The sequence below is a fragment of the Lacerta agilis genome, chromosome 10, assembly GCF_009819535.1.
Source record: "Lacerta agilis isolate rLacAgi1 chromosome 10, rLacAgi1.pri, whole genome shotgun sequence".
Classification (NCBI taxonomy): domain Eukaryota; kingdom Metazoa; phylum Chordata; class Lepidosauria; order Squamata; family Lacertidae; genus Lacerta; species Lacerta agilis.
This window is the reverse complement of record NC_046321.1, coordinates 66,898,333-66,970,421: the sequence shown is the minus strand read 5'-3', so window position 1 is coordinate 66,970,421 and position 72,089 is coordinate 66,898,333. Positions and strand designations below refer to the sequence as shown.

The 72,089-nt window shown below is 42.0% G+C and overlaps 1 protein-coding gene across 4 annotated transcripts; it reads left to right on the top strand.

Annotated features, from left to right (window-relative positions):
- Positions 1-15,746: 15,746 nt before the first annotated feature.
- Positions 15,747-69,082, top strand: HGF (hepatocyte growth factor). Of its 4 annotated transcripts, none has more exons than XM_033162424.1 (18): positions 15,747-15,994; positions 29,802-29,964; positions 33,692-33,804; positions 34,499-34,613; positions 36,977-37,104; positions 37,517-37,637; positions 44,449-44,567; positions 49,431-49,605; positions 56,490-56,617; positions 58,985-59,087; positions 60,050-60,189; positions 60,986-61,024; positions 61,752-61,848; positions 63,308-63,382; positions 64,532-64,675; positions 66,322-66,428; positions 67,961-68,106; positions 68,802-69,082. In XM_033162424.1, the coding sequence occupies exons 1-18, from the start codon at positions 15,928-15,930 to the stop codon at positions 68,967-68,969; spliced, it is 2,148 nt and encodes a 715-aa protein (XP_033018315.1). In that variant the 5' UTR covers positions 15,747-15,927; the 3' UTR covers positions 68,970-69,082. The 4 variants fall into 4 exon arrangements, with proteins under 4 accessions (XP_033018315.1, XP_033018313.1, XP_033018312.1 ...); XM_033162422.1 differs by having other exon boundaries at positions 63,305-63,382; XM_033162421.1 differs by having other exon boundaries at positions 36,962-37,104.
- The last annotated feature ends 3,007 nt before the right edge of the window (positions 69,083-72,089 follow it).

Below are 72,089 nucleotides of genomic sequence, written 5' to 3'. Positions count from 1 at the left end.
ACCGAGAAGCCACAAGAAAGGTCAAAGTGCTTACATAATGCTCAATTTCCCCTGTATTAGTCATATTTTCAGCTTACGTTTTGTGCAGACATCTCATTTAGTACGAAAAGGCTGCTAAAGGTTGTTGGTTATGAAATCCAATATAAAAATGCCCTCTTTAATTAGTCAATTTGCTCTACTTAAGAGTCTGATGAGTAACATCGTAAGTCATGTCAATAATTCTGGGTTGCACCTCAGAAGGCCTGATGAAGTTGAACCCTCAAACTAGTTGTGCATAATTCCCAAACTATTACATTAGGGTTGTCATATTTTGAACGGTAAAAAAGAGGACACATTTGCTGACTTCTACCTTTAACTATAAGGGATGCGGGTGGCACTGTGGTCTAAACCACAGAGCCTAGGGCTTGCCGATCAGAAGGTCGGCAGTTCGAATCCCCGCGACGGGGTGAGCTCCTGTTGCTTGGTCCCAGCTCCTGCCCACCTAGCAGTTCAAAAGCACATCAAAGTGCAAGTAGATAAATAGGTACCGCTCTGGCAGGAAGGTAAACGGCGTTTCCGTGCGCTGCTCTGGTTCGCCAGAAGTGGCTTTGTCATGCTGGCCACATGACTCGGAAGCTGGATGCCGGCTCCCTCGGCCAGTAACGCAAGATGAGCGCCGCAACCCCAGAGTCGGACACGACTGGACCTAATGGTCAGGGGTCCCTTTAAATGATGGCACTCATTTTAAATACCCCTGCTATACGTAGGCTAAAGAAGCTTTGATATATTTCTGAGTCCAAATACACAGATTGTAACAAGGGGGCAGGAGAAGAGAAGAGGAAAGCAAGTCTTCAGCCACCAGTTATTTCTATGTCTCATCCAGAAGGTATAGCCAGAGTTTTCAAAATCAGTTTTCAATAAATCTGCCATTCAAAGCAAATAAATGCAATTTGTCCCAGATACAAAAACACTAAAACAACAACCCCAAAACCTTTACACAAGGCAACACAACCAAATGCATTTGGTTTGTCATTGAAAAGTATTGATTGTATTACTGTGGGTTTTTACTGAATTTTAAATAACCCCAATTTAACCTTGAAGGGACCAGTTGCTTCCAATTAAGAACTTTGGACATTAAGGAAACAAGTACTGTCAGTGACAAATCAAATATTTATTGCCTGAGGAAAGAACAATATAAACAGAAGGTAATATTTACCACAGGCATCATTTTGAAGCATTGTGTGACTATTGTTTATCTGCGCAGTTGTGCAAATGACGTATAGATGGGTAAATGCATACAGGAAAGCAAGAGGATATTGCTATTGCATGATGCTGTCAGGAACCCTTAAGGGAAAGGGGACTTGCAGAGAGTAGCCTACAGCTGGTAACAAAAAACATGGCAAACATGTTTAGCAGCAGAAAACTTTGGCCCAGGGTGACCCAACTGCATGTGGCCACTTCGTGCAATCCATCTAGGAAGCAGATGGCAAGATTTCTGGCCTGTCAACACTTTACCAAAGGCAGCAACTAACACTCTACGGTACCAAATAGTTCACTTACAATGTAGACACCCCGGTGGTTAATTCTTCTAGCTCATTTGTGTAAGGGTGGGAGTACCAAGTATAAGGCTCTTTGCTGCTGAGAAAACCCATGTTATTGATTTTGGATCCAGTGTTATTGGATCCAGAGAATCCTATTTCCAGCATTTGCTGCAGCTTGAGCAAACTGTTCAATATTAGGATTGCTCGCAGAGAAGCTTGGTTGCTGGTCCCATAACAAAATTGAGGCGGCCCAGTTGTGGAATGCCAGCTCACGCTACTCCTGAGAAATTGCAACAGCATGCAAAGCCACACCTGGGACTCAGCTAAACAGCTGCAACTAGAATGTTTTGATTACAGGTAGGTAGCTGTGTTGGTCTGCCATAGTTGAAACAAAATAAAAAAATAAATTAAAAATTCCTTACAGTAGCACCTTAGAGACCAACTAAGTTTGTTATTGGTATGAGCTTTTGTATCTGAAGAGGTGTGCATGCACTTGAGCTTGGGCTAATGCAGTTTTTCCCAGGCAAATGTGGGGAAATCAGCTAAATCATCTAAAAATTTAGGTGACATTCAGGGACATAGCTGTCAACTTTTTCCTTTTTAAAAGGAAAATTCCCTTATTCCGAATAGGATTCCTCGCAAGAAAAGGGAAAAGTTGACAGCTATGTTCAGGGAATATTTTCCTCATAGTGGATTTTGAGACAATCTTATGCTATCCGTACCTGTAATGCCGTATCAATGCAGAAACAGAGAAAAGTGCACTTCTGAATAAGATAAACACTAATTGAACTTCACGTGATTTTTTTTTTGCTGCTTATTTGTTAAAAGATCCATTCCTTTGTGTTTCTGTTAATTGTACAGACAAAAGTGGCTAAAAATTCCCAAACAGGCAATTTAAATTGAGACTCAAATATATGTATTTTGTTTTAAATATGTACAACTTGTAATAGACTCCTTTTATTTTTAAAAGGAGAGAAAGAAGTAATGAGCAGAAACCTCTGAAACAAAACAGAACAGTAGATGTGTTTTCTGTTAACAATGTTAATAGGAATCTGGAAAGTCAGGATTCTGGCATTCCTCAGTGTTGCAGATATCAAAATAAAGCATCAAGACAGTTTAAAGGCTCCTTGCCCATCTAAGATCATGCCTGTGTGGGCTTAGGTAAAGGTCAAGGGACCCCTGACCATTAGGTCCAGTCGTGTCTGACTCTGGGGTTGCGGCACTCATCTCGTGTTACTGGCCGAGGGAGCCGGCATACAGCTTCCGGGTCATGTGGCCAGCATGACTAAGCCGCTTCTAGTGAACCAGAGCAGGGCACGGAAATGCCATTTACCTTCCTGCCGGAGCGGTACCTATTTATCTACTTGCACTTTGACGTGCTTTCGAACTGCTAGGTGGGCAGGAGCTGGGACCGAACAACGGGAGCTCACCCCGTCGCGGGGATTCAAACTGCCGACCTTCTGATCAGCAAGCCCTAGGCTCTGTGGTTTAACCCACAGCACCACCTGCGTCCTGTGTGGGCTTAAGGTGCAGTTAATGTGGCTTCTGATGCTATTGACCATGGTACTCTTTTGGGTCACCTCCTGGGGCAGGCACTCTTTTACAGGGGTTCCAATCTTCCCTATGGGGTTGGGTCCAGGCAGTAGCATTAGAGAAGTGTCTCCCCACTCCTACCGGTGCTTGTATTATGGAGTGTTGCAGGGACTATATTATTCCCGATGCTACAGATACCATTCACCATCTATACAAAGCCACTGGGAGCAGGCAATGGGGGTTTGCCGATGACACTCAGCTCTACTTCTGCATAACAGGTGTAGTGTTCTGGGTAAGGGCTTGGATGAAGTGGTGGGAAGGATGAAGACCAAGAAACTGAATTTGAATCCTGGCAAGATGGAAGCACTGTGGGTGAGTGGTTCTTATGTCCAGGAGGTAGGCGGGTTGCACTCCCCGTAAAGGGGCAGGTGCACCATCTGGGGGTGCTCCTGGATCCAGCCGTTTCTTGCGCTTCAGGTTACTTCAGTGGGTAGGAGTGCTTTTTCCAGCTTCAGTTGTTGTGTCAGCTGTGACCATTCCTGGATTGGGATACCTTGCTGTGGTGATTCAAGCAGTGGTAACCCCCATTTGCATTGTTGCAATGTGCTGTATGTGGGGCTACTCTTGAGGCTACTTTAGAACCTACAGCTGGTGCAGAATTCTGCAGTTTGTAGTTATTAGGTGTTGGCAAAGGACAATATACATACACTACTGAGCTACTTTCAAGATCTTGCTATTACTGTTTGAAACCCTAAACATCTTGGCAGTATTCTTAAATGATCTCCCTATTCCTTATACCAGTGTTTGATCTGTGTGATCTGTCCCTGAAGCACATCTGACGGTGCCTGGCAGCGTCAGACTTTGCTGAACATGAAATTGTGCATTTGGGGTGGTGGCCCTGGAGTTATGGAACTCTTTACCTTATGAAATCAAGCTGGAACCATCCGCAGTGAGTTTTGGGTGCCATCCTGGGAGCAGGTTATTTCAGCAAGCCTCCTTATGAAAATGATTTACTGTTTCTATAACCTCCTTGTCAGTTTCCCCATTATGCACTTCCGCTGTTTTGGTTTTAATTAAGATGTTGTACACCACAGAGATATATTTTTCTATGAGTCCAAGCTACATGAATTGTTCTTCTTCTTGTTGTTGTTGTTAGTCATTGTAACAATTGCATCTCATTAAAGGAAAACGTGGAAGGCATGGAGGAAATCTCTGTGCTCAGTCTGTGGGCCAGGAATGGCAAGCAGATTAGATGGTTGCAATTGACAACTTGGCAACAGTGATTTGAGGACATCTGGGTCGAACTGCTTCTGTTTTAAAGACTTGCACTCTTTGTATCTGAATGTTTTCCTAGGTTTCAATTCTCAGCTTGCATTTTGGTCATGTATTACAAACTCACCATAATTTTCCAATATTCAGAGAAGGAAAATGACCCTTTAAAAGACTGTTACTAACATTTCCTAGTGCATGCTATCAGGTGTGAGCGCTGACCATCTCCAAAATAGTTTTTGGGGTTGCTGTTCAGCTAAAGCATTTCCTTGACATTATTGGCTTAACCACAATGACTTCATGCCCCGTTTAAGAGCACAAGGAGAGTCTGTTGGGCCAGTGGCTCATCCAGCAATGGGTTGGTTTAGTGGATTTCCTCCTAAATGCGTGTTTGAACTTCACAAAGAAAATTTGCATATTTTGTGAAATTTACAGAAACCCACCTACCTTCCTAATTCCTAGTACCCCTATGGTTTCTATACCCTCTGAAGCTCTGCCTCAAACAATTAGGAAATGGAGAGATGTATGGCATCATGTGTGGAAAATGCATAGCCATCCCTGAGAGTTCTGATTAGATCAAAACAGAAACCAGAGTTGGAATGTAAGTATGCACAAGCTAACATTAACATCACAAACTAAAGTTGAAATAAGTAGAGCTCCTTCAGTAAAAGACAATGCAAACTTAAATTACTTTAAATGCCGGTGGAAAATCAGCCTTTGACACAAGCTGAGGAAGACACAGCAACAAAATGTTCTTCTATTGAAGACAGTGAGAGATTTGTTGTGGAGCCGAATTGGCTTGTAGTAAGTGCTTTCAAAAGCATAATCTTAAAACAATACAAAATGCCCCTTCCAAAATACACACTTCATTTCCAGACATTGTTTTAAATTAGTCCCTGCTCTTGCAAATCTTTATTCTCCCTTGCTGTTCTGTTGGAAAATGGCAGCTCTTGATTATACGCTGCCTGCTGTTAACTGTTCAAAACTTGTTCCTTATTAGCCACGCCAACAACCCATCTTGTCATGAAACATTTTACTCTGATAAACTTACTGGAACTTTTGTTGTTTTATTTTTTTTGTGGTTTCCAGAAAACATTTTCTTAAGAATTTGTTCATGTGAAGAACAGCTGTCTACCATATGGATTAGAAGTGAAATTGGCTTCTCCACCTCCATCTGATTTAAATGTGCAGAATGGCGCTGCACAATACTTCGGTCATATTTCTGAAAGTTGAGCAAAAGGGACTTTGCAAGACTCCTGAGGGTTGTTAAGCCCTAGAACTGTTTGTTTATATCCTTTATACTCTTTCTGATGATTTTTTAAAGGAAGCTGTAACACTCAAGATCACACATGATCTCCACAACTCAATGAAGTCAATGGTGAAGCCGATTTGGTGGCACCTCTGTGGGGACACACTCAATTGAGCATTCTGTGGTGAATTCTAACTGGTGCTCGAAACCTGCAATTTATGCAGGATGTTCAGGGCAAAAGGCAATTATTTTGAGTCAGAAAACAGCAATCTTACTCCTGGTGGAAGACACGAATGGGAAAGCCTTCCAAATTAGTCTTAACAAAAGATTTGGCTGTATAATTGTAGCAAACCTGGCTGCAAAATTGCTTTGGGGCGCAGATAGTGTAGCGTGGCTATTCCACCTAAGACTCTCCCCTTCATGGCCACTTTGCTCAAAAAGCAGTTTTTGTTTATTTAATATACAATTTATCATTAAAGGGAAACCTTGATCTGGTTGACAGAAACAATAAAAAATACATTAAATAAAACCATTTCAAAATGAAACCAGTATCACAGATAGTAACAGAAATATAGAATAGTAGGAAATGGTCAGGGAAAGCCCTAGCAGATAGGTGAGATTTTAATTTGCATCAACAGTACACACTACTCAAGGCTTCCTGAATAACAGGAGGAAGGGCATTCCAGAGGATAGGAGCCACCACGGGAAAGGGCTACTTTTATGTTGCAAACTGGTCCCGAGTTGTTCAGGGCTGTATATGTTGACAACATAACATTGAAGATAGTTTGGTAGCTAATAGGCAGTCAGTGTAGGTGTGATATATGTGTGGCCAGGTGCTCCACTCAGTGTAAATATTATTTATTAAATTCGTATACTGCCCTGCATCTGAAGATCACAGGGCAGCTCACAACTGATCCGGCCTCTTCCAGGTGAGATGTTGCAGAGAAATTAAATATGGATCTACAATTTCATAGGTCAGTGAGGTCTAGATTTTTAATGAAGGGGGTTAAAGACTACCTTTTCCATGGTGACTGACAGGTAAATACTCCTACAGAAACATGCTCATTACCAAACTTACTAGCAAGATGGCTTCCTACAGTTAGATACAACTAGATAAGAAGGGCAGAGGTCTATTTAGAAACTTAAAATGAGCTCTTTTAACCAATGTTCACCTGGGCTCATCCTCAGTGTCTCATCACCTGTGCTCTAGTCAACGTCTCAATCATGCCACCTCCAGCAGTTCCTCAGAAATTAGTTTCAGGTCTAAATCACAGGAAAGAATTCCAGCATCCTAAGTCAAATCCTAATTTTGACCAGGGCTTCAGCACAAGATTGACTTCTAATTCCCTACAGCGGCGTAGGAAGGCTCTTCGCCGCCCGGGGCAGCGGCACAGAGGCACTCCCCTGGGGGCGGGGCATCATGGTGCGTGCGTCGTGATGCCACGATGCGTCAGATGCACTGCGCATGCCCAGAATTTCTGGGCATGCTTAGTGGATCTGGCCGGCACTGCTGCTCCCGCGGCAAGCGAGCGGCGGCTCATGGGGCTGCTCCATCCGGACGGGGTGCCGGGTGGCAGGGGAGGGGCCAGGGGGTGTAACCCCCCTCCCCTGGAACCCAGGGCGGACCGCCCCCTACACCCCGCCCTTCCTACGCCACTGATTCCCAAGAGCAACCTGGGAGTCCAAAGACACAAGCATCATTTGGAGGCAGACTGATTCAACAGCTGGGGTACTCAGTAGGTAGAGCATGAGACTTCATCTCAGCTTCATGGGTTCAAGCCCCACATTGGGCAAAAAGGTCCTGCATTGCAGGGGATTGGACTAAATGATCTTTGTGGTCCCTTCCAACTCTATGATTCTGATTTAATCAGTTCCCAACCACTTTGGAAGTTATTGAGCCCTGTGTCACCTACCATCAGGCAATTCTTTAGCCGTGGCACACTGAAAGTTTTACCTACTCCCAGAACCCCATTGAAATATTCAAAGTAAAATACCATGTCAAGTGTATGAGCGACAGAATATGTAGGGCCTAAATCACAACAGAAAAAGCCTCATGGTTGCCATGACAGCCGTGGAGTCATGAGCTGTACCTGATAAGGTGGCCTCTGAATGAATGTGAATGCTGTAATCCTCCAGGACTAACAACTGAGAGTTCTCCAACACCAGGCTGAGGACCACCTCTATGAGCTCAGGCAGGCAGTTTGTAACATTCAATCTTAGTACCGTTTGTACATCTGCATTTGCTATTCAGACCAACTATAAAGTGAAACCAGCTTTTAAAATAAGTTGTAATGGTTACATAGCATTTTTATTAGTGTATTAATATCACAATAAAGCTCTGCAGTAGATTTTGGCATAATCCAAGTGTTCTCTACAGTTCCTTTGTATTTTCATAAAAGCAAGGCTACAAATGTGAACCAATATCCAGTTTCAGAAATTCAACCTGATGGATAATAATTGCCAGCAGGATGAAATTTAGAGATGGCTGGTCTTTGGTGGGCAGTTCCATATATACAACCGCTGCCCCCGCCCCCCATGTTTCAGATCACATGTGAATATTCCCCAGGAGCATGGTAGTTTCTGGTTATTGAGAATTATTATTTTTTAAATCCTCTATGACTGTATATAATCCATAAATACTTTTGAAGTGTAATTATTTTAGTTTAATAGTGAATATTTTTATCTGTTTTTAGTTAATTTATATAATGTAACATTTCTTAACAGAAATCTCAAAGTGGGGCCTTTGAGACTTCCTAGGAATTCGGCTTCGCTCTTTTGTCATGGTTCTGAACCCTTCAATGCTACCCTTGTATTTGGATTTTTGAAAGTCATAGATAGCCCATTTTAAAATATCAAAAAGAAGGTGCTTCGTGGAACACGGGGATCTGCTTTAGAAGTTTATCTAGGATGGCGTTTTCTGAAGTAATACATTATGTATGGAGACTTGCATAAATCTGTGGATGCATGTTTATTGTGAGTATCTGCAATATCTTCTTTTGGTCTATTTCACCTTTCCCTCTTGCTCACACCCCCCTGTCTTTACACTCACCAATCAACACACTATTCCCATATAAAGATTTGTTCATAGGACCAAGAAAGATGGTTCTCCTTGCAGCTTGAAGGCCAACTTGGACATAACTGTCAGAACCTGAGAGGCTTTACATCCATGGTTATTGGGAAGCTGCAGAGCAGAATATTGGTGGAACCTGAAGAAAGTGACTGAGGGCTTCACTTTATCAGCGGCACGGGTCTTAAAAGGGAAAACAGAAAAACCTTCAGTGTTGTGGATCTGGAAGGGAAGGAGGAAACCTGGAGACTCTTGACGTTAGCTGGTGTGAGTGTGCTGCAGAGAGGGGCACACTAGCATCTGAATCTGCAGGGGGGAAATAGTCCCCAGAAGAGTTTGGGTAAAGCAGCCCAGGAGAAAGTATTAAACGTCATTTCCCCGTGAATATAGTTCTTTACAACATTTTTTAAAATTCCATTAAAATTGTGAAATGTTAAATTAAGGCCCCTCCAGACTACTGAGCAGTCATCATGATTTGTTTGTTATTGTACAGCAATGAGCATTTGTCTTGTGTTCATCCTGATTTGCTTAGTCATTATCCCATACTGTTCAATGCAGTTCCCAATCACTTTCCAAACCACAAAGATAGATAGATAGATATTTATTATTACGGCCATTGGCCCATCATGCACGATTTTTCAAACCAAACCACAAAGAGTCCAATACTTTTTTTTTTTTTAAAAAAAGTGGTTTTGTTGCATGTGGGTGACAGAAACCTCTAATCCACTTTGGCTGCACAAACCTAAAGTTCTGGTATGCACTAATGAATCCTTCCTGCGAAAAAGTGACAGGGTGAAGGCAGCCTCCGTTTTCCTTTTCCACCTAGTTCTAAGCACGCGTCTACATAAATGGTTTAGCAATGTCATCAGTGTTCATTGTCTGAAAGGCGATATATAATGTTCACAATATTAGTCATCTGCTGGTTATTATAAGCGTATTTCCAGATCTGGAGCCAGTTTTCTACACCACTTCTTCCTATGGGACTACACATCAGACCTCTTTCAGAAACACATTGCCACTTAATTGCAGGTCACCAACAATTTATTTTAAGCCTGGGGATCAAATGCCAGATGTCTTTGTACCTAAAGGTGGCATAGGTGAATAGGACCTAATTTGAGCCTTTGCTCAGTCCCAGGCAGGAGAATTTGTGTTTGATGCTTTGGAACAAATGAAAAAATAATGAAGGAAAGTGGTGCTGAGAATGTGCAGGATTTGCTACCATAAGATGTGGCGACGGTTATGAGCTTAGGTGGCTTTTTTAAAGGGTTAGACAAATTTGTGGAAGAGACAGGTCTATCAGTAGTGGCTGTTAGGCCTGGAAGTTAAGTGAAACCTTCAAGTCTATTATCAGCATACTTCTGCATACCAGATGCTAGAGGAGAGAGAGAGAGCGCAGAGGCTGTCGCCTTCATGTGCTGTTTCCAGTTTCCTCAGGCCGACCACTGTTAGGAACAGTATGTTAGACTGGATTCAACCTTGGTCTGTTTCAGTTGGACTCTTTGTAGGCTTCTTTCACTGCAGAGGAACCATTGCCAGTGTGCCCTCATAAAAAGGATATGAACTCTTGGCAGGCTTGAATGCCAGCGCTTCTCATTTCAGAAATGTGTTTGTTTGTATACATTTAAGCATGCATGTCCTTCATGGGTTTATTATATTTTATGCCCAGTTTTCTTCTAAGGAACTCAAGATGTTTCTCTGACCTTGCATTTTATCTCTGTCAGGTCGACATGGCTCAGTGACAGTAACCATGGGGCTTAAACTGAGAAGCACACCTTTAATCTAAAATATGAAATAAAATTGCACCCATGCTTTTAACTTGCTTTTTGTCAAGCTTCTTTTGGCTGCCCCTTACTAAGGCACCTGCCAGCCTCTCTTTATTTCATTTCCAATATACTTGCAGGAGTCAGCTTACATTTCCTTCATGTCTGTTTACTTGAATGTGTGCGACATTCTGACATGAGCATGGAGAAAAGGTGTCATTAGACCAGAAGAAATGAAAGGCTGTATTTCTAACCTTAACATGGGCTGAACTGATGCTACATTACATACAATGCAAGTGTAATTTTACTAATAGAAACTGAAGGAGTACGTGGGAACGCAGTAGAAGATGAAACAGTCTTGTGGCATCTTAAACATCTCTACTATTTGTTTGTTTGTTTGTTTGTTTATACATACATACATACATTTATTTTATCTTCCAACATCTGGTATCAACTGATTCTCTCCATCCTTTCAGCTGCCAGTGACTCTGGCACATCACTTGATTTTATCAATTATTGTGACTTGCATGTTTCACAGCTGAATGTGTGAACTGACCCCAATGGCTTCAGTTGGTGTAGGGACATGTCTGTGATGACCATTTTATATATTCAAGTCATCACGATGTCACAGCTATCTAGCTTTGTGACTTGGTCAAGAATGAGTGAGCAAACTTCACTGGAAAGCATGACATTTGTGATATAAAAATTCTGCCCATGGCGTTAGATCTCTGGCAGCCCATTCAAACAAACAAGCCTATAAAAACAAAGAAACCTGAATTAGACTTTTTAATTTTGCCAGATTTTCACCACTGGTGAGCATTCACCTGTTTCTAAACCTGGCAGCACAGTACTATGCATACTAACCAGAAATAAGTCTCAATGTGTTTAAGGGACTTTCTCCCGAGTAAATTTCAGACTGCAGCTCAGGTACCTGTAGAGAAATCAAATTATGCATATGTACATGTGAATTAGCCTTTTACACACCACGATACCAGGCTGTAAGTCCTACTCAGAGTAGACCCATTTAAGTTAGTCATGTCTATTAACTTCAATGGGCCCATTCTGAGTCGGGCGAGGATTGAATACGACTTATTGAACTAAGCTTCTGCACACAGGACTTTCATCTAAAACACTTTGCTCAAGCCAAATGTGACTTCAGGGACCAAACAGAAACTGCTTATTTAACCTATGGGATAATTCTTATTTTGCTACCTGCTACAGTGTAACGTCCATGTGGTCAGATCCCACTCCATGCTGATTCTGCTTAAAAGTATATTCTTGTGATCAATCCAAGTTTGCCAGTTTTCCCCCCTGTAGGTATTCTCTAATTTACTGTATTCTGTCTTGCAATTTTGAAATCTCTGTTCCCCTTCCCAAAAGCAATGGGTTGTGACTGCAATACTATGCACCTACTGAAATCAGTGGAAATAAAGGGGTATTCAGCATCATTTTATGGAAGTGTGTTTTGGACTAAACACCTCAGAAAATACCACCTTACTCAGATTATTCATTCAGTGATGGTCTCAAGAGAATACTTCCAATTTCTGACAGTGGGTAGGTGAAGATAAATACGATTGTGAAGAAATGAAGTTTGGCAGCACTTTGAATAAGCACTTAGACAAATAAAGGCAAGATACCATGATACGACTCTGAACAGAACAGAGCCACCCTGAGGCCTTTTAAAGCATGTGGCAGGATATAAATTGAATAAGCAAACAGAAAATAAGTAGATGTAGCAGGAGAAAAACAACATTAAATATCTAAAATTCAACAGAACACTTGAATGTAGAAAAAAAATTGCTTCACTGATACAATTTCTCTGGATTGCCATGCTCAAGTTGTGTTGTTGTTGTTGTTCAGTCGTTCAGTCGTGTCCGACTCTTTGTGACCCCATGGACCAGAGCACGCCAGGCACGCCTATCCTTCACTGCCTCCCGCAGTTTGGCCAAACTCATGTTAGTAGCTTCGAGAATACTGTCCAACCATCTCATCCTTTGTCGTCCCCTTCTCCTTGTGCCCTCCATCTTTCCCAACATCAGGGTCTTTTCCAGGGAGTCTTCTCTTCTCATGAGGTGGCCAAAGTACTGGAGCCTCAACTTCAGGATCTGTCCTTCTAGTGAGCACTCAGGGCCGATTTCCTTGAGAATGGATAGGTTTGATCTTCTTGCAGTCCATGGGACTCTCAAGAGTCTCCTCCGCTCAAGTTGTACATATGTGTAAATAAACCATATATCCTAAAGACACCAAAGTCTCTGCAGTGTCTCATCTGCAAAAGGAAACGCGAACTGTGTCTGGAACCTCTGGAATCTCACACCACTCAGAGATTGGGTGGCATGCAACAGTATGACCAACTGCGTGTATGTGTGAACTGACCCTCAGGGCTTCTTGCAAATACTCCATGTGTGTGCTTGGAAGCTTGAGCTCTTATAATATACAGATGGCGTAATATCAATACCATTCACAGAGTTTTTCTTTCTGGCAGACCTCTGTACCTTTAAGAACCGTGTAAAAAGCAAAAAATGCAATACTTGCAAGCTTTCCCTTGTGGTCCCTTCCACCTCTACAATTCTATCATACTGTACAGTACTATGATTCCCAGAATTGAAATGGCAAGCACTCATTCAACTGCATAGGGAAGAACTGAATTCTACTTATCTGATGAATGGGAGACAACTACATTGTCTGTCTTCACCAAATGTACTCCCCCTCTAAAATGATGGCCGGCCATATCTCTACTCATGTGCTACTAATAAGTGTTATCTCTTATGCCAGGGGTAGGCAAGCTGCAATCTAGTGCTTCATGCAATCTGCAGTCTCTGCAAACTTCTGGCAAAAGCCATCTGTCCCTTCAATCCCAGCACTGGCTTTAGAAAGAAGAGAGGCCAGTGGCTGCCCACTTTTGGCTCCAGCCCTGCCCACCATCACCTTCAGCCGTGCCCACTAACATGCAATGGACAAAAGGTTGCTCACCCCTGCTCCCCACCACCTCTGCATTCAAACACACTACGAATATCAGGTTGTAGCCAATGTTAATCATACTCAGAGTATACTGCAGAAAAGGTTGATACAACTGAGTTTGGACACTTCTCTGACTGACAATCAACGGGCTTGTGCCCTGGCAAGTCTGCTGAAGGTTTGAGTGGATGCCTGCTATTTAAGAAGAGATGCAGTTTTGGGGTACAGTCGAGTCAATGTGAGTGGGATTTCAAATCTAATTGTACTTTTACTGGGCTTCTTAAGATTTGTGTTAATGTTAAAGGGAGCTCGGTTCTGTAACATACCCCATTCTGAGATGGGGGTGAAGTCAAACTATTGAAAGGTAAGAGCACCTGTTGTGGCTGTAGAGACCAATGCGGAAGAGACATGTTTTGTTGCAGCTGGGGCAGGTGGAGGCATCTGGTTGTGCTGCTGCAGATGCACCACGGCGTTTCTTCTCACTCCTCCTCTGGTCACTGTTATGGATGCACAACTTGACTGCCTGTCTCCAGGTACTGAGGTCACCTGCAAGGAATTCTCACATGGCAGGGCTGATGCTGCCCGTCTTCGTGTCCCATTTGCAAACATCTTTGTAATGGAAAGTTGGTCTGCCAACAGGCCTGGTGCCTGAAGCACAGCTGTCAACTTTTCCCTTTTTAAAAAAAGGGAAATTCCCTTATTCCGAATAGGATTCCTCGCAAGAAAAGGGAAAAGTTGACAGCTATGATACCCAGCTCCCTGTAGAGCACACCCTTGGGGATCTTGCCACCTTCCATTCTGTGGACATGACCAAGCCAGTTCTTTTGCCTCGCTGCAAAAATGCTTAAGAGTGGTATTTTTAAAAAGTGTTCTAAGGGAATATGAGTAGGCTAAAGTAACTATCCGGGGAATGGGGTGAAAGGGTCAGGAGTCCTATGACATTAACAGCTGCTTTGGAACCATAAATGCAACAGGTGATGCTCTCTCCATCACCACCACATCCCCTTGCTAAGCATGTACCTGCAGAATTTCTGCCCACCGTGCAGCAATTAAAAAAGGCACAGGAGCCCAGTTGCTGAAAACATACCGGTTCAGGAAACATTGATACATTCAGCAGAATCAAGTGGTATTTCTCTCTACCCCGCCAGGACCACTTTAAGTTGTAGGTGGGAGTTTACATTCCTGAATGCTTTTGCAAGGGACAAAAAGAAAGTAGTAAAAGCAGTGGGAGGAGCCTTGGTCCATTAATGTATTAAATGTCTATCCACCCTTACTTCTAAAGTGTGGCTTTAGAAAAATTTCAAAATCCAGAGTTGAGCAATATAATTATTTGAATCAAGCTAAGTGTGACAAGATAGTGAGCATGACTTTGAGTTCTCCAGCCAAGACACTAAGCTAAGGTGGGGGTGGGGGGGGGGTGAGCTTAACACTCAAGTCAGTTGTTTTTGTCCCTGCTCTCCCATTTTTCTTACATCCATCCTCATGATGTGTCTGTCCTGCAGAACTGGAGTGATTCCTCACTATTTTATCAAATGCCGGGTGGGACTAATAAAGGTATTGCTGCACTGTAGATTTGGGGATTTCCCCACCCCCATTATAAAAATAAAAACCCTCCCCTGAATATAGAATCATAGTAACTTATGTTGGAAGGGATCCCCAGGGTCATCTAGTCCAACCCCCTGCAATGCAGGAATCCTGCCCACAGCCATCCCTGGGTGAGCCACGGAGTGTAGCAATATGGGCATACTCACTGGCAGGAAAGCTAGCACAGGAGAGAACAGGGTTCAAATCCCCACTTGGCCATTAAGCTCACTGGGTGACCTCAGACGGGTCACTCGCCCTCTCAGCCTAACCCACCTCACAGGGCTGTTGAGAGGAGATGTATGGACGCCACCTCCTCTGCGCTCCTTGGCGGAAAAGTGGGCTGTGTATATTTGCGAACGAATAACTAGATAAAGCGTCTTCCTGGCGCGCTCGTTTTCCAGGGGCAGGGCGTTCCGCAGGCCAGCCTCTCTGCCTGCACGTCCAGCCACAGGTTGGCCAAAGGGGGTCTCGGAGGGGTCCACTGACACGTTGCCCGCGGGCACCGCCAGGCCGGGCGCGCTTGCTCCGTCCCGGGCGGCCGTCCCGCGAGCCTCGTGCCTCGGGGCTTCCCCTGCTGAGGCGGCGGAGGCGCGGCGGCTGCCTGCGCGCGTGTCGGTGGCGGCGGCGCGTCCGCCTCTCCCTCCACCCAGCGCGGGACGCGGCTTGCCTGTCGCTGCCCTTCGGTCGGTTTCTGCCAGGGTCCCTGCGCCCTTCCCGTTTCCCTCTGTCTCTCTCTCTCTCTGGACTGGCTTGGATGAAAGGCGGGGAGAGAGAGAGAGAGAGAGAGAGAGGGGGGGGGGGCAGAGTGTTGTCTAAACACTTTCTTACCGTAAGAGGGAGTTGGGACCCAGAGCTTTCCAGTTAATCGCACAACAAAACTTGGCTCATCGCAATAAAAAGCAGCAGCTCGGCTCGCTCTGTCTCCTCTGTTGACCGGCTGGGCATCTCCTCTTCCCCTCCGCTGGAGACCAAAGCCCCCCAAAACCACCCATGTGGACCAACCAGCTTTTGCCCCTCGGACTCTTCCTTCACTCCATCATCAACATCCCTTGGGCAGGTTAGTTCGGCTCCTGTTTTTTTCTTTTTCCCTAAAGGAGCTGGTCGGTCGTTTTTCACTCGGGACTTCTTGCCTTTTTTTGTTTTGTCTTTTTTTTTTTAAACAGATGTGCTTGTTGTGTGCATTGAAAGTTCCGCGCGTTTGTGTCGGAAACACGCGCACACGTGCGTGTGAACGCGCGCGCGAGAGTATGCATTTATGGGAGAGGGGGAAAAAATATTCAGAATTTTCTGTGCTTATGATGTATCCAAATACCTGAAGAGATCTATTTCGATTCTTTTTTTCTGGCGGGGGTGTCCGGTGGGCGAATGAACGTGTGAAAAGCGCCCGGCAACTAAAGGGTTAAGTTTGTTTTGCGACGTCTCTTCCCGGGACAGGCTTAAGGCTACACCCCCTGATTGGGAAGAGAGAACCGTGTCCCAGGACGCCTGTAGTAGGGCATCAAATCATTCAGGTGTCTGGATCGAATATGGTATGGTTACCTTTTATCCAAGCGAGAAATGAAAATCTACCTCAAAGCAAACCCAGTTACCCTCTCTAAGCAAGTGAGGGACCACTGGGAGACTGGCTGGGTTGGAAATCAAAACAGAAATGTATTCTGCCCCACCTAAGTGTTCCTGTAAATACAGTAGATCTAAAAAGACTTCATGGATTTGTGCAGGAAGAGAACTCTCTGTGGATGTTGCTGCAGAATTTGTCTTGTTCTGTGTAAATGCACTCTCTGCCGCCCCCCAAAAAACACACACCATGTGCACAGTTTTCAGATCCCAAAGACCTACATATGTGCAATCTTTGTGAACTGGGCAGATTAGCAGATCTAAAGGGAAAGCGGGGGAAGTTATTTCGCTGCTTGCTTCTAGGCTCTCTCAGCTGTGATGGGGCAAGAGGAAACATCTGTCCCTTATTGCAATGTAATTGATTACATGTTAAGCAGTATGAGGACAACAGTGAGCATCCTAACCTCAGGAGACCTATTTCCAAGGCTTGGAACGAACACCTAAATGAGGGGCCATGTCCTTGTGTGTGCCCAGTGCAGTAAACTGTCCATTTCTGGACCCAGTTAATTAACATTTCATCTCCGAGCCAATCAAGTTCCCGAGGCTGTGGAAAGTAGGAAGAGAAAACAATAAGCAATCAACAACTGGAAACTGCTGACTTGGTTTTCTGTTTTCTGAGTGTCTTCCATGGGACTGGAACACTGGAGGGATGGGGCTTTTATTTCTCGGTTGTATGGGGGATACTTTTTTCATTATAAAGGAAACGTGTTGGGTTCTTTGTCCCTCTTTCTCTTTTTTGAAGTTAGCTAAGGCATGCGATCCGACAAAAGGCCAGTGGGGAGATCTGCTGCTGGTAGTGGGTTGTGCAGCAAAATCACAAACAAGTTGACATGCAAATGTTGTGGAAACATATATACCTGCTTATCGGTTTGGAACCACGTGTACCTTTTGTGTAGATAACTTTGACAGCATGATGGAGGCACTTTGCTAACTTCCTCTAATTTATTTATACATCTTATTAATGCAGCTTACTTATACAGCTGTGTATAATTGATAGTCCAGTAGTTCATCTGATACTAAGTGCTTTTTCTATTTATTTATTTCAATGATGGTCCAAATGAACTTAAGTTTCTGTGTCACTAGCATGATTTCCCCCGTACTTTCAGCATCCTTCTTGTCCTACCCCTTCTCTCTCCTGCAATCACTTATAACATTTGATCCAAGTTAATGTGATTTAGGATGAAGACAAGTTTTTTATTTCATTTCCATCCCCAAAAGTGCATCCATTTGGACAAATTCCATTTTATTTCAGTCTTATTTTCTCAGAATGTAAATATTTCACATGCTGGGGAAAATAATAGATTGACTCCATACAGTATTCTAAACACAAATCCCCCCCCCCCATACCATTTATTTTCTTCTTAATTTTTTGTTATGGAAAGTGTTACTTTAATTTTTGCTACAGGGATTGATTATATTCACATTCTTAATATCACCATGGCTATTCTGCTGTTTGATGTCTGGGTTGGTTTTGGATTGGTCAAGTTTTAAATATATAAACATAAATGTTTATACTTGCAAAGTAGGTTTTTGTTTGTTTCATCCAAGAACAATACCTCTGTTATACATCACACCTTATTTGAATTGCATCACATTCTTTGAGGGCATGGGGGGGCAACTTCAATTAAAATTTGACTTTTTCAGTTGTGAGTTGCTCCAGATTATCTGAATCTCTTTCAATATACATGAATATAAGTTATGAAAAATCACAGATAGAAGTTTGTGACACATCCCTGTGTTTTTTGAAAAAAATCTGTTGTCTATATACCTTAGTGACAGTAAACTGTAGATTATAATTGCTCCTAAATATATCTTTGTGATAAGCAGATTAAAAACATTAGGTAAAGGTAAAGGTACCCCGACTGTAAGGTCCAGTCGTGGACGACTCTGGGGTTGTGGCGCTCATCTCGCTCTATAGGCTGTGGGAGCCGGGGTTTGTCCGCAGACAGCTTCCGGGTCATGTGGCCAGCATGACTAAGCCACTTCTGGCGAACCACAGCAGCGCACGGGAATACTGTTTACCTTCCCACCGGAGTGGTACCTATTTATCTACTTGCACTTTGACGTGCTTTCGAACTGCTAGGTTGGCAGGAGCAGGGACCGAGCAACGGGAGCTCACCCTGTCGCGGGGATTTGAACCGCTGACCTTCTGATCAGCAAGCCCAAGAGGCTCAGTGGTTTAACCCACAGTGCCACCCACATCCCTTAAAGTGGTGTAAGAGTGTTTTAAATGTATGGTGTGGATGCTTTTGCTACAACCTCTCCAGAGTACTCAGACTTCGAGTGTGTAAATATACCACCTAACAAGGAAGCTGAGTTTCCTGCAAACATGCCTCCTCCTGGTCACATTTCATGGATTTTTCTTTTTCATGTGACTCATGTTGCCACACATCACAGAGGAAGAAAATCTGAACTTTGGTCAATCAAAATATTCAGAACCATAGTAGAGATTTTGCTGTGTCTTGTTGGCTCTTTGTTTACATAACTGCATACATGTCATTAGCCCGCAGTGATTTATTCTTTCAGCTGTAGATTATTATTATGCCGTGTGCTGTCAGCAGTTAAAATGATATTCTGCCAGTCTGAAGACTGTATTCTTTTTGGATAATGGAATCCATTTGGTGCAAAGTGCCAATAGCTGCTTATTGGTCACACACACACACACACACACACACACACACACACACACACACAGTCCATTTGATCCCCTTTATCAGAGTTCCCCCCTCCACTTTTCCTATTTAAAGCTATTTTTGTGAGCAGAGCAGCATGAGGAAAGTGGAGCTGAAGGGCTCAAGATTAGGATGTTGCGTAAAAACTGGAAAATCATCTACTGAAATCAAAGAAAGGAAAGCCTCTTAGTGGGGAAAGCTTATCTCACTCTATAACATGGTCTAAAGCTAGAGTGGAAATGTGCATTCTCTGTTACAGAATGAGGCACCTCTGCTTCTGAGGGCTGATGGATGGATGTGTGAAGGCTGTTTCTCATGAAACGTTTTTTAAAAAATGGGTACAGATACCAGAGAACAAAGTGCACACACACATTCTGTGAAATTTGGATGGCAGCTCTTAAAAGGCAAGAAAATGACAGTTTTGCTGCAGGTTTGTTTGTTTTTTAAAAAACAACAACACCCCAATGTGTCTACTGTGAGCAAAATGTAGTTGAATACCACCCATAATGATCAAGTATATAGAAGAACAAGCCTTGCTGAAGCAGAACCAGCATCGCTTTTTGCAAGGATTATTCCAATCCAAAGTATGCCACCGAGGAATCCTAAGTAAGTTTAGCAGTCATGGGATACCAAATGGCAAATGCATTTCAGTGTAAACAGCTGTAAACTGATGCATCTCAGGGTAAAAAAAGAAAAAGAAAATCACATATACAAAAATGGCTGGTGCAGAGCAAGAAGAAAAACTGCCTGTCAGAAGCCCTTGGACGCTGTTATTTGACCAGAATTAGCTATTTTTTGGAACAGCAGTCTATAGTCATGGATACAGAGGACAATGTTGGTGCTGATAATCAGATTCCAGTAAGCAGGCAGTCCAGACCTGGGGAAGTGGGGACTGGCTGGGGTAGGGAACAAGCAGAATTCACGAGGGAAACTGCTTGCAGGGAACTGTGCTCACGTTGATTCTGCTTGCAGTTTTTCAAATAGGCATATTGGAACACCGTGGCTTCAAATGCACATGCCATCTTTAATTAATATGATCTGATAAAATATTGCACCCATTAGGCTATAAGAAATCCACAGCGCTGGAAAGGAATCCAGTGGATCTTCAATCACAGGGATAGCCAATTTGGGGCCTCCAGATATTTGTGGACTACAGCTCCCCAAATCCCTGACCATTGATTCTGCTGGCTAAGGCTGATGGAAATTGTAGTCCACAACATCTGGAATGCACACACTGAATGGTAAGATAGAGTAAGGCAGTGGTGAAGCGTGGGCGGGGCGTGTCCCCAGGTACATTTTTTTGAGGCACCACTAGGTGCCCCCATGACAGGCTCCCTCACTGAGGCCAGAGCTGTGGGGAAGGAAGCCGTGCCTGGACTCGGCCTTCGGGGCCTGGATCCGGCATGCAAGGGAGCTGTGTGGTGTAGTGGTTAAGAGCGGTAGACTCGTAATCTGGGGAACCGGGTTCACGTCTCCACTCCTCCACATGCAGCTGCTGGGTGACCTTGGACTAGTCCCACTTCTCTGAAGTCTCTCAGCCCCACTCACCTCACAGAGTGTTTGTTGTGGGGGAGGAAGGGAAAGGAGAATGTTAGCCGCTTTGAGACTCATTCGGGTAGTGAAAAGCGGGATATCAAATCCAAACTCTTCTTCTTCTTCTTCTGTGGAGGCAGCTTCCTTGTTCGATAGTCCAACGCTGCCGGCCTAGGCTACCCAATGAGTTTGTGCTGGATGTGATATTTGAAATGAGGACTTCCTACTTCTCAGATCATTCTCAAAGAGAAGGTATGGGGAACCGTTGGTCCTTTGGATGTTGCTGTACTACAACTCCCATAATATGGATGGGTCATTCTTCTTGGGGCTGATGGGAGTTGTAGGGTCAAAGGTTCTCCACACCTGTCATGTCAGTGACTGTTGTGTTTGGCGAGCAATTGTTTTGCCTACGCTATCACACACTGTGTACTTGATTGATCAGAGAGCACATCATATAGAAAGACGCACATATGTAAAGCTGGAGAATAGGTATGGCCATTCATTGTTCCAAACACAGGAGGGGATGTGTTGATTCTTCCTCTTTCCTCCCTGCCCTCATTTCTTAATTTGGTATTTATTTCTGTATAACTCAGCTCAGGAAAATGTCATGGTGAGCTAACATTTTTTAATGAAGTCCTTCTGTGGGTTGTTCACTGTGCAGTAATATTTATTCACTTCTGCTTTCAACTATTGTTGCTTTTTCAACCTGTCACCATCGTTCATTTTTTCCATGTGTAGGACCTTGTGCACATATTATCCTCCTGGTCTTCTGAAGCTAGCCTGCCCAAACCAAGCTACTGAGCTAGAAATGAGGGAAGTTAGCCTTCACGAAGCAGTGCAGGGACTTCACAGAAGAATGAGACTTCTGTGTCTCTCAAGTATTAAGCCTGTTCCTTTGCATTTCTACACGAGTACTACAACTGCTGCTGTAGTAATTTGAACTAGTGCAAGTGGAGAGCCATAGATTGTGGAGTTACACCTAATACTCACTGGATGTATGTCTTGCTTCATCCCTCGCCCTGATTCCAGCTGGGATGCCCAGGGAACTGGAGCCATCCCACCAATTGTTGTGTTCTTATTCCTACTTGTTAGTAAGTTTAGGGACTAATGACCACAGAGCTGTATTGCTGGTAGTCAGAGGCTCAGACCATAGAAATGTAATTGGTAAAGAGAGGGCTCTGTGTGATGTCATTTCCCCTTTTCTCTTGAGCGAGAAGAATCAAAGAAGTATTTCCTGTTCCTTCCCTCCCATTTTCTTCCTTGGAGCAGCGAGGGGGCAGACATGCCCTCCACTTGCTCCAGCCCAGGCATATGCCGGTTTCTACTGCAAATATAACTATTTTATCTGCATAGTTTTTACTACTGCTGTAGCTGAGAACTGATGCATGACCATAGCTGTCAACTTTCCCCTTTTCTTGCGAGGAATCCTATTTGGAATAATGGAATTTCCCTTTAAAAAAGGGAAAAGTTGACAGCTATGTGCATGACTATAAGTAAGTAAATCATATTTTAAACTTACTCCCCAGTCTGCTGTCTGATTCTTTGTTAGGCGGGGTAAGAAAAGCAGGAGCCAGCTTAGCTGGACTTGTTCAAAGCAATGCTTTACAGCCTACCGTATTTTTCGCTCCATAAGATGCACTTTTTTCCTCCTAAAAAGTAAGGGGAAATATCTGTGCATCTTATGGAGCGAATGGTGGTCCCTGGAGCTGAATTGCCCAGGGGCCAAAAGAGGATCATGCCTTTTATTTTACAAAGAGAAAGGGGTGGGGGGTTGAAAGGACCCCGCTGAGCAGCTGAGCAGCAAGAGATCAGGAGAGAGATAAGAGTCCCGGCTCCCTTTCGGCCCCGCCCCCTTGCCCAGGCCTCCATTGTTGAATGTGCTGCAGAGGGAGGTTGTTTGTTTCCCCGGCTACATGTGACTGGCTGATTAGATTATCTGTCTGGAAACTGTAGAAAAGGCTCCCTTTCCTTTAGAAGCTGCAGAAATGTGAGTTGAACCCCATAAAAACAGAGCTTTTCCTCTTTGCTTTTCCCCCTTTGCAAAAGGAGCTTTGCTTTTCCCCCTTTGCAAAAAAAGCTGCAAAACTTTTAGCTGATCCTCAAAAAAACAGGGCTTTTCCCTTTGCAAAAAAGCTGCAAAACTTTTAGCTGATCCTCAAAAAACCAGGGCTTTTCCCTTTGCAAAAAAGCTGCAAAATCTTTAGCTGATCCTCAAAAAAACAGGCCTTTTAGAGGAAGAAAACCAGAAAAATATTTTTTTCTTGTTTCCTCTTCTAAAAATGAGGTGTGCCCTATGGTCTGGTGCGCCCTATGGAGCGAAAAATAAGGTAATTCCTATGCTTCAATTTTGCTACTAAGGACGGGACTTTAAACTCTGTTCAACCCACACACATGGGTGCCTGGAAAGATAAATTCTAATTAATCTATCCTCTCTCACCTATTAAAACCCACCCCTCAGGACTAAGATAAGAAAACCGCAAGAGCAATTCTAGGGGTTGGATATGGAATTTGACTTGGGCTGAGGACACTTGAATTCAAACCCAATGAAGTGCACAGGCAATTTATATTCATTCATAGCTCCCAACTTTTCCCTTTTCTTGCGAGGAATCCTATTCAGAATAAGGGAATTTCCCTTAAAAAGGGGGGAAAGTTGACAGCTATGTATCCATTCGCAGAATAAAAACAAAAATGGCAGTTTTTGTTATAAAATTACCCATCTCACATAAGGAAACTGTTTCCTATGAAAAGGAGTGGAAATTTTGGTGGCGTTATTACTGGTGGGAGGGGAAGCTGAACGTCGAAACAAAAGCTTCTTATTCGTTGTTTGGAAGCTTTGTGCTGCTGTTCGTCCGATGTGTATCTAGACTGTAGATGCCTATCAGAGGGAAAACAGCAGAACAAAACCTTATGCCAGGCTGCCAAACCACCCTGATGTGCAGACAACCTGCTCCTGGAAGAAAGAAGAAAGGGTCTATCCCTGTTTTAGGCATGTACCTTCCAACTATAGTTAGGGTTGCCATATTTCAAAAAGTAAAAACCAGGACACCCCAATAGAAAGACCCCAAAATTGTTCAGCTTTTTAAAGACAACCCCCCCAAAAATGTGATTTTCCGATTGACTTGCCTATGATTCAGCGCAAAGCGCCGTCTTTCAGAAATTCCCCCTGGGCGTCAATTCTGCCTTTGAAATCCAAGTAATGTCCAGGAAAATCCAGATGTATGGCAGCCCTAACTATATTATAAAACAGCATATGTGGCCTGTTGCATTGGTAGTCCTCCTTGATGTAGGTTGTGAAGGCAACATGTACCAGAAGCTAGGATGCAGATGAAAGGCAAATCCTATGTTTTTTTCCTAGGGTCTATGTGACAATTGCACAAACAGAAGCCTCGATAATATACCAAAAAGAAAAAAAAGGATTTCAAAGAAGATAAAAAGACAATGCAATGTATATCATAACTGGGTAACATTCATTTCCTTAGTAAAAATGGTAAAGTGTTTAAAAATACCAAACTGTCTAATAATTGCCTTCTCCCTCACCCATTGCTGTTTCCAGCATATTCATTGCTGTTTTCCCTTAAAAATCAATTGAGCTGCAGTTCAATTTTATTAGCCCTGGGGCTGTATGCGACTGTACTTTATAAATCTATTTTGTAACTTTGCTGTGACCTAGTTGCGTGTGCGTGTTTAACTACAAATTACTTAATTTTAAGGGATGCAGAAGGCACTGTGGGTTAAACCACAGAGCCTAGGGCTTGCCGATCAGAAGGTCGGTGGTTCGAATCCCCGTAACGGGGTGAGCTCCCGTTGCTCGGTCCCAGCTCCTGCCAACCTAGCAGTTCGAAAGCACATCAAAGTGCAAGTAGATAAATAGGTATCGCTCCGGCAGGAAGGTAAACGGCATTTCTGTGCACTGCTCTGGTTTCACTAGAAGAGGCTTAGTCATGCTGGCCACATGACCCGGAAGCTGTACTCCGGCTCCCTCAGCCAATAAAGCAAGATGAGTGCTGCAACCCCAGAGTCGTCCGTGACTAGATCTAATGGTCAGGGGTCCCTTTACCTTTACCTTTTGCTTGATTTTTAGTATTTATTTGACTTGAATTATCCATATGCTAACTGCTAACAAGCAGTCTTACACAATACCAAGTGAAATTCTTTTCTTAATTAAAAACAAAACAAAACTACAGATTGCATTTTTTAAAGCTGATGGTTAAGGGCTAGTCAGTAGCTCTTTCTGTAGATAAATATCTATTGACATTCCACTTACTAATGTGAAAGATGTAATCTTTTCTTTGGCATGTCTTCAATTTTAGATATGTCCAGGAAAAAAAATGGAAGCTGTATACAATTGGCTCTTCTGTTAAAGTTCCTTTCAGTTTGGAGAGTTTGGAGATTTCATGTTTCTTCACTTTAATACACTATTGTTGCACCCCAATCTCCTAGGAGTGTGAGATTATTCCAGGGTTCCAGGCACTTACCCAGGGTTTGTGTTCCCTTTGTAATGAAGTATAGCACAGACCATGGTGTCTTCATGATACATGGTTTATTTACACAGATATACAACCTGAGCCTACGATGGAGGGTTTCACAGCATTAACACCTCAAGAAGGCCTTGAATTCCAAGAGAAAGCAAACATTTTAGGGAAGGGGGCCCACCCACCTGCCATCTTGCTGAATCCAGGAGTTGGAATGAGTCTTGGCATACAGCCTGCTCCCCACCCCCCAAACTTATAACACTATTTATTTCAGAGCCCCCCCCCCTGCATAATGTGCAGCAGTACTTGGAAAAGAATGCTAGTTTCACTGGTTATTATATACAGGTGGTACTTGCAACAAAATATTGCAGTATATCCCCACCTCATTGCAGAAGTTCTCCTGTTCAGGGTTCTTGCCAGCCAGCCATGTCTTCCTCCAGGATACTATAAACCAGGAGTCAGCAACCTTTTTTCACCCATTGGCTGGTCCACTGTCCCTCAGAGCATGTGGTGAGCCGGACTTTTTTTTTGGGGGGGGGGGGAGAACGAATTCCTATGCCCCATAAATAACCCAGAGATGCGTTTTAAATAAAAGGACACATTTTACTCATGTAAAAACACCAGACAGGCCCCACAAATAACCCAGAGATGCATTTTAAATAAAAGGACACATTCTACTCATGTAAAAACACGCTGATTCCTGGACCATCTGCAGGCCGGATTGAGAAGGCAGTTGGGCCGGATCTGGCCCACGGGCCTTAGGTTGCCTACCCCTGCTATAAACTGTAAGTATCTCAAGCATTCCACTCCGTGACTATATGTTATTTTTATTTTCCAATTGACACTCAATATTTCATAGCTACTGGGCTTGCTGTGTGGGCTGTTTGGGGGCTTTGTGCTCCCTCAGGATTTTTTGAAGGGTTTTCTGGGGGGGGGGGGTACTTCTGCAAACCTTTGGGGTTCCTCTGAGCTTTCTGATACCACCCTCTTGATTCCCAGTGGCCCATTATGGGCATGGTCCTGTTGGCACTAGCTATGCACACTATTAGAGGGAGTGGAAGCATCAGGTTCCCAGTGAGTGATTTCTTTGTTATACTGTAGTCACCTGCTGACTGATGGGGACTTGGAAACAAAACACAAGGGGTTTTGAGAGTGGGTAGGATAACCCACCTATCAATCATGTGACATCATAATGATAATAGAATAATAGAATTGTAGAGTTGGAAGGGACCACAAGGGTCATCTAGTCCAACCGGCTGCAATGCAGGAATCTTTTGCCCAACGTGGGTCTTGAACCCACAACCCTGAGATTAAGAATCTCATTCTCTGCCCCCTGAGCTGTCAGCTATCCCAGGAATAAGATGCCATGTCACCACATGAGTGGCCCTCCCCGCATGTCAAATTTGGCCTGCAAGGTTGATCTTGATAAGGATCTGGTCCATGGAACCAAAAGGGTAGTTTACCCTTGTTCCAGTGTTACTTTTCTCACCATGACTCAGACACTCATTTTGTGCTTTCCTACAGAGTGAGACAGTTCGACACATGCAGGAACTGTGAGTGAATGATGTGGTCACAAGTGGAAGGAAAGATGCTAATGACTGGCACCACTTGCAAGATCATTGTCATTTATATGGACCTCCCAGTTTTGGGAGATTGCACTATGTGGAAGCATCTCCTTCATGTGTGAAGGGTGCTTCAGAAGCAGACCTACTTTCATTTCTATAAGGACCAGGGGTTCAAGCTACACAGCTGTTAACGGTCAGCCGGAAGTCTGCAGATGGTATTACAGGTCAAGGTTTAGTGTGTTGTTGCATCCTTGAGCGGCTGCTGGGACCCCATTGCCTTGACAGGGCATAGTGCTGCTCTGCTCCACTGTTTCTGAAACTTGGGTCTCTAGCCGTTGTTGGACTACAACTTCCATCATCTCTGACCACTCGTCCTGTTAGCTAGAGATGTAGTCCAACAATGGCTGGAGATCCAAGTTTGAGAAACGCTGCCACTGCTATAATAACTACCATAAGCTTTCTTGTGTAGCTTCAAAAAAATACATTGGTGCATTGAGGGACCGTTGAGGGAAACTGTGGCTCCAAGCCACCCAGCGCTGAATACAGTGCTGCTGCTGCTGCTCTCCACTGCTACCACTAGGCTACCACCAGGCAGTCCCCGTACAGGTAGGTGTTGGATTGCCTAGTGGCAGCAGGCTTGAAGCTGGGGGACCTAAGGTCAGTCCAGCTAGGTCTGCGGAATCTGCTGCATATCATGAAGGGGATAAAGGAGAGGAGGGGTGCTGGGAAAGTTTCATATCACATTTAAAAACCTGTGAAGAGCCTGCTGGATCAGGCCAATGGCCCATCAAGTCCACGTTCTGTTCTCACACAGACCAACCAGGTGCCAATGGGAAGCTTGAAACCAGAACCTGATCAGAACCACCATTGACAGCTTTCTCCTTCAGGAGTTGGTATACTTTTAAAGCCATCCAAGCTGTCACTGAGACTGAAAAATGTGGTGGAGCCACGAGATGTAGAAGTCTACGGTTGCTTTAAAAAAAAAAGTCCTTCTAGGAAACCTCTGTTGTAATCTCGATTGCTTGTGACACCTCTTTAGCTTATTACTGGTGCAATGTATTTTAGAGGAAGGAAGGAAATGTTGCAAAAGGAGAAACAAAAGTATACTTCATGTGCAGTAACGTGACAGATTTCTGGCACTCAACTATTTTTAAGTTGTTTTCAGATTTACATTTTATGTAGCTTCTTTGCTAAAGTGAAATCAGCTTTATTCTCAGAAGATCATAATGCAAACCAGTGGGTAAAAGTAATAAAGGCTTCAGCTTGTGTTCCAGTTTTTTTTTTTCTTTTTTGCTAGTAAATGGCTGAATACTTATTTGTTGTGCTTATTTGTTACACTTTTAGCCCACCCTCGAGGACCTTTGAGTGGGATTTTATGCTTGCTGTGTTGGTTAGGTGGTGGTGGGGTGGAAAGAGAGAGTATTTGGCCACCCAGTGAGCGTCACATCACAGCTGAGTGGGAATGTGAATTTGGCTTTTCCAAATGCAAGCCCCAACAATTTATCCAGTCTACCACCCTGTCTGTTGAGGTTTCCGGTGTGTTTGGGTGTGTATGTGTAACTGCTTTAGCAGTCCTTTACCATTTTGGTGTGTGCAGTTGGAATTCCCCTAAGTGAAAATTAACACTACTTCTAGGGCCACATTAGTCCCCTTGGCAACTTTTCATGCACCCCCTTCAGCATTCACATTGTCCTCAACACCAGCTGGAAGCAAGCTTGCAATGCTCAACCCAGAAAAGGACCAGACTAGATGTGATGATAAACTTCCCGCTGTGTCTTTATTTGATTTATTTCATTAAGAAAAACCCAGTGCATTTAATTGCAAATGTGCTGGGACTGCAGTGCACAGGGAGGAGGATATAAGCCATTGCCTCTTCCAGTACAGTTTTGATGAAAATTACGCCCCACGCGGCTTCTTTTAGCCTTGGCAGGGAAACTTCCAAGCTTATTTTCTTGGACTACTAGTACATACCCGCCAAGTGTCCCTGTTTCTCCAGGACATCCATGGAATTACAGAAGCAATCCCAGCTTCTGATTTCATAGCATCATGGAATCATAAAAGTAAGATTGCCACCACTTTAGAATTTGCCTGCCTCCCCCTACCCTCAGAATTGCTGAATATTTCCCTCACTTTCAGGGACTCGGGTGGCGCTGTGGGTTAAACCACAGAGCCTAGGGCTTGCTGATCAGAAGGTCGGCAGTTCGAATCCCCGCAACGGGGTGAGCTCCCGTTGTTCGGTCCCAGCTCCTGCCCACCTAGCAGTTCGAAAGCACATTAAAGTGCAAGTAGATAAATACCAGTAGGTACCGCTCTGGCGGGAAGGTAAACGGTGTTTCCGTGCACTGCTCTGGTTTGCCAGAAGCGGCTTTGTCATGCTGGCCACATAACCCAGAAGCTGTATGCCAGCTCCCTCGGCCATTAACGCGAGATGAGCGCTGCAACACCAGAGTCGGACACGACTGGACCTAATGGTCAGGGGTCCCTTTTACCCCTCACTTTCAAGAGAGATGAATGATCCCACAAAAATGAGGGAAGTAGAATTTGGCTCAGCTTGAATTCAGTTTATGCCATCTGTGAGGTCTTGCAGCATCCCTTGGGCCCACCAAACCCCATAAGCTACACCTATAGTCAAAGAGTAATTTGTCCATCATTGCTTTTCTTTCAGCTACCACCATTCCATCACATCATCACCTTTCTACTGCCACATCTCCCGAATTTATAGCCCAAATCTGCAATTGCTGCTGGATCCCAAGTTTCTGTTAGCATTGTTCATTACCCTTACTTCATTTCCCCCCAGTTCCTCATCCATGTGTGATTAATGCCTGCATGCAGTGCTATTTCCCCCTGGGGGGGACACAGGGGTACACCCCCCCAAAATTTTTTGTGAATCTAAGTTTGGCCTCGTTGAGGGGCAGTATTTCAATATGAGTAGGAAAATGGGAGCCCCCCTAAACATTTCTTTAGAAAAAAAAGCGCTGCCTGTATGAATCTGTTGGTTCCTTCTGCAGAAGGCAAAGGGAAAAGAAATGCCCTCCATGACTACAGAAAGACAGCTGATGCTACGTTAATGAGAATAGACAAGGCGCTGAAAGTGAAGACCAAGCTGCTAAATACTACGGAACAGTGCGCCAAAAGATGCAACAGGAATAAAGGACTTCCATTCTCCTGCAAGTAAGCAATGTTTTAATTTGCTTTTAGTATTGCCAAAATACTAGTCTAGTCAAAGCATCATGATATTTAACTGACAAGCTTCCATAGACAAGAGGAAACTTTGCTTTTTAGAAGAGCATTTGAGCAAAACATTTTTGAAGTTGGCTGGCTGAGCTGATGTGAGCTATATTAGGTGCGCTGTTTGTATGACTTCAGGCCTGTTCAGATTATTGTTGTTCCCCCTGCGGTTGTGGAAGAATTGCATAAACTCATTTCCTGCTACTGATCTCTTTTGAAGGCAGTCCTGGGATACCAGGCGAAGGGTGAGGGGGTGAATTGCCTCCTAATATATTTGTTGATATTTCTAGCTATCTTGTTTTGTTGGGTTTTGTCTGTTTTTATGACACTTTGACAACTTTACTGCTTTCAACTTGCTAGGAAAAAGGCTATAAAATATTATAAAATGAGACCATATTTTCAGAAGTTGGAAGATAATAAGGTATTAAAAGTAAGTAAATGTGGAGCGTCTTTTTTTGAGATTTGCTGGGGGTCAGCCATTTGGAAAAGAACAAACTGAAGGAATTGCCCAGGGCCAAGAGTTTCTAAGAGAGAAGTGCTTTCAGGCAATTGTCCAAATCAGCTTCATGTGCATGTATTTTGCAAACTTAGGACTCAGCTATACAGCTGCAAATAAAATGTTTTAAATGTGTTTAAGTGCAATATGAGGGACGCGAGTGGCGCTGTGGTCATAACCACAGAGCCTAGGGCTTGCTGATCAGAAGGTCAGCGGTTCGAGCTCCCGTTACTTGGTCCCAGCTCCTGCCAACCTAGCAGTTTGAAAGCACGCTAAAAGTGCAAGTAGATAAATAGGTACCGCTCCGGTGGGAAGGCAAACGGCGTTTCTGTGCGCTGCTCTGGTTTGTGAGAAGTGGCTTAGTCATGCTGGCCACATGACCCGGAAGCTGTCTGCGGACAAACACCGGCTCTATCGGCCTATAGAGTGAGATGAGCGCCGCAACCCCAGAGTCGTCTGCGACTAGACCTAATGGTCAGGGGTACCTTTACCTTTAAAGTGCAATATACAAATGCAACACTAGATGGCGACACTGGGCTTTGCAAAATTCAATGTATTTTTCAAAACTTTTTTTAAAAAGCATTTTCACAGCATTTTTTTATATGTGTGTGGATTCCACCTTGGACAGTTTTGTGATATATGTAATGGTTTTGCTAGTTTAATTTTACTGTTTAGTATTGGATCCTAATGGATTATTGAGTATTGCTTTCTTTGATATGTGGTTTATTTTAAAGTTACTGTGACTTTTTATATAGGATCTGATTGTTACTATTAATGCTTGAGTTGTTGTTGTTGTTGTTGTTGTTGTTGTTGTTGTTGTAATATGTTGGTATCTGCCCAGAGTGATTGGGGCAGCCCAGCGAGATGGGCAGGTATATTATTATTATTATTATTATTATTATTATTATTATTATTATTATTATATCTGCTTATTCTCCATTTATCTGGCTGCTGGTTGCTTTTCTGCCTATAGCAGCAGATATCCTATATGTCTTTGTGGAACAAAAGAATATATATTTTTCCATTTTGGAATGTGTCAGTGGCAGATGTGGGGAACCTTTGACCCTGCAGATGTGGCTGAACTATAGCTCCCATCATCCCTGGCAATGCTTGCTAGGGCCGATGAGAGTTGTATTTCAGTAACCTAAGTTGTTGTAACCTGTGCTGTGACCTGCTTGTGAAGTTCAGGTAGTAGTAGTAATAATAATAATAATAATAATAATAATAATAATAATAATAATAATAATGTCTTGTAGTCAATGAATTAAGTCGGAATGGTTTTTATTGTATAACATAGCTTTTTCTACCAGTTATGAAAGGGAGATTTCTTTCAGGTCATTTAAAATGATAGCATAATCACTGAGTTTTCAGAGCATGTCCTGGGGGATGAGCCGGGTGACTGGGGCAGTGAGGCAGGTGTGAGGAGAGAGAGAACAGATCAGTTTCCTGAAAATTTTGGCTTTTCCACTTTAAATTGATGGCACCTCTATGCTAATGGTGCTGCATATTGCATGACTCCTGAAAATTGTTATTCCCAGCTCTGGCCAAGAGTGCCACTTGGAAAGCCCACTGTCCCCTCTCTCAAAACAGATGCAACAAGGAAGAAGATGAGGCAGCAGGTTTCTACTAAAACTAGGTGAAACTATTTGGCCCAGGATTTTTTTTAGGGGGGGAGGGGTTTAAATTGCATTTTGTGCAGAATAGAGTGCAAATACCTTCCCCCTCAAGATTGATTTTGGAAATGTGTGTGTATGTGAAATTTTAAGACCTTTTTGAGTTTAGGGTAGCTTTCTTTCTTTCTCAAAAAAAAAATAAAAAATAAAAAAAATCCTTCCAGTAGCACCTTAGAGACCAACTAAGTTTGTTCTTGGTATGAGCTTTCATGTGCATGCACACTTCTTTCTTTCTTTCTTTCTTTCTTTCTTTCTTTCTTTCTTTCTTTCTTTCTTTCTTCCTTTCTTCCTCCCTCCCTCCCTCCCTCCCTCCCTCCTTTCTTTTTTCCTTCCCTTCCCTTCCCTTCCTTCTTGGCTGAGCTCAAGCACATAGCACTGTTACTGGGAACAGAATAGGGAATAATGTTACAATGAAAGCAGGAGGAGGGGATGTGAGGAAGTCAATTAACAATGTTAAGGAAGAGTATGATTATAGTGTTATAGTTGTGTTTGTTGTTTTTTTTGTATTTTTTGTTATTGTGTTATTGTTTTGTTGTGATATATTGTTGAAAATTTAATAAAATCTATTTAAAAAACCAGAATAATGTTGCCTAATATGACACGCAGCGTAAATTAATAATGCAGATACAGGTGGGTAGCCGTGTTGGTCTGCCATAGTCAAAACAAAATCGAAAATTATTTCTAGTAGCACCTTAGAGACCAACTGAGTTTGTTCCTGGTATGAGCTTTCGTGTGCTACTAGAAAGAATTTTCGATTTTGTTTTAATAATGCAGAGTTTTTCAGTGAAATAATAAGAGCTTTACTGGGTTAAAGTAAACTTCTTCATAAACAACACGGTTCCAAACAGTTTGACTGAGATTACTCTGCTCACAACTGAGGCAGACTGACTCTGACTGAAATCTTACTGAGAACCCAGAGAGAAAATGGCTGCTACTTTTAAGGAGAATGAGTCACATGTCAGAGTGACTCAGCAGTTAGCAGTTAGGCCTGAATAACTTTAGTAGGCCCGAATGATTGTGCACTTCCCAGCCTGCTTTGCTGCCTCTGCTCTCACGTGTCTTTGTCACATGACATAATAACATAGCAAAATTCCATGAGATATTCTTGGGGTGAGAAAAGTGATGTCAGTGAGGACAGCCATCACTGGAAGCAAGGTTGGAAGCCTTCGGATGCCTACATCATCACCAGCAACATCTGTACTACTTTTCTAGGCTTCTAACAATGAGTAGCAAATAGTATCTGAATTTCATTATTGGTACCAGTGCAAGATCTCCCTGAACCCGCTAGTGATTCATTCCCATTTTGAAAGAGGGGAATGGGCAGTGGATTCATGGAAGTTCAGGGGAGGGGGAAACCTCAGCATTTGTTTGGGCCAGATGTTGCATCCCATCCGTCAAGGGCCTGAGAGTCTCCTCAGCCAGGTTGAGACTTCTTCCTTCCCATACAGAGTTGGACATCTTAACAGAGTTTGACTATTTATCCATCCCGTTTTCTGCACAGGGCTTTTGCATTTGATAAAGCTTCCAAACGCTGCCATTGGTTTTCCTTTACTGCCCTAGAAAATGGAGTGAGGAGCAGGGGAGACAACACATTTGACCTGTATGAAAAGAAAGGTAAGTTGCTTATTCTTTAGCCATGACATTATAGACAAGAAAACCTGCCTGGGTGAGCAAGTTAGTATAATGTCTCATTGGCTATTGTGAACCCCCCTCCCTTTATAGAAGTTCCAATACAGGGATGGGGAACCATTTTCATTCCAAGGGTCAGATGGGGAACTGAAAAGAACAATTCCAGGAAAAAAGTCAAGTAAAACTCCTTGTTTAGCTGCAGGATTAAATTAATGAAACTAAACAGAACATTTTCTTATGGCCCAACAAAGGTTTTAAAGAGTGAATAAATGCAGATAAGGCCAAGGACTTGTAAGTGGCCAATGATTTGTTGTTGTTTACTTTGAACAGCAGGCTCATTCTCTGAACTATTTTGACTCTCATCTCTTTGCCATTTGGCATGGGGTGCTGTTGTTTGAGAAACAGAAGCTCAGAGCCCCCCTCCCCCCGCCCGGTGCGCAGGATAAGTTGCACTGTTCTTCGGATACTGGCCAAAACATTTAACAAATTATTGTATGAAATTTTAGATTTTTTTAAAAAATTGCACTAGTCATGAACAATTGGCACAAAGCAAGATGAGTTGACCTTTATTATGTGTGAGTATAAAAGTACACTTGCTAAATTTCTATGCATTTTTATTCACTAATAAAATGTGAGGTCTTCCATTTTTCTGTTTTGTTTTATTTTTCTTCCCCCACAGACTATGTTAGAAATTGTATCACTGGTAAAGGAGCAAATTATAAGGGAACCATATCAGTCACAAAAAGTGGCATTCGGTGTCAGGCATGGAATTCCACAATACCTCATGAACACAGGTAAGATTGATGAGATCACAAGAGCCCAGTCTTACATACCGGTAACTTTCTCCTGCCAATTTCCTTTCCTTTCATTGATAATAGGATCATAAAATTATAGAATTGGAAGGGACCCCAAGGGTTATCTAGTCCAAGCCCCTGCAATGCAGGAATCCCAACTAAAGCATCCATGACAGATGGGCATCCAATCTCTGCTTAAAAACATCCAAGGAAGGAGAGTCCACCAACTTCCAAAGGAGACTATTCCATTGTCAAACAGCTCTTCCCATCAGAAAGTTTTTCCTGATGTTTAGTCGGAATCTCCTTTGTTGTAACTTGAATATAGTTGTAACTTGAATAGAGTTGATGAGCATCATGGTAATCAACTTCAAGCTACTTTTTAGAAGTGTTCTTCCCCTAGAATTGCTCTTTTTGCTTATTTGTGGTGGATAGATAAAGGTGGGACCCAGTGCATACTTACCTGTGACCTCTACATGAATGCCTTTGGTATGTGCACAGTAGCAGGCAAACAACGCTCAATATGTAGACACTGTCAGCACATTTAAGTTTGGGAGCACATTTTCCAGGCAGCACTGAGGCTCCTTTAGTTACCTGCCAAAGTGATGCTTCATGGTGAGCACTGCCTGCTTGTGACATTCTTTTATGCTTCCAAGTCATGTGCCCATGTAGCGCTGGCAAGCAAGAACTGGCCCTTGTGTCCTAGCAGAACTTTGGAAAGCTAGTAGACCAGATTGGATCTCATCCTCCAAAACTGTAACAAGTGTATCTGAAGAAGTGTGCATGCACACGAAAGCTCATACTAAGAACAAACTTAGTTGGTCTCTAAGGCAGTGTTTTTCAACCTTTTTTGGGCAAAGGCACACTTGTTTCATGAAAAAAATCACGAGGCACACCACCATTAGAAAATGTTAAAAAAATTAACTCTGTGCCTATATTGACTATATATAAAGTAATTCTCTTGAATAGGAATCAAATAAACACAATTTTTCCCACGGCACACCAGGCAACATCTCGCGGCACACTAGTGTGCCACGGAACAGTGGTTGAAAAACACTGCTCTAAGGTGCTACTGGAAGGAATTTTTTATTTTGTTTTGACTATAGCAAACCAACACAGCTACCTACCTGTAACAAGATTTTTTTTTTGTTCTATATGAAAGGCTGTATGATAACATATTTAGGGCAATCTGGATTGAATGTTGCTGGCTTGCATTTAATGCTTATCTTTCCCAAGCTTAGGACTTTCTGATGAAAGAGGTGGGGGGAGGAAATTTCCATAATACTGTAACACACAAGGGCATACCATTGTTAAACGCACACATGGAATGTAATTCTCTATCAGAAAAGCTTCCCTGAAGCTGTCCTTAGCAAAGAGGTTATGAAAGATTGATAGCATGGAAGAGGAAATAAGGAAAAATAGGGACTACATGAGAAAGGCACCTCTTCTGTTTACTCCGGAAAAAAGAGATGTTTCTAGCATATGAACTGCATATGATAGGTCAAAACCAGGTCTTTGAAGTGAGCCTAGAAATGAATTGGTAACCTGTTCAGCCAAGCCAGAACTGGTGTTATATGTTCATACGTTTCTGAGCACAAGTCAAAGTGTTGGTGCTGACCTTTAAAACCCTAAATAGCCTCGGTCCAGTATACCTGAAGGAGCGTCTCCACCCCCATTGTTCTGCCTGGACACTGAGGTCCAGTGCCAAGGGCCTTCTGTTGGTTCCCTCGCTGTGAGAAGCCAAGTTACAGGGAACCAGGCAGAGGGCCTTCTCGGTAGTGGCACCCGCCCTGTGGAACGCCCTCCCACCAGATGTCAAAGAGAACAACAACTACCAGACCTTTAGAAGACATCGGAAGGCAGCCCTGTTTAGGGAAGACTGTATTTTAATATTTCATTGGAAGCTGCCCAGAGTGGCTGGGTATAAATTTATTATTATTATTATTATTATTATTATTATTATTATTATTATACTGTCCTATTCCAGCCAACAATTGCTGTTAAATGTCCTCAGTTGTGTAATATGAATTAATACCATACCTGACCTGGATGATAAGCAGATGCAAAGTAGTAGACTCGGGGGTAAAATTAGGGAGTCTATTGCAGAGGAAGATATTATTTGGCACTGGCAAAACCAACTGATGCAGTTCAAGCTCACAGATGCTCTTTGCTGCTGTTTGCCTGACTACATTTTTGTTCTCTACTGCTTTATTGTATAATTTTCAAGTATTATTGCAGGAAAGTCAGCAGGCAGTTAACATGTATAAACAGGAGTCAGATAAACTATTTATTAAGGTTCGCAACAAAGTTTGCATGCTCTTATACTGTAATGATTGTCATTTTAAAATTAGCTTTTTGCCTTCGAGCTATCGAGGTAAAGATCTACGTGAAAACTACTGCCGCAATCCCCGAGGAGAGGAAGGTGGGCCCTGGTGCTTTACAAGCAGCCCAACGAAGCGTCATGAACCCTGTGACATCCCCCTCTGTTCAGAAGGTAACACCCAAAAGGTCAACCATTAGTTGATTTCAGTTTTGCACAGAAGCAGAATTAACTTTACAAATATGACACATCACAAATTTCTGTCTTTTGAGTGCAGCTCAGATTCTGATAATTATTAGAGAACGTTTTCTTGACGCTTAAGATCCAAACTTTGTTACAATCTAGGCTGCCTTTATGAAACTCTTAAAGGTCCTTGGATGTTTTGGCAACAGAGAAACCTCCATTCTTACTTCAGATTTTACATTAGGCAAAAATTTATGAAAACTGTAATTAATTTCATAGAAGACCATGTGAATCTAACACGGGGTTGCTATTTGTTGACATACGCTTTTATCTGCAGTATTGGAATGAGGTGTTGAGCTGCAAGTCACTATCCTAGAAAAGAGTCACTTTTCTGTACTTTCAGCTGAATGCATGACGTGCCATGGCGAAAGCTATAGAGGCCCCGTGGACCACACAGAAACTGGCAAGGAATGTCAACGCTGGGACCTTCAGAGACCACACAGGCACCCATTTCGTCCAGAGAAGTAAAAATGCTCTTCATTTATTTTAAGGAAGTACAGAGTGTGAATGGAACCTGTCTGTCTTTTTGAGACAGGACTGCTGCAGTGTTGCTGCCAGTGGGGTATTGGAATCATTGCAATGCTCCGTGGGCACACCTTTTTCCATCATGAATTGGATTTCAACCCTTCATTCATGCATTTTATTAGTAACTATAATGATGTTTGCCTTGTCCTTCCAATGAGTTGCCAGGGCAGCTTAAAAATAAGGAAACAAAAAATGCAGAGCGCACAGAAAGGAGAAATCGCAGAATCTAAAGATGGCATGAAAACCTTCAGCAGAGAAGAAACTAACTGAAATGAAAGGGCGTGAGAAAATAAGAATGCCTCAGAATGGCATCAGAATGATAACAATGTATGAATAATAATAAGAAGAATATTTATTATTTGTACCCCGCCCATCTGGCTGGATTTCCCCAGCCACTCTGGGCGGCTTCCAACAAAAATCAAATACATTAAAATATCACACGTTAAAAGCTTCCCTAAACAGGGCTGCCTTCAGATGTCCTTTAAATGTCTGGTAGTTGTCTATCTCTTTGACATCTGAAGGGAGGGAGTTCCACAGGGCGGGCGCCACTACCGAGAAGGCCCTCTGCCTGTAGCTTTGCTTCTCGCAGTGAGGGAACCGACAGAAGGCCCTCGGCACTGGATCTCAGTGTCTGGGCTGAATGATGAGGGTGGAGACGCTCCTTCAGGTATAAAAGTGAGTCTCTCTGGGGATAGCATTCCATAACTGGAGCACCACCACTAAAAAGGCCCAGATGATGGAGGCACCTAAGAAGGGTTGTTGTGGAAGATCTTATTGGATGTGAATCTAGGCAATCCTTTAGGTCTGCTACCCCCAAGCTATGAAGTCTTTAAAGGTCAAAACTAGCACTTTGAATGGAAAGCCAACACTTTTATTTGGGCCCAGAAGTCAGTTTTATCCAGGTATGTGAATCCTCTATAGCAGACATAGTTTTTCATTGGGTACTTTTGAAAAGTAGACTGTCTGTAGGAATATTGCTACCTGCAACTGGAGTAGATGTTGAAGCCATCACCCAATCCATGAGCATTCATGTGTCAAGCCCAAACCAATGCCAGTAGTATTCCATTCATTTGAATGTTAATTGTTTAACATAAACCCTATACAATCTATGATGTACTGCATTGTGTGCAATCCTCATTAATTTTAATGAGGACTACAATCATACATAGCGTTGGAAATTGTTAAACTTCATATTAATTGATTACTAGAACTAACTCACTTTTATGTTTGCTCATAAAAGCTTCTAATTAAAAGCTTGAGGTAATCTTAATAGCATAACTAGGTTTTAATGAATGAGAGAGTGAAAGAAGAGAGACCATGCACACACAGGTACAGAAATATATATATATTTTAAAAACACAACTTTAAATAGCTTGTTATCAAAGTAACTTAAATAATTGAAAATATTTATGAGCTTAATCTTTACTGTTCTACAAAAATCTCTACCAGAATACTTAACCTTTAAGCTTCTCAGATTTCTGATCCTTTGCTTATTAAAGCTATAAATGTTTTGTTTTTGTTTTGCTAATATTTGATAGTGATCTAATATTTATCTTCCATCCCCCCATCCCACAGACAAAAAAAAATTGGCTGTAGGCAATGTTCACTGCTATGAGTTTTGGTTTTGGACAGTTACTTAAGTTGTTGCTGTATTTACCGGTACTTAATGTCAAAAAAGTGAATCTGAGCCAATGCAAGGACACTGCAGACTAAAAAGGTTTTGTTCTTACAGGCTTTTATCCAGCATACAGTGTTATCTGTACTTTAGAGTCCTTCAAAAGGAGCTGATAGAGTAATTTAGGCCATGCAGAATGGTCTGGGGGTATCCACACTGTAGATATAAATTAGTTTAATAGTTATTCTTTCTCTTCAGTAAACACTTGGAACAATAGATCTGTGAGGAGGGACTTAGAATCCCTAATGGAATATATATATATATAATAACAATAGGTGAATAATATTCTGTTAAAGCCATGGAAGTCAAACTTTAACTTGCAGTGTAGATATGTCCTGTGGTGTATCCGGGATGCCCAAACTTTTTTCAAAGAAGTTGAGCTTTTTTTAGGATTTTACCCAAGGGCATATACTGCCACGGGGGCCAGATTAAATTGACCGGTGGGCCGGATTAGGCCCCTGAAATGGAGTTTGGACATTCCTGGTAGGATATACATTTGCATTGATATGACTTGCATAAGTTAATTTAATTTTTTGCCTTTGGACGTTGAGGTCACATCCACACCATACATTTGAAGCGCTGTTATTCCACTTTCACAATCATGGAGAATCCTGGAAGTTGTAGCTCTGTGAGGTCAGCATCGTTAGCAAAGTATAGTTGCCAGGATGGTTGTTAAAGTCGTAAAAAAGGTAAAGGTAAAGGGACCCCTGACCGTTAGGTTCAATCACGAACGACTGTGGGATTGCGGCGCTCATCTTGCTCTGCAGGCTGAGAGAGCTGGTGTTTGTCCGCAGACAGCTTCTGGATCATGTGGCCAGCATGACTAAGCGGCGAACCAGAGCAGCGCACGGAAACGCTGTTCACCTTTCTGCCGGAGCGGTACCTATTTATCTACTTGCACTTTGACATGCTTTCGAACTGCTAGGTGGGCAGGAGCAGGGACCGAGCAACGGGAGCTCACCCCATTGCGGGGATTCGAACCACGGACCTTCTGATCGGCAAGGCCTAGGCTCTGTGGTTTAACCCACAGCGCCACCCATGTCCCATTATAAAGTGGTAGAGTAGTGCTTAAATATATGGGGAGGAGTTGACCTATCTACAGGCTACTTAATTCTGCTGTCTTTTAACTGGAGTTCGGTAGATAGAAACTGACTTTTAATCATACCGATCACTTTTAACAAACTTGCATATACAAGCATTGTTCTTGCTTCCATTGTAATGAGCTGTGTGATCACACGGCTGGAAATAAGGGAATTGGTATTCGGTTCCATGTCCTTCTTCCGTAGACATTCTTTTTGACCTTGGAATGATCATTAACTCATTTTGCGCTCCACTTGCATAACAAGTGATATTTTTTTGCACTGTAATCTACTTGGAAACCAGTTGCTAACAAGTGATATTTTTTTGCACTGTAATCTACTTGGAAACCAGTTGCTAACAGTATTGGAACACTTGTTCATTAACTGCGGAACAGTGGCCTGCAACCGGCTCCACTTTTTATCTCATGCCTGATTCCTGAATCAGGCAGAAATTGTTTGCTAGGTGTAGGTGATGGTGTAAATAACATGTCTTAATGGAAATGCATGATGTGATGTTTTTACATGGCAGGTTTTCAGCACTCCTGCTGTGCATCACTGTGAAAAGTCCTAGTTCTTTACCAATTTCATTAGCAGCTAACTTGATCTGAGTTGCAGAGCTCCACCATTTTTAGCTGATTATGGAAATTTGTATATCACATTGGATTAGGGTCAGTTCTCTTGATTTTTGTAAGATTTTGAAATATTGTGCCATATTTGTGATGTTTTAGGTTTTGAATTTTACTTTATATGTGGCTTGTAAACCACTTTGGGACAGATTTTTCTCGAAAAGCAGCATATATGTTTATTAAATTAATAAACAGGTGGTCACAAGGAAGTGTGCAACATGATAATATCACATCACACATTTCCCTTGTGGCAGGAGAGAGGAAGGACACTTGGCCTGGGCCAACTTTGTTTGTTTGTTCTTTGTGATGGTCCTGAATTTGGGGTCCTGTCCATGATGTTTTTATTTATTTATCAGGTGATAAGATAATAATGTGAACCATATGCAGGTGATGGGGATCCAAGCTTCGCATTCCTTCAGGTATACAGGGTCAAGGTTGTTTAGGGCTTTAAAGGTCAGCACCAACATTTGAATTGTGCTTGGAAATGTGCTGGGAGCCAATGTAGGTCTTCCAGGACCAGTATATGGTCCCAGTGGCTGCTCCCAGTCACCAGTCTAGCTTCCGCATTCTGGATTAGTTGGATATTAGTTACCCAAACCCCCTGATGGTCTCTCCCAGTGGCTTCATATAGATGTTGAAAAGCATGGGGGAGAGGACAGAGCCCTGAGGTACACCACAAATGAGCGCACAGGGCTCTGAACACTTGCCTCCCAACAACACTTTCTGGGCACAGACCAGGAGGAAGGGGTGGAACCACTGCATAACAATGCCCCCAGCTCTCAACCCACCTAGACGGTCCAGAAGGATACCATGGTCAAGTGATGGGAAGACTAATAGGGGAGTTTCATTGCTATACTACACACCCGAAAGACTGGATATTATATTGACATATTGATTTTATGAGAGCAAAATTCATAGGGAGAGGTTTGGAAAGCAGCCATTTGAGAGCATTGCAGCCCTTGGAAATTGTCTCTGTCAGCCCACCTGGCTTGTGCATTGCAGGTGTGAACTCCAAGTGCACTGATGGAGTCACCAGGACTGAAGACCTTACATGAGTGTATATAACACCCAGTCAGACCTGAGGACTCTCTGGGGCACTGTCAAGACATTGGCAATGCATTCAGACAGCACACTGCCGCTTATATTGTTACAAATTTCTGTACCAGCAAAAGGGAGCTGAAACTGGGTGATGAATCTACAGTAGAGGAGCAGAAAAAGGCCAGTTACTGCACATTGGGTCTTGGTAGTGGTGATGGGAATTCAAGAGTTTTCTAAAGCTTCCTACATTTCTCTACCTTCATTCTGCAACTGATAAATTTAAAGAGTAGAATTTAGCCTAGTTCTCCCTGCTCTCTGCTGGCTAGAAAGTCTGTGCTAACAGCCAACGGGACTGGAGAAATCAGGCTTAGAAGTAATTGTGCCATTGCTTTTAACAGTAGCTACTGGGGAACCCCAAACCATCCCCTTGAGTGTGTGTTGTGGGAAGACACAGTATAGCAGCAGATCAACCACATGTCATTGTTTTGTAGCTCTAGGCCACTACAACTTAATTGTAAACAATTGACATACTTACAGTACAGGATCCGATAGAGTTGCTATAAATAGCAAAATGCCAATAATATGAAATTAGGGACCCCCGTTTAAAAAAAAAATTCAGAACTCTGCAAAGTAATGAGTTGCGTAAGATTCTGTTGTCCTTCTGGAATATCTTTTGCATAAGCTCTTATTAAAACATCAAAAACAAAAGCCAACAGGAACTTGAGTATGTGAAACTGGGAGACTGCAGCTGTCTATTTAAAATCTCAGGGTTTTCTTTGACTTTTGGCCCCCAGCCCAACCAAAAACATCCCCAGTCTTAACTCTTGCTATGGCATTGTCAGTACTTTGAATATAACTTACTTATTTCAGCTTTGAGAATGTCTTAGTTGGATACAACCTAGATTCATTTCCGCAGATAGAGGACTGACCAAGACCAATGTTTTTAGTTCTGTCTGCAATTCTTCTCTAAAATGGCAACTCCAGGGAATGTAAACAAAAGCACATGCTGTGTAGTCTAATAAAATAATTCACGTAGATGATAGAGCAGTTGCCTTTAAATGTTTCCCCTGGAGGTCCAGAGCTTGGGATATGCAGCTTGGCCTTGATTAACAGCATACGTTTTAAATTTCAGTCACTAAATGGAAGTGTCAATTATACTTGCATTACTAACTTATTACAGTGGCCACCTAAATAGCAGCTTAAGTTGTAAAGTAAGAGGGGAAGCATGAAATTAATGACCCATTAAAGCTGAGAAATGCCTGGGAAGAGCCTTTCTATCTATTGTTAATCACAGTTGCCTGGAATCCAGAAATAACAAGCACTGATGGAGAGCGTTAAATGAAATTGTAGAGAGAGAGAATCAGAAAGAGAGAGAGAAAAGAGAGAAGAAATTTTACTACCTTTTAAAAAGCTGCTACTCTGGAACTTGTCTAGATTTACTCAGATGCTGAGTCCAAGTATCAAGTAAGCATAAAAATAAATTTTGATGATATGCAAAGTAGCAGAGTAGTTTACAGCTAGGAAGCTAAATAACTCTTCAAGGTGATTGGTAGCTTCTTTGTAAAGACTATACAGTGTCCAGACTTTTAATATTCAAAATAACTTTACTTTCATAAACATATTGAAAGGTTTTTACTTTATTATACATACCATGTATAATAAATGTAACATAAACAATTATTTCTAAAAGAATAAGCAAATGCTATTCATTCAAGAAACTGACAATTGTCTCAATTCCCCCCTTTACTTCTTTCAGTAATTCCAGGACAAAGGGTATGGAAATAATTAAAATGAGAGAAAAATATTGACAAGATAAAGGAGGGCAGAGGAAAACTGTGTTTCCCCCCTTGCAGTGCTGGAAATGAGGGCATGGCCTCAAAATAAGCAGACTTCTAAAAATAGAGCTATCATTAGCACAAAGTTTATTGAAAATAGCTTCCAGTTTGAACCCAGGACTGTTGAACCCATTTCCTTAATGAGTCTGGCATGCCAGGAAGTGTTTATATTGTCCACATTTAATTGGGCTATTTGAAGATAACGGAGTAAAGGTATTGTGTCAAGCCAGACACTAATGGGAGGTTGCCCAATTAGCAGAGTGACCTTGTTTGATGCCCTGCAGCATATCAAAACTGTTCTCCTCCAGATATTACAGCTGCTGACTGCTTTTTGATGGCAACTCCTCGTCCCACATCTGTAGGTACTTGGCACCTCACATGTTAGGATTCCTGTTTGCCCTAACTGCCTCAGGACCCTGTCAGGACTGGAGGTCATTTGGGCTGCATCTTGTGTGCCAGGCTGACTTGGTTGACCCGCTTGTTGGTGTGCTTTGCAGATATCCTGACAAAGGCCTTGATGATAATTACTGCCGCAATCCAGATAATAAGCCGAGGCCGTGGTGCTACACTCTTGACCCAAACACCCCCTGGGAGTTTTGCACAATTAAAACGTGTGGTGAGTTTAATGCAAATGTTTATTGTGACTTTCCTCTTTCCTTAATCTAGACTAATAATCTATCTGAGATTGTCTCTTCACTGCATGGCAACCCTATTATATTTTCTGTAGGTTTCAGTCCTGTTGCTTATAAGAAGGACCCCTTGCATTCTTTGGTCTTTCCCCTGTTCTCTTACCCAATATGCTCTCCCCAGCCCTCTTTGTGCATTTTATGTGTAAAAGACTTCTCATGCAATTTCTGGGGTGTGGGTGCTATATTTCTGGCCTTCCACAGGCTCCATCAATCCCTCTCCACATGCATAAATTTCCCTGGAACCTGCAGCCCTAATAACATAATTAGTCTAGTCTTGAAAGCAGATTTTAAGGGTAGCAGCTCAGAATTTATGAGACAGAGTTTGCCTGGGCACAAGCAAAGGTTGGGACCTAGAAAATGTACTAGCACCTTGAAGGTTGTAGTGGTAGACAATATCTATCTTCCACCTAAGCACACTCTGAAGCTCCTGTGTTGCCCCAGAGTTCTTGAAAACCCAATATAAAAACAACTATATTAGATCAATGCTGCTGCAGGTCTCCTGAGGTCGGAGTTCTTATTGGTGTGGGAAAAGATGAGATCTGCTTCTGCATACATCTAGCAAATACTATATCTTTCCCTGCAATCCACTTAAGCAATGCAACATGTATGAGACCTTGCTATTTAAGGTAACAAATATCTCAGAAGCAACTGTCTAGCAGTTTTTACTTTTATGTTCGCAATTAGCATACTAAACAGTGCTGAAAAATCTCTCCTGGGAATAAAAACATCTGGTGCATTTATTGCCATCTGGACTTCATGCTACCTGAATGTTTGACGTCCAAACTAAATTGATCAAAGACCCGATCTTGCTTAGACTTGGCATGTTCCAAACATTTTGAGGCTGCTTCTCTCTTCTGTGAGCCTGAAACTGCTAAAGAGCATTTTACCTTTTCTTGGAGTGGTAATCTATTTGCTCATGAATCTCATATAAGAAAACCAATTTTCTAGTATTAGAAATAAATAGTTTGAATGACAGGTTTAGGTTTATTAAATTTATATATTGCTGCCCACAACAAAAAGTTCCAAAGTGATATACACTGAGATTAAAATTGCAATAATAAAAACAGATAAACACAGTGAGGATAAAACATCCAGTCACTGGTGCTGCCTGAATGCCTGGGGAAACAAAAATGTCTTCTTGGTGCTGGAACATTAACAAAGTTGACGCCAGGTGGGCTTCCCCGGGGAGATGAGAACATTCTATGGATGGGGAGCTACTTGAGAAATGGCCCATTCCATAATGCCTTCCTCCAGATCTCCCAGTGGTGGCAGCAAGAGTAGGAAGGAGAGCACAGGAGAGCCTTCATGCCTGTCTGCCTGCTCCGCTGACCTGCATGCTTGGGGCTTCTCAGGCTTCCTTTGTCCTGTTTTACCTTGGGTGCATGTGTGAACTCGTTCGCCAGAGTGCAGAAATAGTGTAGAGAGATATGCACAGTGCTTCCCCCCCCCCCCCGCCGCCTTAAAAATGTTTAGGGGTCCTCTCATTTTCTTACTCATATTGAAGTACTGCCCCTCAATGAGGCTAAATTTAGATTCACAAAATGTTTAAGTGTATGCGTACCCCTGCGTACCCTCAGGAAAAAGCACTGGAAATTCAAGATAGGAATCTTAAGGGGATTTATTCTGTCTTTTCTGTTCCTGCATGAATTTGCAATTCACAAGCTGTAGGTAACAAGGCATTTTTTACCAGTGGCTCACTTCAGGAAATGACTCTGAACCACTTTGTCAGGAAATGACTCTGAACCATTGTGATCATAAAAAAGAATGCAGTGGAAATGTACAACTGCTGCACAAGAAAATATTGATGCCCCAGTAGGAGTTTGAATTTCCTTGAATTGCATTATTGCAGTTTCCTTAAGGAGTAGTTTGATATTTTTCTCTGCAGTAACGTTTGATTTTTCTGATGTATTTGTTCTATGTTATAGCTCCTTCCTAACATTCCTAGGAGGGACGCGGGTGGCGCTGTGGGTTAAACCACAGAGCCTAGGGCTTGCTGATCAGAAGGTCGGCGGTTCGAATCCCCGCGATGGGGTGAGCTCCTGTTGCTCGGTCCCAGCTCCTGCCCACCTAGCAGTTTGAAAGCACGTCAAAGTGCAAGTAGATAAATAGGTACCGCTCCGGCGGGAAGGTAAATGGCATTTCCGTGTGCTGCTCTGGTTTGCCAGAAGCGGCTTTGTCATGCTGGCCACATGACCCGGAAGCTGTATGCCGGCTCCCTCGGCCAGTAACGCAAGATGAGCACCGCAACCCCAGAGTCGGACACAACTGGACCTAATGGTCAGGGGTCCTTTAACATTTGTCCAAAAGTACACAATATGTGATGTAACTAATCACTTTGCTGCAAAAACATCACAGATTGTTGTACACTTCTGTTAAAGGCAAATTTGCTTTTGCAAATGGTACACTCTCCGTGATGATCATTAGTATTCTAGAGGAGTCAGGAATAAATAATGTTAGATACAGAGAGAATCCATTAGCTTAGTGGGACAGCACATGCTTTGCACTCACTTCCCATGTTTTACTTTGCATGAATAAGGTCGCCAATTCAATCCCTTATATCTCTAATTATGTTCCTGATGCGGCCTCAGTTCCATAAACATTTCCAATTATCACAAATTTGTAAGTAGTTAAAATAAGCCTTGTGCTTGCCTGCCTGAGTGACTCATTTGGGGAGCTACCATTTTCCAGAATTCTGTTCAAAACAGTCCACACCAGACTGAGTGCAGCTTGCAGAGACATCTGCAAAAGGTCTTGAGACAGAGAAACTTGTTGGCTTTCCAAACATAATACTCTAGGGAGAATTTGATATCAGATTTACAGGAGCACAGCCACTCTTTAAAGTGCACAAATATTAGCTTAATAAAGCCATTAGAATATTAAATGTAGGAATGTATTCATTTTAAAAATCAGATACTTTTGCATTAATCCATAATTGTGTGTGATCTACATAGAACAAATCCAGGATGCCAAAACACTGATTTGTGTGTTTAATTTTCCATGCGCAAAAACTCTTTTGACTGAAGTAGAACCAGGGATTTAAGTAGTTAGATGGGTTTATAATAGATTTCGTCTTGTACATGTTTATATGACTGGGGTTACAAAAACAAAAGATGCCTCTTGAAGAATTACCTTTGTATTTACCAGCAGACTTTACATTTAAAAACTAATCTATATTCCAGGTTAGACAGTAGGCCCTAATTGTGCTAGCAGATGTGAACCCACAAAATCTTAAGGACTTTATAAAGTTTGAGCTATGGGTAATTCAGGCCAGGGTGCATAAACATAGAGCCTTTACAAGGATTCCTAGTATTCTGCTTTTGGGGAAGCATGCAGTTGAGCAGGAACAGGGAGAGAAAGGCACTGTGAATAGAAACCTGGTGTTTAGTGGTATTCCTGCTTACGTCCAAAGAGAAGTGCAGTGGTACCTTGGTTTAAGAACAGCTTAGTTTATGAACAACTTGGATTAATAACTCTGCAAACCTGGAAGTAGGTGTTTTGGTTTGTGAACTTTGCCTTGGAAAAAGAACATGTTCCGCTTCCCCTTGAGTGTGTTCCATTTGTAAATTGAGTCCCCTGCTGCTATGGGAAAGCATGCCTTGGTTTAAGAATGCCTTGGTTTAAGAACGGACTTCCGGAACGGATTAAGTTCGTAAACCGAGGTACCACTGTATTAATAGGAAAAACCTTGGAAATGAAACAGAGTGGCTAAGTATTATCCATTAATGTGTTGCAGAACGAAATCTTAAAACAGTCACAGAATCACAGCAGACAAAAGTCTTTCTCATGCAAAGCAATTGAACATTTGAACTGTTGGCATTCAGTTCTTTGGAATTCATTGCTAGCCTACCTGTATGTGGAAGTAGCAATTAGCTAAGATTATGAATGCTTGAGGAATTTAATTTCTGTGAAGTCCTGTGTGGACTAACCTCCTTCTAAATTCACACTTCTCCAAGTTGTAGTTATCCAGCCAAGTAATGTATACAAAAATGACAGTGCATATAAATGCATGTATTAGTGAAAATAGCCTACACAGGTGCGCTATATTGCAGGAGATTGCTTTTGCAGATTTTTCATATTGGAAGAAAATTGTACTAAAATGTTATTGAATTTTCATGGAGATTTTCTTTTTTTAAAAAAACCACAAATTGATGAGGAAAGGTGGAGAACTGAACTTAAGATCTGAAAAATGAGAAATGTGCAATATTTTCCCATTCCTATTCAGAGTAAGTCTCACAATGTTCAATTGGGCTTGTTGTTTAGTCATTTAGTCGTGTCCGACTCTTCGTGACCCTATGGACCAGAGCACTCCTGTCTTCCACTGCCTCCCGCACTTTGGTCAAACTCATGTTAGTAGCTTCGAGAACATTGTCCAACCATCTCGTCCTCTGTCGTCCCCTTCTCCTTGTGCCTTCAGTCTTTTCCTGGGAGCCTTCTCTTCTCATGAGGTGGCCAAAGTATTGGAGCCTCAGCTTCAGGATCTGTCCTTCCAGTGAACACTCAGGGCTGATTTCCTTCAGAATGGATAGGTTTGATCTTCTTGCAGTCCATGAGAGTCTCCTCCAGCACCATAATTCAAAAGCATCAATTCTTCGGCGACCAGCCTTCTTTATGGTCCAGCTTTCCCACATAAATGTGCATAAGATTGCAGCCTAAAGGGGTTGCCTTGTTTCCTAGGACCCAATGTATCTTTTAAGTGGTCTGCAGGAATCAAAAGAATGAAGTGTAGAACATTCCCCTTACGTCAGGTTGACTTGCAGGAAGGAAAGCAACAGCCATGTCTATCTTTCTAGCTCAGAATGTTGTGGACAGCTCTTCAGCAGCAGGTGAGACGAAAGAATGCATCAGAGGTCAAGGAGACGGGTACCGTGGAACTATAAGCACCACATGGAGTGGCACTGAATGTCAGCCTTGGGACTCTCAGACTCCTCATCAACACAACTTCACATCGCAGAACTATAAATGCAAGTGAGTAGGGCCTCATGGGTGACACCATTTAAATGGCAGTGATTATGACTTGCAGAATCATTATTAATCTTCAACCCAATAAATACTCAGGTGACTTGTAGAGTGTGATATAAAACATACTTTACTGTCATGTCAAAAACTGTCTAGGAATCGTAGCTATGTTTCTGAAGTGTTGCTTTTCGGACAACTCACTGAATCTGATTTATATAACTGCTCCATGTTTGGTGGACTCATTTCATGGATCCATGAACAATCCAATGTGGGAATCTTCTGAGCTCTTTTTCTGGCCTGCAAAATTGGTGCATAACTTGTGGTGTATTCATAGTGCCTGATGGAGTCTAGTACCGGCTTCTCACTGTGTACCTGGCAAACTGTAGTGTGGTGGTTTTATGTATTTGCACGTGGACTAGCAAGAAAGGTGGTAAAAAAGTGAATTGGTCACAGGTTTTGGGACTAGTTGGGAGAGGTGTTAAACTGTCACTCAGGGTTTTTCCTGCAACATGGCTTTATCTTACCTTGAACACTAAAACTTCCTACCTTCTCAGCTCTCTCATATTTTTAAGAAGCCACTGCTCCCCCCACAATACCCCCCTCCATTTCCTAGTTGTCTGAAAGTTCCCTTCTCCCTTCTATGGAATCTAATACATCTACAGGTGAACTAGTTGAAATGATGCAAGCCCCAGCATCAATTCTTCCCCTCCTAATTAGGATTCCTGCTGCTTATAGAAGCTCTGGTTGTGTGGAGCCATGATCCCTTGTAGCTGCTCATTCTTCAGCTCTTAAATTGGCTGGCTGTGTCCTATGAAAGGCTTCAGTCACCTGTCCATGTCAGAAACCTTCGCCACAGTAGCAGGTGGACGACAAGAATCTTGTTTGAGGGTAAGTTATCCTGACTTGATAATATGCTATGGTTTTGTGAGAGTGTGCTTGTTTTTCAATGCAGGCTGAATGGGTGTCCCGTATGTTTGTTGTTACCAGTGCTCTACTTTTACTAAAAATTCAGATCTGCCCATCTGGAAATGCTCTATTTTATATTCATGCTAGTATAGACTTTAATGTTTGAAAATATGCAGGATAACATATAGTTTCTTCCCCCTTAGCCCCCTTCTTGAAGGACCAGCTTTTGCATCGACAACAAAAGGATTGGGTATTGAATACACACAAGTGCAGACAGAGGTGCTCAGTGCTTGGTTTTGCTCCCAAGAGTGCCTTTCCTCTAGAACTGGAATGCTGACTCAGTGGTGGTTCCAGGCTGTAAGGGAATCTGAGGAAAAGGATTCGGGAGGCCTTTCTAGGGTGGAAAGATGATGGCCCACAAATGAGGCCAGGTGAGGCAAGCACCTCAGATGGCAGGATCCAGTGGAGCAGCAGATCTTGATGTCAATCTTTCTCCACCCACTGCTTGTTCCTGATGGATCTCTTCCCTAACTCCTTTTTCCCTGGTGGGCAGGGGAGCACCTCAGGTGCCAAAATGTCTTGGACTGGCCCTGCTTCTAGTACTCTCGATATTAAAAATATACATTTCTTGTTTAAGCAGCTCTTTTTACATAGTGACTCTGAATGTTTGGGGAACTGTGACCAAGAGCACTCAGCAAAAAGTTATGTTGCTTACCCTTGCTGCTGCTTCTTTTCCAGGATGCATGCAGAATGAAGCATCCCTCCTTTGTGCCACCTGCACACTTCTGAGACATTTGCTGACCCTGTGGTGTGAATGGCATGGTCTAAGTGCTGTGCAACACCCACATGCTTTCTCCCTTGGAACACCATGTTCATGCACCATTCAGAAATCTACTTTTGCAGGCTCAGCTTCCATTTTCCAGCTGAGAAATAACTTATTGGCACCAGTAACACTAGTGCAATGAAGCATATATAGACGCCGGAGCACCATCCTTATTAGGCTAATGGTGTTCTAATAATCCAGGGTTGTTGGTTAATGTTACACGAATGAATGCTGTTGTAAGGGACATATTTCAGTATCTTTCGGAATACAATATTCATCAGAATTTGATAGGTGCCGCCATCTAGCTGTGCACTGGGATAGAAAAACAGTTTGAAGTAATTTTGCACCTTTTCTAGCTGGAATCAATTGAAATGGATTTGTCCCAGACAGACCCCACACTGTGACCAATTGTCTTTTATTCTTTCCTTTTACTAGAAATTTCATCTACATGGAAGCATTGTTGCAAATAGAAGTCCCATGTCATTCTTCAAGAGTGATGGTTGGGATTGGGGATGCTGCCTGCACTCAGTTGCAACATAGAGTATCAGCTGCGATGCAACTGGTGCTGTTTGACTGGAAGCAAGTCATTGTGGCTCTGCCATTTTCATTCAATGCTGCTTTGGTACTAGTTGCTACAGCTACAGCTTCTTTGATTCTCATGTGTATCCAATAAGTGGCTATGCTCTGCCTTCACAGTCAGAGGCAATAATACTTGTGAATACTAAGTGTTGGAAACCGCAGAGGGAAGAGAATGCTCTTGTGCTCAGGTCCTGATTGTGGGTTTCCTACAGGCAACTGGTTGGCCACTGTGGGAACAGGATGTTGGGTTAGAGGGGCCACTGGCCCGATCCAATAGGCTCTTCTAATGTTGGCTTCAAGTATCAATTAATTTTTTGTGGCACCGGTGGTGAAAGTGTGCTTACATATGGGATAATTTTATTCCAAGTTTTGCTAGCGAGATGCATAGGCTCCAACATGGTGCTTACTAAAGGATTCTTTTTTATGGTGGCGGACCTGATATGTGGTGGTGCTAGCTAAGTACAGCGCAGTTGTACATGCATGATATCAACCCCCTCATGTTGACTGCTGCAATGTGGGCTTTCTATGCTGCATGCCAGTGTCCATGGAGTCACGGTGATGATGGAAATAGACTCGCCTTTCTCAAGATGCCGACTGTGACAGCTCATAGAACTCTGACTCCTGTGTGATCTTACCCAGGGAGCTCTTGGGAGGACTCCCACAGTTCCACTGCAACAGCCAGTTCTATGGGTATATTCTACTGCTTTGTGTACTTCTATCAGTGCTTGCTGCCTTGGGGGGGGGGAGTAGGTCTCGGTCAGACATGTGACGACACACTGCTGTTTCCTTGCACTGCGGAGCTAAAGGTGGACCAGCAAGGAAGAATAAAAAGAAATCATATTATAATTTTTGCAAATGTCATCAAGTTCCTACTGTCTTTTATGTGTCATATTTCACTTTTGTTAAATGAGTTTTTATGTTACTATATAGCTGCCTGGTAGGAAAATGTGCATTACGTACTGTGTGTGGACTTGATCTTTTTATTTTGTATTGCATTAATTATTGTCATATGCGCAGAAGAGTCTTTCGGCAATGTTATGAGAATTGATTTTATAATATTGGTAGAGCGACTCCAGTAAATGCATTTTGACTTCTCCTTTCTATATTCGTTTGCTCAAATTAATTTGACAGTTTCCTAGGTGAGTGTTCCAGTGGCCCTGTAAAGCAATCCAAGTGCCAGATGCCATTGCTCATCTATACATTTTCCTAGAAGTAAGTCTCATTGTACTCAGTGGGACTTACTTCTGAGTAGACATGCTTAGGATCGTGCTGTAAAAATGGCTATATTGTGCACAATGGTTGCAGGAAGATACTCTTGGTGCTGGGCAGAGTGTGAAAGGATTCCCTTAACTGTTGCAGGTTGGAGGTGGGACATATAGCTTTTCTCACTGTCGTTGTCTTCTTCTTCTTCATTAGCCAGAAACCAGTCACATGGAAAACTTTTTCGAAGGGAAAGGTGGGGACAAGGTTTCTCTCCTCATACATAACCCATTGTTTTACCCACTTGCCCATCACTAGAACAAAAATGCGGGAGAGAATCTCACACTTGCCTGGCTATGTCATGATGGCAGGCATAAGGCAAGAGTTTTGCAGTCACAGCCTCAGTAAACAAGTGCTAGAAATCAGATCTATTCACTAGTGAAAAAGAGGAATATGGGAATGCTTTTAAAAATAGCACATAGGAGTGGTACTTAACGCCAGTTAAGTTGGCCAAGATATATAAATTGAAATCCAACCTCTGTTGGAGATGCGGTGGAGAAATAGGAACAACAATACATATGTGGTGCAGGTGTGAGGAAATTAAGAAGTTCTGGACAGTAGTACATGAAGAATTAAGGAAGATGTTGAAAATATCATTAACAAAGAAACCAGAGGCATACCTCCTTGGACTGTTAGATGAAGAGATACCATGGGTGCGGGTGGGGGTGGATTTTCCTATACACAAGTACAGCTGCTAGAGTAATGATAGCTACTAAATGGAAATCACAAACTATACCCACAAAGGAGGAATGGATTTGTAAATTAAATGAATATTTAGTTTTGGCAAAATGAACGGCTATTATTAGAAATCAGTCGAATCAAAAATTAAAGGAGTGGAAATGTTTTGATGATTATATGGTAAAGTATTGCTAAAAAAAAAGATACCTGTATGCTAATATGCCTAGATTAAAATGTGAAGCATTAGATGGAAGAAAAATTTGTAAAGGAAGAATATAAGAATACATAGATAATTTGAGAAGATTATAGAATGCAAAAATTACTGTAACGTATATAATGTGAAGGAAATCGAGTTGGGGCGGAGGGAAGTGGGAGGAGAGTGAAAAGAATAAAGAATATTGTTTGACATATTAAGCTATGGGGGGAATGGTGGTGGTTTTGGTACATCTGCATTGTAATATAATATAATATAATATAATATAATATAATATAATATAATATGAGAAAATCAATAAAATAAAATTAAAATGGCACATAGGAACCTGAATAGGAAGCTGCCTTATTCTGAGCCAGACAACTTACCTGCTGCACCACTGACTTGTGGTCCTTCCCCTAAATGCAATATGACCCCTTGGTAATTATTGTTGCCTTGGTGCTGTTTCCTGGACAGATCATTGAAGACTTTGCAGATCAAAATAAATGTAGATCAACAAGGTTATTAATAGAGCAGCTGTCGCAATTGCTGTGGACATTAGAAATATTGCAGTTGGGTCCATTTGGCTCTGTGAACCTCTGGAGTTTAATCCCATTTAACTTGTAGAAGGGCGAAGTACATGCCTTTGGCTGCATTATTACAAATACTTAATTGGAAGCAAGTCCAAATGAAAGCAACGGGACTTCTGAAAAGCCAGGCTTTGGGCTGGTGGTGCTTGGATGTTAGAGTTGAGAATTAGACATCTATGTTCAGACCACAGAATTAAAGCCTTAAAACTATAGAATAAGGATGTAAAAGTTTTATGGCAGTCCTCAGGATTTTCACCCTGAAAACTGTTCTGCTACGATCAATCGGTCAGAGCTAGAGTATGTGATTTCAAGTGTTCAGCCAAATATGTGTAACATACTTTAAAGAAAAGCAGGCACGGAGCTGAATGTATCTCTTTTTCCAGAATAGTGAGCCAAATTTCATAAATTTCACTTAAAGCTGCACTAATATGGAATATCCTCTACAAATCCTTTCTTGAGAACCTCTTTAACCCAACTAGTAAGAAAACGGGCTATCTGGTCCTGTAACATGTCTCAGACAAAACACTCAATTGACTCCCTTGGGAGTTTTGATTAAGCACTTTAGAAATATTAGTCAACATTTGTAATTCAGCCTATTTCCTTGGAAAACTCCCTTTATTTTTGGTTGTGTGTGTGTGTGTTTAAGAATATTGGAGTACTGGGAAAGCTCTAAAATGCTACTCTTGTTAGTTTTAGTTTCCCTGTTGATGCTCCATTTTCCAACGCACGTTTCTCCCCTGAAAGACAGAACTGTTGAAGGGGTGTGTGTCTGTATAAATGAGGAATGGGGGTCTTGTGGGCATCCAGATGAGGATGAACTACAACTCCCATCACCTCTGACCAGTGGCCAAGCTGGCTGGGGCTTGTTGGTGTCCAGGAACATCTGGAGGACCATAGGTTCCCCACCCGATGTTTAAGCAATGGAAAAGTCAAACACACAGAGCATATGTTCCATTCAACTTGAACATTGTGGCTCTCACAGCTGATCTCCCGGCCAACCCAAATTCTGCATTTTTGAACATTTCCCTGTTTCCTTAAAATTTCTTAAAAATGGCAATGAATGAAATATTATGTCAGAGATAGTCATAGTTCTTTCTTCTGTTAGATGAAGACGTTTCATGTTAATAAGACTGGGCACACATTTATTCTACCGGCAGTTATCAATCATTATTCCAGATGGCCAAAAAAGCCTTATGAAATTGAAGACTCAATTGAACTTGAGTGGAGTTTTCCGGAGAATGGAGAGTAACACTTACATTTCAAGAGGTTGGCAGTTTTAATACAAACGGATACTTTGTTTTAAGGAGAGTCCCTAATGGTTAGACGCCAATTCAAAAGGTAACACCTGTATAGGATTTCTAATCACATTTCTCATACTCTTGGGTTTCAGTTTCCTAATTAAATCAGTGATAAAACTAAAGGGGCCCTACCCCTATAACCAGATAGATCCATTCACTCTGAGAGGGGAGGGGTTATGGTTGGCATAAGCCTGAAAGCAGAATTTATAATAGGTTTCGGATGACTCTGATCCCAGTTCACATGAAAGAGTTTGTAACAGGCAAAATACATTTGGAGCAACGGTGGCCGAAAGATGGAGTGCAGATACCTTTGCACTTTATGTGAAATACTATAGCCATTATTCATTGAATATAAATGTACCTGTTGTCTCCTGCTTTCTATTGCCAAATTTTACTTGAGTGTGTGCACACTTTGTGTTGTTTTTTGTGCAAATCTTTCTTCTTTAGAAACTTAGTGACACACAGATGTCAAACAGCTTTTATTATTGCTAAGTTGCATTAGAAAAAGCAATGCAAAGCAGCAGCAGTGTGCCTGACATATGTTAACATGTTTATTTTTTTTATAGGGACTTAAGAGAAAACTACTGCCGTAATCCAGATGGAGCTGAGGCACCGTGGTGTTTTACTACCGACCCAAAAACTCGCACTGGGTTTTGCTTTCAAATACCAAAATGTGATGCACCAAGTGAGCAAGGTAACTTCTACTAGGAAGATAAGAATATTCTAAAGTATTGTGGAAGAAACAATATTATTGTCCTCGGTAGTAATCCTTGTTCTGGATGCTGCTGGGAATATCATGAGATTTTTTTTTGTTAAGTCATTTAGTGCTTAACAGTCATTTTTGTTGTTGTTTAGTCGCTTAGTCATGTCCGACTCTTCGTGACCCCATGGACCAGAGCACGCCAGGCACTCCTGTCTTCCATAATAGTCATAGTAGCAGAATTGACATTCTGTGCACAACCTTGATGGCAGAAAGTGAGGAGGAATTAAAGAACCTTTTAATGAGGGTGAAAGAGGAGAGCGCAAAATATGGTCTGAAGCTCAACATCAAAAAAACTAAGATCATGCCCACTGGTCCCATCACCTCCTGGCAAATAGAAGGGGAAGAAATGGAGGCAGTGAGATATTTTACTTTCTTGGGCTCCATGATCACTGCAGATGGTGACAGTAGTCACGAAATTAGAAGACGCCTGCTTCTTGGGAGAAAAGCAATGACAAACCTAGACAGCATTTTAAAAAGCAGAGACATCACCTTGCCGACAAAGGTCCGTATAGTTAAAGCTATGGTTTTCCCAGTAGTAATGTATGAAAGTGAGAGCTGGAGCATAAAGAAGACTGATCGCCAAAGAATTGATGCTTTTGAATTATGGTGCTGGAGGAGACTCGTGAGAGTCCCATGGACTGCAAGAAGATCAAACCTATCCATCCTTAAAGAAATCAGCCTTGAGTGCTCACTGGAAGGGCAGATCCTGAAGTTGAGGCTCCAGTACTTTGGCTACCTCATGAGAAGAGAAGACTCCCTGGAAAAGACCATGATGTTGGGAAAGATGGAGGGCACAAGGAGAAGGGGACGACAAAGGATGAGATGGTTGGACAGTGTTCTCGAAACGACTAGCCTGAGTTTGGCCAAACTGCGGGAGGCAGTGGAGGATAGGGGTGCCTGGCGTGCTCTGGTCCATGGGGCCATGAAGAGTCAGACACGACTGAACGACTGAACAACAACAAGCACAAATTAAATGTTTTTTAAGAGAGGCCACCACAAACTAAGAGTAAAAATTTCTGTCTCTGTACCAGGATATTTGGTTTGCAAATGTCTCTAATGTAATCTGGTGCTGTGCTGAAAATCACACCCTATTGAGGGGAGAAAGCAGGTAGAACCCCAAGTGCAGGCGAGGAGCAGACCTGAGGGACGCCTTCCCCATCTGTCGGCTGTGCCCTTGGCCCAAGGCCTCCATCCCCATTCACCAAAACTCCTGATAGGCAGCACAGGCTTACGCCCACACCACCAATCAGGAAGGGGCTCTGATGCCAGGATTCCCTCGGGGCCCCAGTGAAGCGTCTTCCATCCCACAGCACCACCCACCAAAAAGCGGGGAGCAGACTTCCATGATTTTCTCAACCATTCTGCATCAATTAATGAGAAAGAAATTACATTTGAGAATAATGAAAGAGACAGGAAATTTCAGTGAAATGCTCTTTGGCTTGGGATGGAGGGTTTGTGTTGTACTTAACTTCCTTTTGATCTCCAGTGATCTGCATTCTGCAGTTTTCTCAGGTGGCTTCAAGGTCAGCCTGAACGGCCCAGTCTACAAAATCAGCACCTCACACCCTACCCTTTTCTTTTTAAAATTACACATCCTTTGATTCTGCTTCGCCACTATAATGTAGCAGAATAGTGCAAGGCTATTTGAAGTGGCAATGTCAAAAGTGTTGCAGATGTGAAACTTATTCACAGCATATGCAAAGTTGTGAAATGTTTTCCGAATTAAAATAAACCAAAATGTACGTTTCAAAGATGGGAATATTTTTACTTGAGATCAGCTGTGTGCTTGTCCTTTGCCTTGTATGGGGATGAGTAACTCCAGCATTTATCTATCCTTGCCAGAATCCAGGACCTTTTCCTTGACTAGCTTAAAGTTCCATTTTATAACCTCCTGAAAACATCTGGATTTAAACTGCAGAACTAAAGATACATTGGCAGCTTTTACATATGTTAATGCATTGGGCGACCTTGTCAAGTTCACAGTCAACAAATTACCATTTGAACTGAAAAATTCCCAGTACATCTGCAGTAGATATTGAAAGCAAGTTACTTATTTACTTTTGAGTTACTTATTTATATCTTTAAACATAATTATTTAAAAGATTCAAAGAGCTCTTGTCTTCATGTACACGAGCTTTCTCTTATGACTGTGTTTACTGGCCCTGCTTTTGTATGTATTACCTTCTAAACAGTATGCTGAATTTGAAAACTGGATTATATTTAATTAACAGGATATTTAGAAAAACCGGTAACACTGGTATTTTAGTAGCTTCTTTTAAATGATCGTTCTTTATGTAGATTGCTATCGAGGGAATGGGACGAATTATATGGGAAATATGGCACAGACACGCTTCGGCTTAACTTGCTCTATGTGGGATAAAAACATTCAAGATTTACAAAGGTATGTACAAAATTAAAAGGAAAGAAATATTTTCCGTCTCAATCAGTAGAGAAAGTTGCAACATATTGTTCAAGTGGCTTCCATGTTTTTTTACTAAACATTTTTTTTACAGTGCCTTCAACTTAATTATTTCCTTTCTTTTCAAGATGGTATGCCTATAGATGCAGTTATACCCCTGTTTGGAGAGCAGAACTGGGATGAAGACATCCCATTTTATATAGACTCCCTCTCACTCTTTTGCTCCCACTATTCAAGGGGTTTTTCTTATCGTTTCAGAAGAAAAGTGACTACTGAATCTAGTGAAGTCCATCACAAGCCCAAATTATTTTCAGGGGCTTTTATATGACCTACTGATGTGGTGGTATTTCACTGTGAGAAGTCTTCTTCTTGTGCTTTTGCAAGCATTCATAGACCAGTGTCAATTCATTTTGGGTCCAATATTTTTTTCCCCAAAAGGCAATTGCAATAAAATTAGATTCCAAGTTCAGAGCACAGCTTGCAATTTCATAATAAACTGTGGTGTTGAGAAAGATAAGACATTTTCAGGAGAATCTTCAACTGTTGTTTTGAAGGTCCAGAGGAAAAAAGAGATTAGACTTGATTTTCCTATTGTTTTATTTGGATTTCAGGGTTTCCTGCAAGCTATATGTTCTATCATTCCCTCACATGAATGGGAAACAGAGAGCTATGAACTAAAGCAAGTTTTAGTACTCAACGGTTTCCCACAATGCTCTGCTCTTTCTCATGAAGCCTTCTGCTTATCAAATGAGCCTTTCTGGTTAATTTCCCCCACCATGCCTTAGGGGAAATTTCCTATACTATTTCTAAACCCCATAAGCCTGAAATGTGATTGCCGTCACAGCACAAATTGCTTGGCAAAAATGTCCATTAATAGTCAGAAAATCGACTTGTGTTCATACAAGCTTATTAAAGTATATTGCTGGCATATATTTTCTTTATAGGCATCTACCAATATATAAAGAACCAGATATTAGCAAGTTGAAGAAAAATTACTGTCGTAATCCAGATGATGATGTTCATGGTCCTTGGTGCTATACAAGTGATCCTCAGATCCCCTGGGACTACTGCCCTATATCTAGATGTAAGTGCTCAGTATAAATGATAGGCCGATGTTGCTACAGAATTGCTGGAAGTGGGAAAAAGTCAGCAGGGAGCATATATAGTTCTGTACTCTAGCTGATAAATGTGTTAATTTAAAGAAAAGGATTCAGACTCTGATATTGGTGAGAATGGGGTGGGAAAAGTTGACCAATGTGGAGCTAGTACTAATTTATCTAGATAAGCTTCAAAATTGGCAAAATGGAATGAAAGCAAGCCCTTGTTTGGCTAAAACTGTGCGCATAAACTGAAGCCAACAGGAAAATTTCTGAGAATAATGTCAAGCGACATTCTACAAATTATGGAAGCCAACATTTCCCCTTCAGCATCCCTTGGATATAGCATCATTCTGGGGTGTGTGTGTGTGTGTGTGTGTGTGTAATGGTAACTAGATTGAGGCTCTTTCTCCAAATCAACCCTGAAAAGCCACTAAAATTAACTGCCTATAAACATGGTGGAAAAGTAAGGAGGGATATTTTGGCTAAGTCGTAGTATAGATCTTCTGTTTGAAAGGCTATTGCATCCCCTAAAGAGGGATGCTGTTTCAGATTATAAATCAAATAAATGTTTAGGGTTCTTATTCTTCTTGGGAAACATTCTTCTTGGGAAAATATTCATAGTGGGCGACATTATTGAACCTGTGCCATAGGCTAAGCAGAAAAATGTATATTCTTCAACATACTTGCCATGTTTACAGTTTTCATACATACATTGTAGTTGTAAATAAGTTTATTTAACAAGAATAATCATGGTGTGACTATACTGTGTTGTCTGTGCAGGTGAAGATGATGCCGTTCCTACTATGGGCAGTTTAGACCGTAAGTAGTGCTTATATAAACCCAATACATAAATTCTGTTATGGTACATTAGCCATCCTTTCTCACACTTCCCGGTTGCATCTTAGGCCCACTTCATACATTGGTCATACTCATAACACTAAACAGAAAGCCCAAGCAAAACATTGGGCTCATGCACTCCCATGGTTAGTTAAGCAAAACAATTATTTAAACCTTGAAGTTGGCTTCTTGAGCAACTAAGCATTGTTTGCATTGTATGTTGGTCTGCACATAATGCTGAGCTGCGCGTCTTTGAAGCAGAGCGTAATCTTGACAGAAGTACAGCGGTACCTTGCTTGTTAAACTTAATCTGTTCCAGGAGTCCGTTCAACTCCCAAAACCATTCGAAAACCAAGGCACGGATTCCAGTTGGCTCCTACCGAGCATGTCAAAAGAGAACTTGTTGCTTTCCTTTAACTTTCTGGAGCTTGCCCATTTAAGCACTAAACCATGGTTAACATTACCAGCAAAGTCTATTGAAGTTCCTGAATATATGCTGCAAGTGGTCCTTGGGTCCTGGTTTGTCCTCCTGCTCTTATTCACAGCAAGAACCATATCACAATTTCCCACTGCTGTTTGTGATGTTAAAGAACACTAACAATTTTAGGATGGTTGTTGTTTTCTTTTAATGGGAAAGTGTAGTTGAATAAGCTGTTCAAGGTCTGAGGTCTAAAGTGGAATGTAATGTAACCTAATAACATACTTTCAGCTGCTGTTATCCCTTGTGCCTCAACAAAACACCTGAGAGTTGTTAATGGAATCCCAACTCAACCTGACAAAGGATGGATGGTTAGTTTGAAGGACAGGTAAGACTGTATGTGCTGCCCTTCACTGTGTAGGATCCAACCCTCCCTCCATCCCAATATCTTATTTGGTCATTCAGAAGAACATAACAATAATTGTGTGATGGAGGAGAGTGGGGCCACACATATTCACCCCCATGCCCTCCTCTCCCCAAGGCTGTCCACATAGTGGAGCGACCTGTTGAATACGCATAAACTGTCCCTGTGAACTGAAACCCTGAACGAATGTAAATGCAATTACCGTCCTGTGGCTCTGAAGATTCGGACAGACCTATTGTCTCTGATTCTCTGTTTTAGGGGAGAAATGCTGCACATTAAATAACAAGTTCCCTACATTGCTTCCACAAGACAGCATGAGTCTCACACTTATATTTCCATGTGTTCTGAGAGCAGGGTCTCAAACCTGGGTGTGCCACATCCCAGTTCTTGCTCACTCAGTCCTTTGGACTTTGTGGTTAACTAAATGATCTCCATTACCCTGACTAACAGCACACTCCTTAGCAGGTCCACGCAGAAGTAAGTCTTACTGAGTTCAGTGGGGTTTCCTTCTTAGATAAGTGGTGCTAGTATTGCAGCCTATGGTGCTTTTGTGTTAGCAGAATCATTTGTGTTGATATCAGGTGAGGCATCCTATTTTCAACCAAAGGAAAGGAGAAAAATTGCAATATCCTCTATGGTATATTATTCAGAAACAAGCACAATGCATTTCAGCCTTGTATATTTTAGGCCTTCATGGAGGTCAGAATGCAAAGCTGAAACAAGCTGCAGAGCTCTCTGATAACAGAAGCATTTATTTTTTCTTCTTGTTGACTGGTTCCCTTTGTGGGTCTATATTGGATGCTGAGTGTTTATTGATATTTATCCCATTTTCACTCTCTCCTCTGTGCCATATCTCATACTGTTCCAAATGCCCACCAACCTTCAGGAGAAGCTTCTTAGAGGCATTGGGTGGGTGGGTGGGGGTGCAAATTGGGTAGAAGACATAAGCAAAAAAGATGTGCCATGCCTTGCAGAAAGGGAGGTGCCTCTGTGCATTTAAAGCCACTACTGGATAGGACTCCAAGAGTAGAAGACTCTTGGGCCTCAAGCTTATCTTTCTTTTTAAAGCAATGCACAGAAACTAAAACAAAGCTATACTTGCTGGGGGAAGAGGAATTTTGTTTTCATACTATGGCACAATGGCAAAAGAGTACGGTTGCTATCGATACTTTGACCTGGGCGTGGAGGGGGAGCAATTTTCTGGAAGTCAGCATCACATTGTTCGGCAACTAGCTTGGACGAGGGCTGGTCTGCTTCCACAGGCATCTGGCTGGCCACTGTGAGAACAGGATACTGGGTTAGATGGGCCAGTGGCCAGTAATTAACATGTTCTTATGTTAATTATAGTAAGAACAATATTGGTTTGAATTGTATGCAACTGGTTATGACTGCAAGTAACTATTTCAACCTTTTACTCCAGCAGAGGCAGGCATTTTTGTGGAGGATCATTAGTAAAGGAAGACTGGGTCCTGACAGCAAAACAGTGTTTTACTTCTCGGTAAAGTAACTTTTTATTACTTTGTTAGTAACACAGTTAGTGTGAAAAAAATAATTTTATTCTTTAAGAGCTTGTGGTAGGAATCTCTCTGTTGCAACCTAGCCCTCTTTGTATAACTATAGCCTTTATAAAGTTGCATTCTGCAACAATTATCCTTTTCATTTAATTGATATTACCACACAGATGATTTAGCTAGGTGTTGAGGTGGAGAATACCCAAAACTTCTATTCTGTTCAGTCAAGAATCCAGATGCTACTTGGCCTTGTAGCCATAAACTACTTTGGCAATTGCTCTTTGAAATGTGCTGTACTTACGTTAAGCTGTAATCGAAACCAGAAAATGTAGATTATGTGAAAATAAGAAATAAACAAGCCCAGCCCCGTCCTCCACAAAAATAATTAGTTTACAGTTTTCTGCTGGTTCTTATTATCCCAAATCTATTCCCTACCAGATTGCATCAGTCACAGTTTCAGTGGTCTACTGCATTTGAATATGTATTTAGAATTTATACATTCAGAATACCATGTTAGACATTTTTTGTCACCTTGTTAACAGATTTTAAGTAAAGCAGCAGAATTTTATAATGTAAAAAAATCATGTATTAGTGGGATTAATGTTGATGGACCGACAAACAAATGGTTCATAGAATTCCAGAATCTAGAGTTGGAAGAGACCCAAGGGTCATCTAGTCCAACCACCTGCAATGCCGGTTATGTCAGCTAAAGATTCAGATGAACTCTTTCAAAAATCTCTTGCAGTTTTAAACTTTATTGGTTCTAAATATTTGCCATTTCCCCTGTGAAATAATACAAATTCCATTTCAACCAACAGAAATGAGAAGTGTTTTTATTTGAAATGGGCAATGTTCAGCCTAGGTATTTATCTTCTGAAACAAAGCAAAAGCTGTAACCAAGTTTTGTTTTGTTTTTTTGGCTTACTGTCTGTGGCTTGTTTGGAGGAAACAAACCATGAGCTTGGATTCAGATAGAGTGCTTTGCTCCATAAATCACCACGCTGCATGTTCACCTTTGAACCACAGTTAAACGTTGGAATGATCCAGAGAGCATATAGCAACTAGCCCACTCCCAAGTGTTGATTGATTTGGACAGAGAACCACATACGAAGTGCCATTGAATTTTCCTTCCTTAGGCATAATCTCAAAGACTATCAAGCATGGCTTGGAATTCATAATGTTGAAAGAGCACATGAAGAGAAGCATAAGCAAGTTCTGAATATCTCCCAGCTGGTATATGGTCCCAAAGGATCGGAACTGGTATTGCTGAAACTTTCCAGGTCAGTTGCAATCGTGCTTCGTTCTTTGCAGGTTTATGTTGACTGTTGTGCATTTCTTAGATGGCAAGAGACTTTGCTACTGTATATAATATAATTCCCAAGTAAAGTGACCAGAGAACTTGGTGGGGTGCAGCCACACAATAATTGCACATTGCACATCACAACATGTGCTCCCCACGCACTTGTGAAAATGCCCTCAAAACAATGATTCCAGAAGGCGATTCCACTAGACAGATCCCAAAAAGAAATCCCTGGACAATAAGCAGGTAGAAAAAAATGTGTCATTTTCCTGAAAAGAATCCCAGTTCATGAGTTCTACTCAAGTTATGCCAGCTGATGGACAGTAGCAGGGATGGGGAACCTCCCCTCCCCCTCCGCCACAATGGCCACATTTCCTCATGGGCATCCCACATGGTGGTGCTGTCAGGAGCTGGAGACAGGACGAGATCAGCAATTTAAAAAATACAGGTATCTGTGAAGTTAAATATTTGTTCAAAGAAACCAAAACAGTGCAGGCTTAGTGATCACAGCAACTCTGACTAATGAGGCACCTGCAAGGACTGAAAGTCTCTGCCTTCCCATTGTTCTCTTAGGCTCCTTCCCCAGCACCCTAAGGCTCTGTCATCTTGTCTCTTTGCTCCAATCAACGGTGACAACTTGAATAAAATATTTGGGGGGTGGGCAGGTAAGCCCCGCCCCATGTAATCAATCACATGACATGGCACGCACACACACACACACACACACACACACACTATTTGAATGGCAACGCCCATGAACTTTGGGGGGCCCTGTCCCCTCAAATATTTTACTGGGAGGGCTGAAGACCCCTCAGCTCCTAGGAGTTGGCTCCTGTGGCTCCAATGCAAATAGGGATGTCCTGCTATCCCCCTCTGACATTTCTCTGATGAAAATAGGGATGTCCTAAGGAAAATAGGGATGTCCTAAGGAAAATAGGGATGTCCTAAGGAGACTCTTGAGAGTCCCATGGACTGCAAGAAGATCAAACCTATCCATTCTCAAAGAAATCAGCCCTGAGTGCTCACTAGAAGGACAGATCCTGAAGTTGAGGCTCCAGTACTTTGGCCACCTCATGAGAAGAGAAGACTCCCTAGAAAAGACCCTGATGCTGGGAAAGATGGAGGGCACAAGGAGAAGGGGACGACAGAGGATGAGATGGTTGGACAGTGTTCTCGAAGCGACTGGCATGAGTTTGGCCAAACTGCGGGAGGCAGTGGAGGATAGGCGTGCCTGGCGTGCTCTGGTCCATGGGGTCACGAAGAGTCGGACACGACTGAACGACTGAACAACAACAAGGAAAAGCAGAACGTTCCAGGATCAATTCAGAAACCACGGTGGCTTCTGTAAATCTGGAACGGTCCCTGGAAAATAGGAACACTTGGAGGGTCTGCATGTAAAGAAATTTGCCGTAAAACGTTCAGTCTGTGGACTTCAAAAAATAAATTCTAGAATATAATTCTAGAATATATCATAAGCCCTTTTGCTGAACTTTAAACTTTCTGAAAAGTTGGAAGTGCATGTCTGTTCACTTGATCTGGCTATTGAAACTGTTGTGAGAATGGACTCTATTTTAAAAGGGCTGGTAAGAATAAGAATACATCTGTCTTTATATAATCTCTTCCCAGGCCAGCAGTAAGCAGTGATGCCGTGGCTATCATCAGGTTGCCCATTTCTGGATGTACCATTCCAGAAGGCACTACTTGCACTGTTTATGGATGGGGACATACAGGAAGTAAGAGCTTTTATTCTGAAGTAGAACATGCATTGGGATGCTGATAGCCACCTGGGTTCCCAGTTTGTGTGGGTTCATTTATTATGGGAGGGTCCTCCTCGGTGCTTTTTTTCTGGGGGGACGCAGGGGTACACACATCCCTAAAAATTTTGTGAATCTAAGTTTGGCCCCATTGAGGGACAGTATTTCAATATGAGTAGGAAAATGAGAGGACCCCTAAACATTTTTTTTTAGGAAAAAAAGAGCACCGGTCCTGCTTTTTAAAAACTAACACTGATTTGGATAGAGTCACTGCTGCTGAAAGTGAAATGATGAGGCCAATTTGAAGGTTCCCACCAGTGTGTGTGGAAAATAGAAGAGGATTTGGGGGAAGCAAAAGGAGTTTTCCAAAAGGCTACCAAAATTTCCCTGGGGATTCCAGTCACTCCTAATATACAAATGAAACTCGAAAAATTAGAATATCGTGGAAAAGTCCATTTATGTAAGCAATTGTTTTCATTAGCTACTGGAGTTTAATATATGAGATAAACTCATGACATGCAAAGTGAGATATGTCAAGCCTTTGCTTGTTATAATTGTGGTGATTATGGCGTACAGCTGATGAAAACCCCAAAGTTGAGATTGTGTATTTGGGGTTCTCATCAGCTGTACGCCATAATCATCACAATTATAACAAATAAAGGCTTGACATATCTCATTTTGCATGCCATGAGTCTATCTCATATATTAGTTTCACCTTTTAAGTTGCATTACTGAAAGAAATGAACCTTTCCACAATATCCTAATTTTTCGAGTTTCACCTGTATATATGAATTATGCAAAGCAGCAGCAACAACACAGAGATGACCAAATGCTTGTCTTCTTTATCGTACTTTAAAAAGTTGGCCCATATTTTTCCTCCCAAACTGTTTGGCCTCTACGTAAGAATAGGCTACTAGATCAGGCCAATGGCTCATAGACCTGGACTTCCAGCATGACATTCAGTGCTGGAGAGAGGGAGACATCATCCGTGGCACATGCACAACACAGCTTGTTTGATGTGACTTCCACTGTACCACCTGCCTCATAAACTCACACCTGAAAATTTTAATTAACTAACCCGCCAGTAGGGGGAAAGTATGGCAGGTTGTGATTTAGTTGGTTGTGTTTTGCAGCTCTCCTGTCATTTATCAGGTGTGGTCAGGAAGCAGATCAGTTAACTTGATTTTATTTTCTGCTTAGCTTTTAATTAAGCAAATTGTTCTGGTACCTAGTCAAATGGCTTCAGTGGAATTGCTTTTGAGGAGATGGTTTTAGAATGACAACTTTATATAGACTTAGTCTTATTTACTCCTCATGGTAACATCACTCTCAAAATGTGCATTAATTATTTTTACTTTTTTAGCAAAGTCAAACTCTGTGTTATGCTTCTTTATTTGAACCAATATAGCATCCATATTTGGGAACTTGTTTTTTGTTAGAAAAACATGATCTTTATTGTTGAAGGGGGGAGTAAACAACAGCATATTCTCATTTCTGCTTTTGAGTTTCAGATGCACCCTTTGATGGAAGACTTCGAGAAGCAAATATGATCATCATGGGAAATGAGCGCTGCAGTCAAGATTCTGGAACAAATATAGTCGTGAAAGAGTCAGAAATGTGTGCTAAGGCTGAGAGCATTGGCAGTGGAACTTGTGAGGTACAATTCTGTTGGCTTATTCATTTATATCCTACCCTCCTTCATGGTTTCCAGAAATCTCTCTCCACCCATTTTATCTTCAAAACCACACTCTGATATTGATAAGGTTGAGAGTTGATAACTAGCTGGAATTCACCTACTGGGCTTCACAGCTGAGAAGGGATTTTAACCTTGATCTCCCTAGTCCTAATCACACACTCGAACCTCTACACTACATGGGCTCAATGTACATTAAAAAAATGTTAGAAATCTGTAGAATAGCTTCTTGCACCTTCTTCCCTAGAGTTGTAATATTAAAAAAACTGAAATTGGAGGCAAGCATTATGAACTGCTGAAGTTCTTTTTACAAACTAGAGTACATGAGCTGGTCCACACCTAATCAGAGCCTGTTTTAATGCTGAACCCTAATAAGAATCGCTTAGCCTATATTTTCATAGAATTAGTTACATAGATATATAATGTTCTAGCACCACTGCAATTAGTGAAAGCTTTGCCTTTGATTTCAGTGGAGCAAGTTTAAATTCCAATGAGGCATTTTTCTTATAACCTGTTGAATGGACTAGGATGGTCAGTCAGTCACCTGATGACACACGTCAAGATCTTGTAAGGCATATATGAGATAGTTTTTATATTTTGCTCTGTTAGAATATAGGTATCCTATTTATTTTGTTCTTTTTTCTTTCCTTTCTTTCTAGAGGGATTATGGCGGTCCATTGGTCTGCGAGCAAAACAGAAGTAAAATAGTAATGGGCGTGATCATTCCTGGGCGTGGATGTGCAAATCTCAGGCGACCTGGGATTTTTGTCAGGGTGGCCTACTACACCCGATGGATACATAAAATCTTAATGACGTTCAGATCATAGCTGAACATTCCCGCCAAGAAAGCAAATTCCAGTTGTTGGAACATTTTGGGAAGTAATGAAATCAAAGTGTAATTGAAAGTTCTTTGATTCTTTAAACAAACAGCAACAATCAAGTACTGCTTGATAGTCAAGTTTTGCTGATATTTATGGATATTTCTGTCATGTTGAGTCTGTCGGTGCGTTATATGAACTGTAGTTTAAGCAAGTATGGTGACCTATTTCCTGATAATACTTGAATGGGAAAGCAGAATTTCAAAATGTGAGTGCTGGATGAAGATGGGTTCTGTGGAATTAGAATGCCCAATTTCTTATATGCTGCTGGTTACGTCAGCTGGTTGATGAGACATGAACATAATTTGAAATTTACAATATTTTTCCATACTTATGTAAGCCTCTTAATACTTCTTTAGGACAATGATAAATGCATGCACCAGCCAGAATTGATTCTTTCTCCTTCTAAAAGCAAAATGGAATTATATTTCAATCCCCTTTGTAAACAGTTGCTTGGATTTATAACCCAGTTTAGTTCCACAAGCTACAATTTCTGATGTTGGAGGGAATCGCTCGCACAAACTGTTTATGGGATTTCACTATATGTTCTCAGTTTTACACTCTTAAAAAAGAAAAGAAAAACCCTACATTAATAGGGATGCCTAGAAGATGTTTGATAACAATTTATAAGCCATCATTACTATTGTATTTTTGAACTAGTTGGGTTTCCTATACATATTTGCAATAATGAGAGTATCATCTAGAGGAGTCAATGAATGGGTTCCAACAAACAAAAAGCAGTGTATTTTCTCTCAGTGGGTGGGCAGGGATCCAAAGATGTGCGCAACTAATAATTGTTTCTGCCCAGTGGAGTTCTTGATGTGCTCCTTGAATAGCAGTCTACCATACTATGTGGAAAGTCACTTTGAATCCTGCTGGTCTTTCAAAAAGCAATTTGTGCTATGGTATGGTGAGGTGGGGGGGTTTGTATTCACAGGAAAAAGGGAGGCACAAATCCTAGCAGGTCTGCCCAGTACAAGCTCCTAATATGCAAGCCATGTTACTTTGGCGGCACACCTTGCTCCCAGTAGTCTTACTCTGCAGCATAATGGCTTATTGAGATGGAACTACATGTTTCGCCTCTGCCTCGTGTCTTTAAAGGTCAGCCACTGCTTCTCCATTGCAGTGTATGGCTCTGTTATTAGCAGCAGGAAAAAACCTGAAGGTTGCGTAACCTTCCCAACAATATCTCTCAAAGGTTCCTCTCCCACAACCGTAATAGACAGAAGTCCAGATGAGCCCTAATTGCCCATTGAAAAATGTCTCCTGCCTCAGGGATACTGGCTGTTCAAGTGAGACTGAGGAGGTGATAGACTCCTCGTTCCCTTTACTGTTCTTTGTCACCTAGCTAGCATATCAATAACTGATATTGTCAAGCAAATGAGTGACCCACCACATCCCAAAAACCCAGTTCATATTGTTCAAGGCATAGCTTGCAGGGTGCGGTTGTGATTCCACTACCAGCCCAACCCCACACTTGGCACATTAAAAAATAACTAAGAATGCAGTTTGTCCCTTTGTGTGGCTTGATAATGAAAAAATATGAAGCATTAACAGGATGGTAAGAAAAGTAACCACTTATTTTAATCCTATAATCTATCATATAATGATGTTATTACAAAAATAAGTGCACCAGACTCGCATTTTAACACTCACAAAGTAAAAGTAATGGCCATTCTTCTCATATATATATATATATATAATCTCATAGGTTCACAGTGAGGTGTAAGACAATGACATCACTTTCTGTGTGTGCACAGAAAGCAACAGTTTAAAGGCTACCATAATCACCTCAACAGTGAATCAATGAGACAGAAGTTAAAATGAATGCACTTTTCAGTAGGACCCAGTTAGCAGACAGTTAAGATCAAGTGTTGGTGATGACAGTAGCTGACTAAATCTTTCAGAACAAATATCATATTTGAAAAAACACTTTAAAAATAATTGGGAAAATCCACAGAGAGTCATTGCGAGCAAGACTGCTTCATAAAGACGGCAGACAAGCGGACTGTGGGACAATTCAGTGCTTGGTTTGCTTGCAGTGAATTTTGCCACCATCCCTAGTTTAGTTATCCAGGATAAGCAGTAAATTTCCTATACAGAATGGAATTGTAGAGTGCATAGAGCTGCATTTTCCGCTACATACAGCTTTGAAAGATTCCCCACATTTAAAATGGATCTGCTTGTCACTCCAGTGTTCAAAAATCTGTATGTCATAATCACACTCAAAAGTAATTCTCCAAACAAAAAGGGACCCCTGACCATTAGGTCCAATCGCGAACGACTCTGGGGTTGCACGCTCATCTCGCTCTATAGGCCGAGGGAGCCGGCGTTTGTCTGCAGACAGCTTCCGGGTCATGTGGCCAGCATGACAAAGCCGCTTTCTGGCGAACCAGAGCAGCGCACGGAAACGCCGTTTGCCTTCCTGCCGGAGCGGTACCTATTTATCTACTTGCACTTTGACGTGCTTCCGAACTGCTAGGTGGGCAGGAGCTGGGACCTAAGAACGGGAGCTCACCCCGTCGCAGGGATTCAAACCACCGACCTTCTGATCGGCAAGCCCTAGACTCTGTGGTTTAACTATCTCCTTAGTATCAGACAAAGAAAACATAATATATGTTGGTGATTTTGTTTGCTTCTGCTGTCTCTTAGGTAAAAATGTTTATAATTACACTACATAACTTTTAATAGATATAATGAATTTTTAAAAATCTACACACGTTCAAATAAAAAATGGGGTATGGATTATAAAATTGGAATTTCTGAATTTGGTGTGCATGCACACACACAGAGAGAGATGAAATACAGAATTAACATGCATTTTTGAGACTTGTATGCTTGAACTGGGATCGAACCCAACCCATAAACCGTTAGCCAACCTATATAAATCCAATTACTTCAATTTATCAGGGTTATGAAGTTGTAAGATATTGTGAAACTCTTTCCCTAGAAACTTTCTGGGTTATATCCAACAACAAAAAAATTGCTTAAGTGTAACAACTTCTGATTGTGCAAGAGAACTTCCTCTCCTCCCCACACATTCTCCCATATGGTCTCAAGGGTTGGGGG

Coding starts and splice junctions, on each gene's coding strand:
- HGF (XM_033162420.1), top strand. CDS start 15,928: ATGTGGACCAACCAGCTTTTGCCCCTCGGACTCTTCCTTCACTCCATC. Junction 29,965..33,691: donor GGACTTCCATTCTCCTGCAA/GTAAGCAATGTT, acceptor TTTTCTGCACAG/GGCTTTTGCATTTGATAAAG. Junction 37,105..37,516: donor CATCCCCCTCTGTTCAGAAG/GTAACACCCAAA, acceptor CTGTACTTTCAG/CTGAATGCATGACGTGCCAT.